Source organism: Nycticebus coucang, chromosome 15, assembly GCF_027406575.1.
Source record: "Nycticebus coucang isolate mNycCou1 chromosome 15, mNycCou1.pri, whole genome shotgun sequence".
Taxonomy (NCBI): domain Eukaryota; kingdom Metazoa; phylum Chordata; class Mammalia; order Primates; family Lorisidae; genus Nycticebus; species Nycticebus coucang.
This window is the reverse complement of record NC_069794.1, coordinates 88070568-88142656: the sequence shown is the minus strand read 5'-3', so window position 1 is coordinate 88142656 and position 72089 is coordinate 88070568. Positions and strand designations below refer to the sequence as shown.

Here is a 72089-nt window from a genome sequence, read left to right as displayed (position 1 = left end):
AAACCTAATGTGTCATAAAGAACTTGAACCTGCTGGTCCAAGTCCTGGCTGATCCAACACCATCCTCCACCACTCCCCGGAAGAGCCTTAAGTAGCCATTTTGTTGTCCCAGAGTCATCAGCAGGATGTGCACCTCAGCTCTTCGGAGATGGAGGCCTGTGGGGGGAGGGAGGGGAGGCACACCCATCCTGCTGGGTCACTCCCCTTTGTCTTAGGTTTCTTGGTCTTCTCCCCACCCTGTGGAAAGCCTGCATGTGGCATGGAGCTGCATGCTTTGAGAAGCTGTTCAGACACATGCCAACCTAGGAGTGGACGTTGAGGTCCTTTGAAGGTGGTTCTGTGCTGGTCTGTTTCCCTGCCTCTGCACATGTACTGAGAATGTGGGATGCCCAGGAATCCCCTGCACATTCTTCACACCTTTGGACTTAACTGTTGCTACTGGAATGACATCCTCTGTGCTCATCTACTTGGCCGATGGCTGGCTCAAGCGTCCTCTGCTGGAGAATAGTTCTCTCTTTCTCTGGGTGTCTGCTGTATCTTATACTTAATTCCAGTGGGGCTAGTTTTACAGCTAGCAAGTTCTAACAGCACTTTGTTCCTGCTTCTAGCCATTTAGCTAGGACTGAGTTGGTAGGATCTAAACTCTACATTCATTTCAACTGGTGGAAAAATATCGTCAAAAATATTTGACGTCAATATCTCTTTTGATGGAAAACGGAGACAATGAGGAGCAGCGCCTGTGGCTCAAAGGAGTAGGGTGCCAGCTCCATATGCCGGAGGTGGCGGGTTCAAACCCAGCCCCGGCCAAAAACTACAAAAAAAACCCCCACAAAACAAACAAAACAGAGCCATGAGGATGTCAATTCAATGTATGAAAGATCATTTTTTATTCTGTTCTTTTTTTCCAAGTGGAAGCCATGCTGTGACTTGTTTTACATTGTTTGTTTTGTATTTTGTGTTGAAACATGATTGAAATAGTGGAGGTCCAACAACCATTTTCCCATTGGAATCTTCAGAAGCTCATCCTTTTGGTTGTAATTTCATGGTGATAGGAACAAAAAGATGCTTTCTGCAACTCAAACGACATCTTCCCAGAAGGTGTCAGTCAACTCTTTCATCTTCTTCCCTGGCTTTGTCCTGAGCATCCATAATTATCCAGCATACTAGATATTTTAACTACTTATTTATTATTGAGTTATTTCCTACATTAGAATTTAAGCTTCTTGGAGGGTATTTGTCTGTTTTGTTCACTGTTGAATCCCAAGAGCAAAGAATAATGCCTGCTACATACTAAGTACTCAACGAATATTTGCTAAATGGATGAACACCTCTTCATTTCATCAGAAATGAACCTGCCCTAAGAAGGGGCTCCTGGTGCACCTTTGGGTGCGTGTCCCCAGGCTCCCAGACTGCTGTGGAGCTGAGCAGTCTCTGTGCCCACGCTCTTGAAGCAAAGCCCTTGCTCAGCATCGTGATGAGCTTTGGCCTTGGCGTGCCAAAGAGTCAGGAGGCTGGGCAGGACCTATTTTCATATTTAGAGAAGAAAGCAACAGCCTAGTGGTCCTTTCTCCACTTTCAGAGAGAATGTGTTTATGTTGGTCTCGGCTCTATTACCAAGTTTAATGTTTAGTTCTGTATTTATTTCTCAATCTACCTTTGTGAATAAACATTTCTCCAAATGTACTTATTAAAAAATTATAATTTTTGAATGAAAGAAAGTGGGGGGAGTGAAGTCTAGTAGTTAAGTTGCAGAATATAGAGTTGGAATTGGGGGGTAGGAGCCCTGATTCTACCATTCACCTTCCTCAGTTTCCTTACTTGTAAAATGGGAATAATGATAATACCTACTTCCATGAGGTGCTAGGAGTGAGTACATACAGTGCTTGAAAGAGTGCCTTATGTCCAGTGCTGAGTATATAGTGCTAGCAGTCACTATTGTTTACCTTCTTGAACTAAACTAGTTTATTTCTACTATTATAGTAAGCATATTTAATTACTTTTAATGTTATTATAACTAGTATTGTAGTAAGCTGATCTGGCCTTTTATTAACCAGAATTCCCTCTAGAATAAAATTTGGGCATATGGAGAAAAAAGTGACGCTTATACCAGTAAGTCTTGGACACTGACAGATCTTGAATTAGCCTCTGAAACATCAGAATTACTATAGCTTTGAGGTTGAGTAGATTTTAATGTAATAATACATATAATATTTAACGATAAATATTATATAAGTAAAATATTACAAGGAAACTATCTGTTTTAGGAATTTGGTAGTTCATAGGAAATATGCAAAAAAAGTTCAAGAGATTTACATTCTGAAATTCTAGGGGTACATAGGAGTACGAAGCCTATTCAACATATGAATTAATATGGCCCTTTGAGAGTTAATGATATGATACAGCTGAGTTGGAAGTAATGTAGAGGACCAACTCTGGATAATTTAGGATTATATACAGAGGTCACATTGTTCCTTGACTTATCCAGGTGCCATCTCATCCCAGTCTGACTTCCCTAGGACTGTTGCAAGCTTGATAGTAACCCCAAAGCCTCCAGCGTATTCCCGATGCCTCACACACCACAGGGAACTCACCAGGAGTCCTTGTTCTCACTCTAGGTCTCCACCTTTAGTACCTGATCATGCCACATGACTCTGACCTCAACACCCTCCTTGGATGTCCTCGGGAAGGGGACAGGCTGAAATAAGTAGACAGAGCTGTCAAGAGGTCCAGCTTCAGTGAGCCCCCCATCCATGCACTCTCCCTGAGGCCGTGGGGAGCCTGGGCTGGGATTAGGCAAAGCCAAAGAGATGACGGCAGAATAGAAGGGCCAAACAAATGAGAGAGCAGCTCCAGTGCGTGGAGAAAGGGACCGTGTGAGTGGAATTAGATGCAGGAAGGCAGAGAAAGTAGGAGGTAGCAAGAAATAATAGGAAAATTCAAATTTTCTGAAGTCAAAAGTTCTAAATGATGATTGCTTGACATTTGCACACATAATATTGCCTACTGCGTGTGTGAGTTAGTTTACCTAACATTTCTTACATAACCCTCTTACATAACATTGTAAGGACGTTCTTATTTGTTCCCTGTCACCAAGATCTGGACTCTCAGAGAAGTTGCCTAAGGGTCATAGAGGTAACATTTGGGGCTCAGGGATTTGAGCAAAGGTCTATCTGAAAAACAGTCCTCTGCACTGTAGCATGAAACATTAGGGAAACAGGGAGAAGACAGGGAAGAAGCTACCCCAAAATGGAACTCTGCACAGGAGGCTGGGACCATAGAAATGAGCCGTTTAACACACAAAGCATACTAGCTTTAGCAAGAATGGACTTTTAAAGGAGCAAAGATTTTAAATGCTTCAACTTCCCTGCAGTATTAGAGTTTCATGGAGTAATGGTTGCATGGGCTGAAAAAAATCCAAACACTTTAAACAAGGGCTGAATGGGGACAAGACAGGAAAATTTGAAAAAGTGTGTGTGTGAGAGAGAGAGAGAAAGAGAGGAAGAGAGAGAGAGCGAGTGAGCAGGGGAAGGAGAGAGAGAGGCGAGCTGTGATGGGAACCAGTGCGGGAGGGTGACAGGTGTGCAGTGTCACTCATACTTAGCTAAGGCTGTTTCCATGGCTAAAAGATGGACAGACATTTGTAGCTGGGCGATAACTATCCACCCACTCCCATACCCCAACCAGGGTGGATCTAAATAGGACTCTTTGTCCATCTTTGGTTACTTTTCTACAAAGCATCTGCAGTAATCTTTCTTAAACATTAATTCAGTTATGTAACTTCTCTTCTCAAAATCCTTCCACGGATTCACATGAAAGCCAAACTCCTACACTACCCTACCAAACCCTGTCGTAATGATCTCTGAACCCCTCACAATAGTATAAACATGTTGAAAGTGAGTCCCTTAAAATGATTTTTACTGTATTTTTGTTATAGCTGGATTATTTTAAAAAATAATTGCGCACAAGTGTACAAACACATCATTTAACGATCTTCACACATAGGAACTCCTTTACTTTTTACAACATGTTTTGCAGGAATAGTTCTTTTAGCTTTAATATTTACACATTGCTAACTCAAGTTATTTGCAAAGCTGAAAGTATGTGAAACAAACAAACAGAAAAAAAGAATTGGAGGATGTGGAGAAAAAAATGACCATAAAAATGTTACTAGAGCCTAAAGTTGATTCTCATTTTATTTACTAAAGTAATGTGGTTCAAGCTGCACAGAAGTTTAGAAATAGTTCCTGAGCCACAGAGGGAAAGTACATCAGACCTCTCTGTTCTCCAAATATGTTCAGCTACCCACCAAGGACATTTCCCTTCAGTTTAGGAAATCAATATGTTTGCTTTATTCATCCTCATGTCAAGTATCTAAAAAAAGAAATTTAATTTATATATACCATGATTTTATGGTTATAATGATTTTATGTTTGCTATGATTAAAATATGGAAAATGGAAAGTGTATATTTAATAAACACTGTTGGTACATCAGACAGTGTATGTATAAATTGGTTCCTGTGAAATATTTCAGTTTAGACAAACAGTAAGCATTTCCCCTCAATTTACAAATGAAAAAACCGGAGACTCAAAGAGATTCATTAACCTGCTGAAGGTAACACTGGGGATTGCAGCCAGAATTTCATTCTGGATCTGTTTGTCTTTAAAGCTCAAGCTCAAGAACATTGATATAATATAATTTTTGCCTTCCATTTTATGGGCTGCATAGCAATGGTGGGTGGGGGGGTTCAGAGGTCTTAATGGTTTCTGAACACCTCCATGGGCATGCATTTGTTGAAAGTGATTCCTCAAAGTATACTTTTACTGTTTTTTTGTCATTTCTGGGATATTTAACAAATAATCACACACAGATATGCAAATGCACAATTGATCAATACTCGTATGTAGTAACTCATATATGTTTGCATCATGTTTTTCAGAAATAGTTCTTTTAGCTTTCATATTTACACATTGCTAGTTTAAGTTATTTGCAAAGTAGAAAGTATACAATGCAAAAAATAAAAAATAGGAGGATGTAGAGAAAAACTGATCCCCCAGATGTTTGTAGGGCCTCAAGTTGATTCTCGTTGCATGTACTAAGGTAATTAACGTGTTTCAAACTGCAATGAAGATTTCTTTAGTTTGGAAATAGTTCCTGAGCCATACAAGGAAAGTATATTAGAGCTCCTTATTCTCTAAATATTTTCAGCTGTCAACCAAGGACATTTCCCTCTGGTTTAGAAAATCAGTATGTTTATTTTCTTTATCCTCAAGTCAAGTATCTAAGAGAGAAATCTGATTTATTTATACGATGATTTTATGGTTACAATGATTTCATGTTTACCTTGATTAAAATATGACAAATATGGAGTACATACTTAAGCATCACAACTGGTACATCATTCATTATTTAAACTGGTTCTTGTGTAACATTTCGTTTTACACAAACAGCATTTTTCCATACTTTACAGATGAAAAAACTGAGATTCAAAAACATTCATTCACTTGCTTAAGATGACATGTATGGTCAGTTTGACTTTAAAGCTACAGCTTACCCTCATGACCAGTGATATACAATAATTCTTGTACTCTGTATCATAGGCCAATGAGTGGATTCAGAGACTGTAATGATATCAGAACACCCCCCCACTTGGTATGCACATCTTGAAAGTGTATACCTTTACTATTATTCTTTGTTATTTCTGGACTATTTAACAAATAATTACACACAAATATGCAAATACACAATATGTTGAACTCATAGACTTTTGCATCCCATTTTCCAGAAATACTTCTTTTAGCTTTCATAATTACTCATTGCTAGCTCAAGTTATTTGCGCAATTGAAAGTATACAAAACAAAAATACCAGAAGAAGTGGAGAAACAATGATTCCCAAATGGTCCTATGCCTTAATTTGCTTCTCATTGTATTTACTAAGAAATGTGGTTCCAACTGCAAGGAAGGTTACATTGTTTGTTTAGTTTAGAAATAGTTCCTGAGCCATGGAGGGAAAGTATATTAGGTCTCCCTATTTTCCAGATATTTTCAACTATCTACCACAGACATTTCCCAAGATGCTTCCCTTCGGTTTAGGCAATCACTATGTTTACTTTCTTCATCCTCAAGTCAAATTCTAAAAGAGAAATGTAATTTATTTTTACCATGACTTATGGATACAACACTTTTATGTTTACAAAGCTTAAAATATGACAAATATGGAGTGTGTACTTAATAATCACTATTGGTACATCAATCATTGTTTGTTGTTGGTTTATGTATAATATTTCATTTTGTACAAAACTTTTCCCCTGACTTTATAGATGAAAAAGATGAGACTCAAAAAGATTCATTAACCTGGCAGTGGTCCCACAGGTGACTGTGAAAGACTTGGGGCAGAACCCCCCACTCTGCCCGGAGCTCTGACCACCCCAATCAACCGCAAGAGACGGCACTTGATGCAAAAACGCAAGAGCATTTTTATTCCTGCATGCCGGGGCTTGACCCACAACTCTTTTAGAAGCCGAGGAGTAAGCCCTGCACAGCAGTTTTTACAAGCTTATAAAGGCAAAAACTACGAAGTAGGCGGGAATAGCAGACATAGCAGGGACTCTAACCATAAAGTGGGGGGGGGGAGTAGACATAGCAGGGGCTCTCCAGATAAGAAGAACTCTGGTTCATTATTCAACTGTCTTAAGACAAGACTAACAGTCAAATATTTGCTTAATAGTAAACATTTGCTGCAGCTCCTGGGGCTATCTCCTGGAACAGTTACAAAAGGTCACATTCCTATGGTAGGGAGTGAGAGGTGGTCACATTCCTATGGTAGGGAGTGAGAGGTGGTCACATTCTCATGGTAATATTTTCTTTCAACTGCAGCCAGAATTTCAATATGGAATAGTTTGAATCTGATGTTCCAGCTCTAGCTCGTAACCACTGGTGTACTATAATTCCTGTACTCTACATTACAGGCAGCATACCAACAAAGTGTACCTTTATCTTCCTCAGTAAACATTTTTCTATGCCTGCCTTAAAAAGTAAATAAAAATAAATTATCCATAAAAAACAATAAATTGAAAAATTAATCTTTGGGGAATCACTTTCAATAGGTACATACCAATGAGTGGTGTTCAGAGATAGATTATTATGATCTCTTATCCAATAATATGGAGTACAAGAATTCTAGTAGATTGGTGGTTATGAGCTTGAGTTTGAGCTTTGGAATTAAACAGACCCAGATCGAATTTCTGGTTGCAGTCAAGCTCTTGGAGTGTCATTTCTAAAGTGGGGGAAAAGCTTGATGTTTTGTCATTTCTAAAGTGGGAGAAAAGCTTACTGTTTGGTAAAAATGAAATATTACACAGGAACCAATTTATATAATGCCTGATGACACAATGATTATTAAGCATGCGCTGCATGTTATTAATGTTTCACCATGGCAAACCTAAAATCAACGTAAACACGTAATTGTGGTCAAAGAAAATTAAATGTTCCTTTTAGAGACTGGACTCGGGGACAAAAATGTCAACATATTGATTTGTGAACTTCAAGGGAACTGTCTCAGGAAAGGTCCTTGGTGGATAGTTCAGAATACTCAGGGTATAGGGAGGTCTTATATAGTCTCCCTCTATGGCTCAGGAACTATTTCCAAACTAAACAAAGGAAATAAACTTCATTGTAGTTTGTATCCCAATGAGACACAACTTAAGGCCCTAGAATGTTTTTTTTCCTCCAAACGACCCAATTGTTTTGTTCTATACACTTTTAAAATTGCACATCACTTGAGCTAGCAATGTCTTAATTCTAATGCTAACGAAACTCTAAAGAAGTTGCTGTAAAAGAATAGGAGTTTCCATTTATAAGTATGGACAAATTGTAATTGCGTACTTGTTTGCAAATGATTTTTAAATAACCCAGAAAAGGCCTCTTTGCCTACTCGTCCTGGCATTGGAGGCCCGTTCCCTGTCTATCTTGAATGTGTCTTGCTCTGTAAGCCTATATCTTGTCCTTACTCTATAAATCTACCTTTCTCTTCCTCAATAAACTTTATTCTATGCTTGCCTTAAAAAGTAAATAATCTATCAAAACCAATAAAATTGAAAAATTAATCTTTGGGGAATCACTTTCAACAGATGCATAGCAATGAGGGGTTCGGATCATAATGAAATTTTAATGTTAAAAGAACATTTTCTGAATAAAATGGTGTAATAATGTAAGAGTTCTCTTTTCTGAGTATGGATACATTTTGTTTGCATACTTGTTTGCAATTAATTTTTAAATAATACAGAAAAACTAATGAAATCGTACAGTTATGCTTTGAGGAATCACTTTCAGCAGGCAGGATTCAGAGATCATTAAAATGTACAGATTGCTAGGACAAGTGATATGCAAATTTGAAAGCATATCAAACAAAATTGGTGGATTTGTAGAAAAAAATGGTCCCTAAAGTATTTCTAGGAACTTTAGTTGTGTCTCATTTTATTTGCAAGATAATGAGATACAAACTTCAATGAATTTATTTACTTTGTTTAGTTTGGAGCTAGTTCCTGATCCACAGAGGCAAACTATATTAGACCTCTACATTCTCCGAATATTTTCAGCTATTCACAGGGACCTGTCCTGAGACATTTTCCTTTAATTTTGCAAATCCCCAGGTTTACTTTCTTTGTCCTCAAGGCAAGTATGCAAAAGATAAATTTAATTTACTTTTATCACAATTTTATGTTTATAATGATTTTTTAGTTTGCCAAAGTTTATTTATAATATAAATTGGTTCGCGTGTAATATTTTATTTTATTTTTTCATTTTTTTGAGACTGAGTCTCACTCTGTTACCCTAGGTCAAGTGCCATGGCATCATAGTTCACAGCAACCTCAAACTCCTGGGTTCAAGCAATTTTCCTGCCTCAGCCTCCCAAGTAGCTGGAACTACAGGCACCTGCCACATGGTCCCTTGTTTTTTCTGTTTTCTCCCTTTTAGTAGAGAGGGGTATTGCTCTTCCTCAGGCTGATCTCGAATACTTAAGCTCAAGCAATCAACTGTCTCTGCCTCTCAGAGTGCTAGTGAGCCACCATGCCTGGCTGTAATATTTCAGACAAACAGGTAACTTTTTCACTCATTTTACAGATGAAAAACTGACCATACAAGTGCTTCCTTAACAAGCTGAAGCTCACCCAGGTGATTACTGGCAGAAATTCAGTCCTGATCAGTTTGACGCTAAAGCTCAAACTCAAGGTCATAGTCACTGATCTACTATAATTCTTGTCCTCCATATCATTGGCTGAATACCAGTGGAGGGGTCTCAGCAATCACAAACTTCCCCCCTTTGAAAGTGATTCTCCAAAGTATACTTTTACTTTTTTTTCCCTATTATTTCTGGAATATTTTATAAATAATTGCACACAGGTATGCAAACACACATTTTATGGAACTCATATAAAGAAACTTATATACTTTCACATCATGTTTTTCAGAAATAGTTCTTTTTGCTTTCATATTTACGCAATGCTAGTTCAAGTTATTTGCAAAGTTGAGAGTATATAAAACAGAAATATTGGAGGATGTAGATAAAAAATAACTCCCAAATGGTTCTAGGGCCTAAAGCTGATTCTCATGGTATTTACTAAAGTAATGTGTTTCAAAGTGCAATGAAATATTAGTTTCTTTAATATGGAAATAGTTCCTGAGCCATGGAGGGAAAGTATATTAGGTCTCTCTTTTCTTCAAATGTTTTCAACTGTCAACCAAGGACATTTCCTCAGACATTTCCTTTTGGTTTAGGCAATCAATATGTTTACTTTCTTTATCCCAAAGTATCTAAAAGAGAAATCTAGTTTATTTATATGATAATTTTATGGTTATAATGATTTTATATTTACCATGTTTAAAGTGTGACAAATGTGGAGTGCATACTTAATAATCACTGTTGGTACAGCAGACATTACGTAAATTGGTTCATATGTAATATTTCATTTGTTTAGAAAGTATACTTTTACTCTTTTTTGAAAATTTCTGGAATATTTAAAAAACAATTGCACACAAGTATGCAAACACAATTAATCGAACTCACAAAGGAACTCATATACTTTTATTTCATATTTTTCAGAAATACTTCTTTTAGAAAAAAAAAAGAAATACTTCTTTTAGCTTTAATATTTACACACGGCTAGCTCAAGTTATTTGCAGAGTTGAAAGCATGTAAAACAAAAATTCTGAAGGATGTTGAGAAAAAATGACCCCCAAAATGGTTCTAGGGTTTAAAATTGATTCTCATTGTATTTACTAAAGTAATGTAGTTCAACATGCAATGATGGTTATTTAGTTCCTTTAGTTTGGAAGTAGTTTCTGAGTCACAGAGGGAAAGTATATTAAACCTTCCTATTTGCCAAAGATTTTCCACCAAGGAATTTTCCTGAGACTTTTTTTTTCAGTCTAGAAAATCAATATGGTGTCTTTCTTTATCCTCAAGTCAAGTATGTAAGAGAAAAATCTAATTTTCTACCATGTTTTATGGTTACAATAATTTTATGTTTACCATGATTAAAACATGACATATGTGGAGTGCATACTTAATAATCACTGTTGGTACATCACACATTATATAAATTGGTTCATGTGTAATATTTCATTTTAGACTAACAGTAAGCATTTTCCTCCACTTTACTGATGAAAAAACTGAAACTCAAAGAGAGTCATTAACATATAGGGGATTGCAGCCAGAAATTCAGTCTGGATCAGACTCTGAAGTTTGATTCTAAAGTTCAAGCTCAAGCTTATACCACCAATCTACTATAATTCTCGAACTCCACGTTATTGGCTGTAAACCAAGGCAAGAGAGAGGTTTAGAGATCATTACACCCTATCTTCCCAAGCTCATGCTTGGCACTGCAGTGCCCTGACTTTTCTGCTCACAACAGCCAAGCTCTTTTCTGCCACAGGGCCTTTGTATGTGCTATCCCTTTTGCAGAGAATACTCTTCCCAACACCCTTCCCCACAATTATCAGAAATACCCTCCCCGGCCAGGATATGTTAAAAGAGAGTCTTCCTTGTTGTCTGTCATCTCACAATCTTATTCTCTTCATGTCATTCAGGGCAATGCAATTAAATACAAATTGTTTGTTCCTTTATTTTGGTGAGTATAGTTTTCAGTAAATCATAAGCTTCCAAGGGCAGGATATATGTCTGCTTGCTATGTCTAATGCTAAAAGAGGTATTCGTTTATTTAATAAGTGCTTGGTTGATATTAATATCTTTTTACAGTGTTTATGGTGGAAAACGCCCTACCTCAGAATGGATCCAATCCAAGATCAAGAAAATATACTCACAACAGTTTGGTGAAGTTTCTGGATAGTCACAAGTGACCACAGGCATTAGTGGCTCTGTTGCAACCGAAAGCAATAGGAATATAAATTAATACCACGTAGTGATGGATGGTTAAGCATAACTTTGACAGACGAATGAGGGGGATTCGATTGCTCTACTTTCCGTGGAAGATATGCTAAAATTACAATAAGTGAACTTTGAAAATTGAGGTTTTGTCCTTGAACATGCTAAGAGAGCTGGTCTGGGGAGACCCAGAGCATCGTGTGGGCACCTCGGCTACAGCCTTCTGCCCACTCTCTGCTCGTCAGCCCTTCACACAGGGCCTGGGATCGCCTTCTCCTGAATAACTCAGGCTCCCTGCAACCTTAGGTCCTGTGGGTTGGACCAATGGGAACGTTCCCAGGGGACTTTCTTTTTTTGGTTTTTGGCCAGGGCTAGGTTTGAACCCACCACCTCTGGCATATGGGACCGGCACACTACTCCTTGAGCCGCAGGCACCACCCTCCCAGGAGACTTTCTACCAGGGAGTGGACAGTGACCCTAGCATTGGTCTGAAGTGGGGGCCTCCCTTGGAGAGGAATGCAGACTTAACACCAGCCGGCAAGTCTAGGAGCTGGAGCTTCTCCTTGAGAATATTGGGTTGCCCACGTGTGCTGTTATTTTCCTGTGGGCTCTAGGAATAGTCTCACCTGCTGCAATGCGAAATATTTTCTCTCATCCTCTAAGTCCTGTCAGTTTCCCTCTAACGTGGTCTGTTATGTGGAATGAAGAGCTATGACAAGAAGTGTGACCTTCCTCAGTCCCTCTTCTGCCCTTAATAATAGTAGCAGCTTTCCCCCAAGGAGGAGGAGGCCGGCCTGAATTCAGACTTGAGCAGAAGAGTAGTTCCCGCGAAGTTTGTGAGCTGGGTCAGTGGTGATAATCAGGTTGGAGAAATTGTACTTATGTGAGTGATGGCTGAGAGGCAAAGACCCCCCTTCTCCACGTGTATACGTGATCCTTTCTCTGCCCCACTGGGTCTCTGATCGTAAACATCACCTGGGTCCTCACTGACAATATACCTATTACCTGGCTCCATTCCTGAAGGCCTGGGGTGCAGCCCTGGGACCTCTATATTTTCTAAGCACCCAGGTGATTCTTCTCATCAGGAAAATGTGGGACTTACTGCCCCAGAGGAAGGTGATCCTTGCTGGGCTAGGGAGAGGCTAATATCTGTGTCTCATATAATTGACCATGTTTCAGAGAGGACACACAAAAAAGAGTGGATCTTTATCTCTATGTAAATATGTCTCTCTCTATTCTATACATATATGAGTGTGTGCTTGTGTGTGTGTGCTTAAAACTACTAGGAAAAGCTTCTCTAGGAGAGAAGATTGTGGATCACATCACTGGAAACAATCAGAGGAGAAGCAGGCTTTCAATGGGCTTCACTGCTTTATTTATAAACCCATCCTCCAACCTTTCTGAACTTCTGAAACAACACAAATGCATCTCAAGTTGTACAATCTGTTACGTTGGCAAGCTTGTAATGACAAACCCTGTTTTGCATCTTTGAATATTGCTTCTAATTACTCTACTTAACGTTCAGAGTAAGAACCACCGTGGCAGGGGAGGGGCGGGAGTCTGCTTGCGGATTTCATTTGATTTGATTTTTGCAGTTGTTTTGCTGTCAGAAGCCTTTCCATCTCTGGAAAGGATGTAAAGCTACCCCTTGGGACAGATCATGCTCAGATTGTCCTGTTGTGTGGGGCAAAATTGTTCTCTTATTGTTTAAAACCACTTCACCCATGTGCTTTTTTCTCTCAATAACCAAAATAGCGCAAGATCAAAGAGCAAAAGTGATGATATAGTTGTCTCCGTAATCCTGTGTGGCTGTCACACAACTTTTAATTGGGAGTATGTGATATATATTCACACACACACATACTTGGAGAATGCTAATACTGCTCTAAAATAGCCGTGTCTCTAGTCCAGCTTTTATACTACATAATAACACCCAACCCACTGCCATGCTTTAAATGGTAGCAGAGACAAATTTTTCACTAATTATACATTTTAGGGCAGCAACTCTGTGCTGGACTTATGGTGTCTGAAGACATTTTTGACATATAAATAATTAAATGTGTTCTGATTTAAGTGAGGCTTATGGATTAAAAGAAGAGGAAGCCTCCACTCCTAGCCCTCAACTCTCTCAGCATTTTAAAACAACAGATAGATGAAAATGGTGGATTCCTTTTTCCCTTTCTAGTCCTTGGAGAGTGATGACTGCGTAGTTTAACCCCAGGGTGTATTGAAGCTTCACTCATTAAGATTATTAAATGTTTTGGACAAGGAATGATTCTGTTGTCATGGGAAGACTGAGGCATGTGAAGCAGTGGCCTCCTGTAGGTTGGGCGAGTTTAGTGTTTATGCTGTGGGCCATTTATTTTTAAAATTAAATTAAAATTCTTACTCGTAAGAAGCTGTAGTTTGTTTGCTTTGTTTTTGTTTTCCAGGGTAGCTTGATTTCGTCCACCTTCCATGTCTGTACTCACGTGCATACCTCATTTCATGGATAATCCTGAGCCTCCCTGCTGAATTCAGATGTACGTGGCTGACCCCAGCAGGGAAGCTCCCAGCTATTGCAATTTTAAATATAAACCCACATTCTGGAATCCTAATGCAGTACATTACATTAACACATGAGAACTAATTACCAGAGATGCGTAACATTCATGGAATAGATAATAACATTGCGATTTAGTCTCTAAGTTTTGCAAGCTAATGTGAATGAACAAATATCAGACATGTTGGGGCTTGATCTAATTCTGCACTAAAGGACTATGAAACTGAATAAATGAATGTACCCGACTGCTCAGAGTTATTACTGTATAAAAGACAACTAAATGGATAGTTTCCATATGCTTAATTCCTGCTGATGGAAATTACAGATATAAAGTGTCTCTTCTCATGCTTCTCTTAGTAATAGTAACAGCAATTATCACAAAGAGTTCCACAATCTTAGGGCATTATGACTACAACATAAATAGAAAAGAAAAAAAACCAAGAGGCAGAACTACATTACAAATTGCATCCTAACAATGTTTGTCTTGCTATTAACAGTTAAACTCTTCTAAAACATTTCCAAATGATGTACACTCATTAATAAATGTGACCTTCATTTGTTAAAGTAAAATTAAAGAAAATATTAAGCATAATTTATCGTCAGTTTTAGAAATGTGATACGTTAAATCTAAATGGATTCTCTTGCTCTGTCTTTTTAATTTGGAGTCTCCACTTTATCTTTTACATAGGGAGAATGTCTCCAAAATAGTTCAGACTTAATTTTGCCATTTTTTGCAGGTTCTGTGGGCTTCACGGTTTCATAACAGAAATGAAGCCCAGGAAGTCATCTCCAGCAGCCACTTAGAGGCTGCCTCGGGTGGGTCCGGGGCGTCCAGCAAAGTGAAATGAACTATCTGCCTGAAGAAGCCCACCCGACATTTGCTGAGCAGCCGCTGTGAAGTTCTACCCACTGCAGTTTGCACACATTTCTGTTAGCATCAGCTTCTCCACTCCCACGAACAGAAAAGACAGGGGAGATGAAGGGGAAGCAGCGGACGCCACAAGGGTCACTGCTTTCGTGAGGCGATGCTCCATGCGACACTTCCGTGTGGGGAGGCCCAGGCTGTTGCCACATTCACAGAATCTTCCATTTTCTTCATGATGAAAGATTTGAAAAAGTGGACCTTTGAGAAGAAATGCTGCAGACTTCCAAATTGGTGAAAGAACTTCCAGCGTCGCTTGGATACTCTGGGTAGGAGGAACTGGAGGAGATGATATTTTTGAGCCTCTGGAGGGCAATGATTAAAAGGAGAAGCAGAAAAGCTAGAAGGCTGAGGAATATGGACACATAGATGTAGACATTTGACAGATGGCCCGAGGCTGGGTCCACCGACGTGGACAGGGAGGTGGGAAACAGCTCAAGGAAAGTTCCATTCTCTATGCTTCCAGAAAATCCAGAGGAAGGGTCAGGTTCAGACATCTTTATGGAAGGTGAAGGAGTGAACAAGTATGTTAAAAGTCGAAGTTTCACACTCAGGTTAAAAAGGACAGAATGGAAATTATTTTTCTCATAACAGTGTTAGGAGAATGGCAGGCTATTAAATCAGCACCACTTCTTGGTTTTCAAACAAAGGCAGCAGGAGATTAAGTGTCCGTTGAAATAACTGCAAAAAATAAAAAATAAAGAAAAGAAACTCAGTGCATTCTTCAGAAAATATCCCCTTCAAATCTCACTTTGACTTTCCATTTTAGTAAGGCTTAATTAGAAAACCCACCAGGGAGGTTAAAAAGAAGTGAATTCACTCCCCCAGGAGGAAGTTATGTTTATGTCTTCATATTACAAATGATTACACAGAAATGAACTTTTATTATCTTTCCATAGTACCCTGGGTGCCAGATTTCTCTAAGGAACTCAAGATAAAAGGGAAAATACATTTCTGATGTTCTCCATCTGCTGCAATTTTTACAGATGCTCCAAGTGGATGCTGTGAGACTAGAACCTAAAAAGTCAGCACTAAGTGTCCCTCCTCCAGGAAATGTGTCGTGCACTGTCCAGCATACCAGCATAATTCCTCCCTAGTATGTCCCTCTAGCACACTTTGGAGAATCACTGCACATGTGAGTTTTTTTTTTTTTTTTTTAATTTCAGATTAATATGAGGGCGCAAACAACTAGGTTACAGTGTTTGCATTTGTTAGGCAAAGTTCCTGTTGTGGTTGTGTCCCGCACTCCGGAGGTGTGCCCTATACCCTTTCAGTGTGCCCTCCTCCCCACAACTTGAGTTGAATTGAGTATTTCTCTTGTGTGGGCGTGTATAAGTTTATCTGCTGACTTCCTATTAGTATTGAGTACATTTGGTACTTGCTTTTCCATTCTTGTGAGACTTTACTAAGAAGAATGTTCCTCAGCTCCATCCAGGTTAATACAAAAGATGTAAAGTCTCCATCTTTTTGTGGCTGAATAGTATTCCATGGTGTACATATACCACAGTTTATTAATCCATTCTCGGGTTGATGGCTAACGTTGTTTCCACGTCTTGATGATTATAAAGTGAGCTGTGATAAACAATCTACTGCAAGTGAGTTTGCTTCCGGATGAGTATAATAACTGATTTGTTGATAGACATTTCATCTTTTTTGAGATCAGAGGCCATTTCCATATCATTCTTTTCCTTCACTGTACCTAAGGGACTTTGTTTTACATACTCCCGGCCTTGAATAAAACCTTTACATTAATTTAGATGAAAAACAAAGGTTAGAGTCTCTCTGAAGGGTAGAGTACGAGGTCTGCTATGCAGAGCCTCAGGTTAGAAGCCTGAATGTTCCATTTTCCTGGGAATTTGGGCACAATGCCTCTATTTTCTGAGCATCACTTTCCTCATCGGTACAATTATCTAGCACCTGCTCCATCCCCTGACTGTGACATAGAGCAGGGCCCTGTGTGAAGGGTAACGGGTTAGAGGGAAGTGAGGTGCGTGTGTGTGTGTGTGTGTGTGTGTGTGTGTGTGTGTTTGTGAGTGTGTGGGTATGGGGTGTCTGTGTTTTTAGGAGTATGGAGGGGGGACATTTCCTCTTAGCCAGGTGCAGGGAAACACCCCTCTGTGTGTGCATGCTGAGGGCGATGCAGCCTGAGGGGGCAGGACTTCTCTCGGTAGGTAACTCTCTGTAAGTCCAGAAAAGATAGCCTCCCTAGCTCTTCAAAGCCCTAGATAACTTTGTTACAGATTTTTCTAAAACTTGCTCCTGGTGTGCAAGAAGGATAAGGGGAAAACATCCGCTCCACCCCAGCTTTCCCTTCCTAGACTCTGCCCTGCATTTTACCTGCACAACTTGCCTTTTCTGCCTATTCTCCAAATCTAATTAAGCAGCTGATTCTTAGGGGGACTGACATTTGAGGCCGTGGCAGGCAGCACTAATGATCCCTGGGAAGGAGGGGACACTTCAGAGAGGGCTGTCCCGCCGGGTGCCACGCAGACTAATGAGACTTAGTGAGCTCCCGAGTGGGCCAAGGACAACGTCTTATTAGTTCCTAAAATCATGTGACTGCTACTCCTCATTATGCTTTGCCTGGTGATTTTAATTCCATTAGGCTGCTCTAGGCTCCTAACAATCCAAAAAAAAAAAGGGAAAAGAAAGTATGCACAGTGGGACTGGAAATGTGTTACACTGATTTGGCAACACCTAGTCTTTTTACAGCACATAAATGTTTCCATCGTTCATCCTCAGGGAATACAGTGGAGAATCATTCTGCCTGTCTCCAGGGCAGCAGGGTGCACAGAAAGGAAAACCGGGATAGAGCCCGTACAGACTGCATTGAAAAAAATATTCAGAATGTTCTGGTACAATCTCCTAAGTGCAGTAGAGGAAACAGAGAAACACAGAAGCTAATTGATTCTACAAAAGTCAAATCTAATTAGAAGATCCTAAGCCAGGGCTTTTGGCTTCTGCCTCCCCTTGCCCCTACATCTGGTCTCAGTTTTCCTATGGAGTTGGTAGTAAGGACTTTAAGTCATCTCTTCTTTTTTAGCATGGGTAAACCAGGTTAGGACTGCGTATCTTGTGTGTCCCCCACAACTCTTTTGGAGGGTGGGTAGAGCAGGAATTCTCATTTTGCAGGAGAGATTTACTCAGGGTGCACAGCTAGATGGTGACAGAGAAGTGACTACAACCCATGCCTGAACTGTGTTCGTGGTTTTCTCAGCTGTGGGGGGAAGAGGAAAATTATGAGATTTGGGTAATTAGTTCCTATCTGTCACTTACCTTGAGCAAGCCCACAGTTTAGTGTTGATACTTCAGTGTTCCTTCTTGTATGACAGTAACACCTTTCCTACCTTTCCATGAGGGCCCGAGTTAAGATGTGATACGTTTTTCATAATGGTACTTAGAAAATAATAAATGGCCAATAGACAGATAATTCCTTCTGAATACCTGGAAAGACCAACGGAACCTTCAAGGTTTCTGCTCATCCTACAGTTCTGACATGGGCAGCTCATAGATTCAGCTGGAATTGGCTGATTTTTCTAAAGCCACTTTTCCTACTATCCAAATTGCTATCATCTTCTGGGATGGAGCTAGAGGCACAAAGTCACTGTGGTATCAGCAATTCCGTGGGAAAACACACAACTGGCTCCCAGGTCACTGGTTAGTATCTTTTTAAAGGTTTGATATTCAAGAGTTCTTTTTCCCTAAAGATTGCTGTCTTCCAGACCAAAAGCCCTCTGTGACCCTCAGCTGTCTATGGAACAGCTTACAGGTAATGAGGCTTACAAGATTTGAGTAAAGAATCTGATCTTCTGAAAGGCCTTGGAAGAATGATAGAAATGAAACCTCATGTCCTTATTGGACATTAGACAATTAAATATTTTCTTCTTTAAATATTCTCTTCTCCAAATCTTATAGATTTGAAATCACTTCCAGAATACTTCTTTATTTAAAATGACAGCTATACACATTTCATTTCCCTGTTCTTCTGTCTACTCTGAAACAAGAGAGTACATGCACTGTTAGAGATCATTTTAATTTGGCGACATCAGTTCTCACTTCCTTATTGGAGTTTAAAAAACTGGTATGCCTTTTCTCTCTCCGATGTATGTTTTATTTGACAGTAAATAGAATGGTCAGGATGAACCAATGGTGTGTGGTTAGGCTTTGTGACCCTGTGGAACGAGGCCAGAGGTGGCACTTTGGAAATAAAATGGGACGAGTGTGTTTCAAGATGATGTTTCTTGGGCTGTTGCTCCCAAACAGAGAAGGTTTAAAAAATAGAGGAGACTTCATCTGAAATGCATAGCCTTGACCTGTCTTGGGCAGTGCCAGCAGACTCTCATTTCAGGTGACAACTAAAGCCACATGGGGATTTCAATGCTTTTTTGTTGAGCCATCCTCAGAAAGTGATTTTTGAGAAGGAAAATGAGATGCCTGGATCACAGCATTACAATGAAGACCTGCAGAGAGATTTTAGCTCACAGTCAACAGCTTTGCCTTTGTTTCTTGGGATAAAAACCTGTACTGGAAAGAAATCAACAGAAAGTGAGGAGGGAGGGACATTCCACCTCTCACCACGAGTCCATCAGGGTGGGGAGATTGAGAGAGCACAGATGGGGTAGACCTGGGGGTCTCTGGCTCCAAGTCACTCATTACCATGTCCCCCCTTTTTTTTTTGTAGAGACAGAGTCTCACTGTACCACCCTCGGGTAGAGTGCCGTGGCGTCACACAGCTCACAGCAACCTCTAACTCTTGGGCTTACGCGATTCTCTTGCCTCAGCCTCCCAAGCAGCTGGGACTACAGGCGCCCGCCACAATGCCCAGCTATTTTTTGTTGCAGTTTGGCCGGAGCTGGGTTTGAACCCACCACCCTCGGTCTATGGGGCCGGCGCCCTACTCATTGAGCCATAGGCGCCACCCCCATGTCCCTTTTTAAAGAATGGAAACTTCCCTCCTTATGGGGCGATTATGAGGACTGTAATGTTGGGGAGCCCAAAATCAGGCTCTCTAGCATGTACCTTCATCCCAGGTCAAAGGAAGATGAGTTGGCTGGCCTCCAAGGGTGAGGTCTCTCACAGAAGCATTGCAAGGCCCACAGCCACCAGCGTGTGGGTAGAGCCTGCAGCACGGCCTTGACTGCTACCCATACAAAGGTTTCTAAAACTCAGTTTATCAGCCAGCCTCAAATCTGGCATTGTGATTTTAGATTTTGTGACCTTTATTCAAATATTTCCTGTGTGAATAACAACTATTTGAAAGGTTTTTGTTGTAGAAAACTGGGACAAGCTGCTCTGTTCCCTTGCAGAGATTTTTATTTAAAGAGGGGCCTGGCTGTTGTAACGATGCATCAATATTCCATCATTATCAAATTCTGCTGTGTCACACTCCAAAAGGTGGCCCTTCCCACGCCATGAGAGATGAGGCCATGAGGGATTGACACGACATAATAAAATGCTTTTTTCCCAGTACACAAATGTGAAATTTAAGAGTGTTAATTTAATTAATGGGTTCAGATGATGTATTGAATCTCTTTCTCTGTAGAACAAATAGAAACGGCTTTTTCCAGAAGGGACCTTATCACATCTGAGCAAAGCTGTTTTTAGTTCTATTTAGAAAATAGCATGTTTTATATAAGACCTCAGAACCATTCCTTTGCCCTCTGCATGATTATCTTCTTAATACTTTTTCTTTGAAACACGACCTTGTAGGTCATGTTAGCTCAGAGAAGACTGGAGCTGACAATACACTCTTCCCACCACCGGCCTCTGAATGTAAATCTTCACTTGCATTCAATGGCCAACTCTAACCCCTGGGCTTGCAATATGAAAATAAAGGTTATTATCTTATGTGCCATCCTTATTCAAAGCTGACTCAGCCATTCATACATTTTTCTATTTGAGAACTGTCTTTATATCAGTACAACACTTTGGAAGAGTGGAATTTTGTGTGAACTCTCATTATGATTCCTTCTATCATCCCACAGTAAAAACCAAAACCAAGTTAAGAAAATAAACTGTATCTATCTGCTATCATACATTGAGTCTGCTATCATACATTTCTTATAAGAGGAGAAAGATGGAGATTCTGAAGAGTGCATTGCAAATCATGGATCTGCCCTGGAAAACATATTAAAAAATTAAAATTAATGGTCAGTCCTCTTTATCTGAATGACCATACAATATAAACACAGTACTTTGGTAGATGAAAATTATGGAAATGGACAAACCAATAGCTTGGCGTCAGTGATTTATTCTAAACATCAATGCTAGAACAGGTCATTAGGTTTGTTTAGATTCAATTCAGTCTCCTACATCACTCCCTCAGTGATGACTTTTGTCTACCTGGATTACTCTTAGGCTCTGTAAAATACATATTTCCTCCACCAAAAAAAAAATTAAATTATACTTGAATTATTTTTGCTATTACACACTTATGTTGTTCTAATCCTTCAACCCATAGTTATCTGTTAAGGCATAATTCTCAGAAAATTCAGAATATACCTTTCTTGATATACAGAACTGAATAGATGGAGGGAAATTAAAAAAAAAAAAACACAAGAAAGTATTTCAAAAAGGATGTAAATAAAACTGTTTGACCATTCACCTTGCATAGTCTCAAATGTAATTATAGTTATGAGTCCTTTGCATTGTGCACTGCTGGGGAAATCGAACTACTACTCGTAATATATTTTTGGCATATTTATATTCCATGGGAAGATTTTATATCCAAAACACTGCCTTAGAAGAAATTATCATTTTTGAATTATACTATCTTAGAATAAGATAGATAGTTTTATTGGATGATTCTCAAGATAAAAAGAAGGTCAAATACAAAACCAGTTTCTAGCATAGAATCTTCATGATTCTTTCCTGGTGTTTAGAAAAGACTGAGGAGTGGGCTTCCTACACTTTAAAGAGAATGGACCCCCCTTGGCTAACATAATTAGTCTAAATCAAAGTAAGAAAATGGCAACTTGAAGGCTGAAGGAAGCATGAACCAGTTCAAAAGTAGCAGAAGGATGAAAGCCACCTTTAGAGGCAGGGAGAAAAGGTCATTGGCTAACCACTTGATTGACAGAAAAAGCAAACAGCCAGAGAAATAATGAGTTGAAGATCAGAGGGAAGGTCATAAAGAGTCAGTGGAAAGAAAGAAGGTAAAAAGCAAGCGTGGCTTTTCAAGACGTTACAGCATTGTCAGTGAGGGCCGTTGTGCTCAATCCTCTCCCCTCACCCAGCTCTGATCATTCCCAATATTTTAGAAATGTATTTAGAAAAACAATTTTTTATTCTCAGAGCAGCTAAAATCAATTCATTGATGGAATTAGTAAACAAAAAGATTTGCTTATTTTTAGCAAAACCAGACACATTTTAAAAATCCTCATTCAACCATGCTGGGGCAGGAGAATAGAAGGCTGTTTGTTCCTGTTCTATTGTGTCCTACTTTGTCTCTATGGTTAAAATATTTTGCATCCCATATAGTTTTTACTCCATCAGGAAATGTTCACAACAGTCTCCTTATAAAGTGTGACATTTGGGAAGATTTTGTTGTTGTAAACATTCATTTTGTGATATAAATCTCTGGGAATAAGTTGGCCAGAGCTTTTTTTCTTTCCTTTCCTTTTTTTTTTTTTTTTTTTTTAATACTTTCTGTGTAAATTATTAGGTAACAGGGCCCTTTGGTGCTTCTAAAGCTGCTCTAAGAGTTTGGAAATTTGGTTTTGCTACAACCACTGATGAAGTCCATCCTAAATTTCAGCGGATTTCTCCAAGGTAGGCAGCCATGGGCCACTGGACTACTCAGAGGAAGAAGTGAGATGGCGCCACTCTCTCCCCACCAATGGCGCCACTCTCTCCCCACCAATGCCACTCTTCCTTTTCTTTCTCGCTTCTACCACCACCTCCCTCTTCAGCAATGTACCCCTCATGGCCTGTTGTCATCACTGATACACTTCCCTCCATCCTCATTCCATTTCCTCCCAGTTCCCAGGGGCATCCAGGCTAATGTGTTCCGTGATGACTTCTCTGTTTGTACATGTTCCTGTAAAAGGCCTATTGCTGTGTGCGTGTGCGTATTTTCAATTTACAAGAATGAATATTTGGTAAATATTTTATTCACTCTGTCCCTTAGACCTCAAACTTCATACTCACTTAAAACAGCATGATAATTGAGACATAGGTAAGAGGAATTTGAATTATCTACCATGTCCAATTCTGTTTTTGCACATCAAAATACAACAAAACTAATAACAATTATCTATCCATGCATCATGGGCACAATTTGTAAAAAAAGAAAAAATGGATAGTGTAGATTATCTGAAAACAACTTTAGTGTTAGAAATAATTGGGTAGGCTACTATTTCTATCTATCTCCTTTGACGAGTACAGTCAGATATTTGTTTAAACCACGGTGCTTTATAATCTATTCCCTCAAAATGGATTAGGACATCATGAATATGTATAAAAGTTATATGTCTTGCATTTCCCAACAGGGAATCAAGCTCACAGTCTTTTAGTTAGTGACATTTTTAATCAAGGCATAGCACTTATTTGAATTAATGAACCACTGTCTCTTATAATACAACTACACATGGAACCATAGTTGATTACAAAGTCTGTAAATTGCCCATCTTATCTAGGTATTAGCCAAGCATTTGGCATAACATATACATATGAATTTTGCTAAATAAATTCTCTCATTCTTCCACTCCTCTGTGGCTGAAAGCTAAAGTATGATGACTCTGTCCACAGGAAAATGGGTATTTAAAAAGAATAATGCTTAGCAATTGGCAATTTAGGCAAGCTAAGTTTTGAATACACCCAGTTTTGGCCATATTACATTACTTAGTAGTCAGTTAAGCCCTCAGAGGAGAAAAGGTAGAATGCAGATATCAAGATTTATGCCTTTTATGTAATGCAAGATCTTGGTGAATCTTGGATCAATTAAAAAATAGCTTTGTTATAAAGGACATTATTAGGACTACTGGGGAAATATGAATATAGACTGTACGTTAGATAATTGCATTATATCAATATTGAATTTCCTAATTGTAACACAGGAGAATGTTCTTGTTCTTAGAAAATGCATGTTGAAGTATCTAAACATACAGTGTCATAACATCAGCAGCAAATCCTCAAGTGGTTCAGCCAGAACAAAACAAAAAAGGTACAAACACATACGTGCACTGCGATAAAGCAAATGTGTCCAAATGTGCCCAAATAGGGAGGGGGGAGGCAGAGGAGAGGGACTGCAGAGGTGTGCTCCCACCTAATGGGCACAATGTAAGGGTATAGGGCAACTCAACTATCACAGGGACCTTACCTAACAAATGCAAATATGGTAACTAATCGTTTATACCCTCATATTAATCTGAAACAGACAAACAAACAAACAAACACAAATGTTAACAACTGGTTAACCTAGTTGAAGGATTCACAGATACTCATTGCTATTATTCTTGCAACTTTTCAGTAGGTTTGGAATTTTTCAACATACAGGATGAGGAAAAGATGATTCTCCCCAAGGTCAAGAAAGTACGTTTGGAATAATACACAGTAAATCAGCTAAAATATTAGAAGCTTCTAGGAATATAATGATAGACGTCTGATTTTCCAGTGGGCATTAGATAGTGCAGACAGTTGCTTCTACCATCAGCTCTCGATGCCCACTAACCCTCAAGTACTCACGGTGAAGCAGCAGAGGATGAATTAGAGGAGGTTTAATATGGCCAGGAAACTGGATCCATGGTGGTGGAAGATGCTGGGCTGAGACAAGGAGAGGCGACTCACCAGTCAGCCTTATTCACAGCTCCACTCCTGAATCTCAGTGGGTTCCAGGGTCAAGGAATCCAGTTATGTACCTTTTATATCACCTATCATCTTCAGGGACAGCCAAGGATATCGCTCCTGCAGCTTAAATACCCAGTCAAAGGGAGGGAGATTCTAATGAGGACTAATGTAAAGCTGAGAAAGAGCCCGCAACAGCCAATGTGGTCCAGGGTCAAAGCAGGGACTTACAGGAAACAAGCAGTGGGAGACTTGGCTTGGGCAGCCAGGTCAAAGAAGCTGCAAACGGCAAGTTGCACAGATCAAAGAATTCACACTCCTTACGACTCTTATACCTAGCAACCATCTCCTTGATCACCCTGGTTTGGGTGAGTTTTCTAATCATTTGACCACGTGAATTCACCGTTTAGGGTCAGGATCTTTAGAAATCGGGGTCGATAAACAGTGTAGAACTTAAATCTAGTCACCACAAAATGCTGCTGCAAATAAAAAAGTAGGGAATACTGCTATGAATAGTGCCCTTTCCCAGCCATCACAAATCATACGACTGAGGATACAGATGGGTGCCCTGAAATAATGAGGACCAGGTGGGTCAGATTTTAGACAGAGGTTACCTAAACCCCCATCTTCACCAGTAGACCAAGCCCTCTCTCATGGCTGTAAAATGACTCTTCTACCTGGATTTGCAGTTACACCTGGGAAGGCAGAAAACAGAAAGAGGACACCGTGTCCTTCATTAGGAAGGCAGGTGCCCAGGTGGGATTTCCACGGTCCTCTGAATCCTTCCTGTGAGCAAAGCAGCAGAGGCTACCCGCAGGCTCTCTCTTTCTCTCACAGACGGCACAGCAAATGCAGAAGTCTGGCTAACCGAGAAAATGTCTACGTGTTCCTCGCATCGTAGAACAAAATGCTATGGCAGGCTATCAAGTATGGGAGGTCAAGTCCTCGTCAGCCTGTTGTCATTTTAGATGACGATTCAAGACCAGAATCTGTCAAAGATCATAGGAAGGCAATAAACAGCATGAGCTCAAATGCCCCCACAATGTGCGTCAACTTGAAAATGTAAGGGCGTGAAAATGAAAAATCATCAGGAATTACTTGTAGAGAATAGACTACTACAGAGGTCAACTGTAGAAAATACTGACGCCATCTTTTAAAACTATAAATAAATGTTTTTACTCAAAGAAATGATGAGTAATCTTTTACAGAAGGTGTAACTGGCTTTGACTTTGTCCTTTATCACAGCTTAGCTCTTCATATCACCAGTAAAGGTTGCGTGCTCTGTGTTTTTTTTTTTGTTGTTGTTGTTTTTTCCAACTGTAGAAATAGCTTCGGTCAGAAACACACATTCACCTGTCATCACTGTTCTTACATCTAGTCTTGATGCTCTGAATCTCTCTATTTCAGTGGTGCGGGCTGGGACCTAGGAACACATCATGTTGGAAGAGTGGTGAGAAGTCGAAGGGAGGCGGGGTGGGGTGGGGTATTCACAAGTGATGATGGAGTCACATTCTATCTTCGGAACATGACCAGCAGAGGAAGGCAAACCCTTCCTCTCTTTCACAAGGATGAGAAAGAATGCCCAGATGAACCAGGATGGGAAAAAAATAACATAAATGATAGCTGCCAATATTTTTTGACAAAGAGCATATACTGGTTTGGGCTGTGTGTTTATGTGTGTGAGCATGTGTATCTTTTTTGCTCTCTACACTGGGTTAAGGGAGTTATTATTATCCCCTGCCTTATTTTTCACAGATGAGAAGACTGAAGCTCAGTGAATTTAAAGGCTTTCCCAAGCCCAACCAACCACTTAGAGGCAGGGCTAGAATTCAAAATCTGTGTTTCTACATCACCCAGTTCTATGGTCATTACATTCCTTCTGACTTAAGGAAGCTGACTTAAAGAGGAATACATTTGAAACTTGTCATTACTCTGGCGGTGACTGGTTTCTGATGTTCCTCCTTGAGGCACATTGTAGGATTGTGTGTTCCTTCTGAATTTAGGGTGGCCAGCGTGAGATTTGCCACATCTCTTCCCTCTGCTGCAGTAATTGTGAATTGTGCAAATACCTGCCCGCTCCTATCAGTCTGAGTCCTTGACTGACCACAGGGAGTACCTTATCCCCTTGCTAGCCCCATTTTCAGTGTTGACATGAATAAGCCTTTGTTGTTTTAAGCCACTGAGACTTTTGGTTTATTTGATGGGTTGATGATCAACCTTCTTCCAACTAACATAATACTTCACTGTACTTTGACAGCTAGATTCATAACAGTTCTCCAAGAATTTGACTCTAAAGAAGTCAAATTATGAACAACTGAGAGTTGCATGAACTGTACACATAATGCATTAAACTCCCTTGTGGCACAGTGAGACAGAAGGTTTTAGAGGATGTTTCCGTCAGCTTTAATTTCATGTTAAGAGTTAGGTTTCAGGGCATGAAATTTAGCCACAGGTAGAGCTAAGGACATAGTCCCTACTTGGCTGGAACATGACAAGCTGCTACTGTACAGAGATAATGCTGACAAGCTGTCCCATGGGCATGCACAAACGGTCTAAGCAGGAACAGGTGAGAGACAATGAAGATATTAAGACTAACTCATGACCCATATGGGACTAACTCATTGTCCAGGTAAAGGTCCATGCTATTTATTGCCTTTGCTTAAGAAGAGCTATATTTCTTGATGCATTCAATCACACATTTGACAAATACTTGTTAACAATGTACAGGCAGGGATAAAATCCTCATTGTTATGTACATGAGTCTAACCCACATATGATTTTTATAGTTACCATCTTGAGTTCCTGAGTAAGAAATCTAAAAAAGCTCTCCAATATTATCCATCCCTTATTATCTGGCCATAGGCTACTTTTCTAGTCTCATTTTTCCCATTGTACCTCAGGTTGATGGTCCAGGCATATTAAACTATTCTCAATTTCACAATTTTTAAAATATACTTAGGCTTAATCCTTATATTTACAGATGTCCTCTCTCTATATCATCCTCAAATCCAATTTATTCACTGCAAGGCTCTACTCAAGTCATTCCTCCTCGGTTTTAATCTGGTTATCAACTATAATATATTATTAAATACTCACTGCATTATGTGAATATTAGTTATCCATTACAATATATTATGTCAATATTGTAAGTCCTCCCTTGCTTTCTCTATCAAATTTTTGGCTCCCTCCTCTGCATTCTCAAGACACTTTCTGAACCTTTCTACAGTAGCATTTTTCACATTTTCCTCTACTATGTTATTTATTTACTTGTCTTCCTTGATAGACTATGTACTCCTAAGATAAAAGACTAACACAACACTTACTTTTATATCTACAGATCAACAAAAAGAATAACATAAAGATGATCAGAGAGTTTTGTTGGATGGCTGCATGAATGAGAGAATAAAGAAATAAAATAATGTGAAGCTTCTTAGAGAAATAGCCCATATCTATTCTATGTCTACAGGCAGAAGAATATTTCTCCAATAAATGGCCTTGCATGAAATCATAAAGAATACTCAAAGGGTCAGTACTCACTGGTAAAAAATGATAAATTCTCCCTAAATTGTACACATATTTTAAGTTATGGCAATAAAATTAATGACTTCAAGAACAAACTCTGTCCAAACTTTTTTTAAATCAACCAATTATGTCTTTCAACAATATCTAACAAAGGTAAGATTTTATTTAGTCAAATATTCATCAGAACAATTGAGGAAAGAATCCAGGCATATACTGTAAAATACTGGAATACATTCCTGTGAACATAGCTGCCAGGTTGTAGCAAATGTCTTCAAAGAGCACAACAAAAATCAGGAGAGTTTATGCTAGTGGGCAGGTGAAGCTCTGATTGGATATGAGACAGAATGCATTTTTAAATATTTAATGTATTCCTTAAGTTAAACTTCATAATAATCCTATTACGAAGGATTATTGAAAATTACAAGACCCTTATAATTAAATTACACCTGTGGTGCTATGGAAATAAAAACAATCAGGGAAAATACTCACTTTCTGATCAGTGTAGGGTAAGCTCGTATGACACACAGGAATATCATATGCCATGGAACTGTTAGCCACTGTATCTCAAAGACAAACCAAACCAACTGAAAAAATTCAATAGAAAATCATGGAAGAGAAAAGCTTATATTCAAAAAGGTCTTCTATTTGACGACAGAAGTAACCACTTGCCTCCCTTAGTGGTTACAGGTCCCTGGAAATGAGGAACTTGCGACAAACACACTGCTCCCTTCATCCAGAGAAATTGCTTAGTGAGTACAATGTGCATTATTCAGGTGACAGATAACCTAAAAACTGACTACTATTCCATCTATGCATGTAACAAAATCGCACTTGTATCCCATGCATTTATATAATTAAAATATTAAACATAAGAAAGCAAAAAGGAAAGAAAAAGTCAGTGAAAGTCTTAATAAAAAATGTGCTTTGTGCCTTATTTGATTTGCTTTCTGACCTAAATTCTATATGTCATCACGAATGAGAAACTAACAATTCAAAGATGGGTGCTGGTGCATGGACCACACAGATCATAGCCACGGTGATGTGAGTGGCAATATCCTTAACGGGATTGTGATAGGAAACTAATCCAGAAACTCGGGAATGAAGACATGTGAGCATAAGAAAGAAGGGAACATTTTCTCCTTTCATTCATCGTGCAGCTAACTTCAAACATTTATCGTTTATCTAATTGTTCTTTCCTCCCTGTATAGTCCTTCCCAATCTTTCCCTATAAAAAAAACACATGAGGCCCTGTAGGTGCACGTACGCCGGCCACGGAGGAAATAATACCAAGGTTGAGGAGGCGGAGCAAGATGGCGGCCAAGTAACAGCTTCCTTGCATCTGGGCACCGCGAGTCTGGGGAGATAGGACTCCAGGCATCCCTGGCTGGTGGGATCTGCCTATCATCACTCCTATGAGGATACAGGGAGTCAGTGAGAGACTTCTGGACCCCAAGAGGAGGACTAAAACAGTGGAAAACCAGCAAGTGGTCGCGTGTGTTCAATCCGTCTAAACCCGCCCACAACTTCCACAGGCATAAGAACTTCAAGAGCAAGAGGAAGTGAAAGGAAAATTAGGGCAAGGAAACAGATAAAAGAAATCACTCATGAGGAAGAATCAGCAGAAAACTCCAGGCAACATGAAGAACCAGTCTAGAACAACCCCACCAAGGGACCATGAGGTAGCTACTGCAGATGATTCCACCTGTAAAGAAATGTTAGGAATGACAGAAAGGGAATTTAGAATACACATGTTGAAAACAATGAAAGAAATGATGGAAACAATGAAGGAAATTGCTAATAAAGTGGAAAATAACCAAAAGGAAATCCAAAAACAGAATCAAATAAGAGATGAATGATATGAAGAATATAAAAAGGATATAGCAGACCTGAAGGAACTGAAACAGTCAATTAGGGAACTTAAAGATGCAATGGAAAGTATCAGCAACAGGTTAGACCATGCAGAAGAAAGAATTTCAGAGGTAGAAGACAAAGTTCTTGAGATAACTCAGACAGTAAAAGAGGCAGAAAAGAAGAGAGAGAAAGCAGAACGTTCACTGTCAGAATTATGGGACTTTATGAAGCGTTCCAACATACGAGTTATAGGAATTCCAGAAGGGGAAGAAGAATGCCCCAGAGGAATGGAAGCCATATTAGAGAATATTATAAAAGAAAATTTCCCAAACATCACCAAAGATTCTGACACACTGCTTTCAGAGGGCTATCGGACCCCAGGTCGCCTCAACTCTAACCGAGCTTCTCCAAGACACATTGTGATGAACCTGTCCAAAGTCAAGACAAAAGAAAAGATTCTGCAAGCTGCCAGGAGTAAGCGCCAGTTGACCTACAGGGGCAAATCCATCAGAGTGACCGCAGACTTCTCTAATGAAACTTTCCAAGCAAGAAGACAATGGTCATCTACCTTTAATCTACTTAAACAGAACAATTTCCAGCCCAGAATTCTGTACCCTGCTAAGCTAAGCTTCAAAATTGATGGAGAAATCAAATCATTTACGGATATACAAACATTGAGGAAATTCACCACAAGACCAGCTCTACAGGAAATACTTCAACCTGTTCTGCACACTGACCACCACAATGGATCAGCAGCAAAGTAAGAACTCAGAAATTAAAGGACAGAACCTAACCTCCACACTGATGCAAAAGACAAAACTAAGCAATGGACTCTCACCAAATAAGACAAATAGAATACTACCACAATTAAATTATCTCAATAAATGTTAATGGCTTGAATTCCCCACTGAAGAGACATAGATTGGCTGACTGGATTAAAAAACACAAGCCATCCATTTGCTGTCTGCAAGAAACACACCTGGCTTCAAAAGACAAATTAAAGCTCTGAGTCAAGGGTTGGAAGACAATTTTTCAGGCAAATGGAATTCAGAAGAAAAGAGGAGTTGCAGTCTTATTTTCAGATACATGTGGATTTAAAGCAACTAAAGTCAAAAAAGACAAAGATGGTCACTTTATATTGGTCAAGGGGAAAAATACAACAAGAAGACATTTCAATTCTAAATATTTATGCACCCAATTTAAATGCTCCCAGATTCTTGAAGCAGACCTTACTCAGTCTGAGCAAAATGATATCTGATAATACCATTGTAACAGGGGACTTTAACACACCTCTTACAGAGCTGGACAGATCCTCTAAATAGAAATTAAACAAAGATATCAGAGATTTAAATGAGACCCTAGAACAACTATGCTTGATAGACGCAAATAGAACACTCCACCCCAAAGATAAAGAATATACATTCTTCTCATCACCCCATGGAACATTCTCCAAAATTGATCATATCCTCGGACACAAAACAAATATCAACAGAATCAAAAGAATTGAAATTTTGCCTTGTATCTTCTCAGACCATAAGGCACTAAAGGTGGAACTCAACTCTAACAAAAATGCTCGACCCCACGCAAAGGCATGGAAATTAAACAATCTTCTGTTGAATAACAGATGGGTGAAGGAAGAAATAAAACAGGAAATCATTAACTTCTTTGAGCATAACAACAATGAAGACACAAAAACCTGTGGGATACTGCAAAAGCAGTTCTGAGAGGAAAATTCATCGCTTTAGATGCCTACATTCGAAAAACAGAAAGAGAGCACATCAACAATCTCACATGAGATCTTGTGGAATTGGAAAAAGAAGAACAATCTAAGCCTAAACTCAGTAGAAGAAAAGAAATCTCCAAAATCAAATCAGAGATCAATGAAATTGAAAACAAAAGAATCATTCAGAAAATTAATGAAACAAGGAGTTGGTTTTTTGAAAAAATAAATAAAATAGATAAACCATTGGCCAGACTAACTAGAAATAGAAAAGTAAAATCTCTAGTAACCTCAATCAGAAACGATAAAGGGGAAATAACAACTGATCCCACAGAGATACAAGAGATCATCTCTGAATACTACCAGAAACTCTATGCCCAGAAATTTGACAATGCGAAGGAAATGGATCAATATTTGGAATCACACCCTCTCCCTAGACTTAGCCAGGAAGAAATAGAGCTCCTGAACAGACCAATTTCAAGCACTGAGATCAAAGAAACAATAAAAAAGCTTCCAACCAAAAAATGCCCTTGTCCAGATGGCTTCACTCCAGAATTCTATCAAACTTTCAAGGAAGAGCTTATTCCTGTACTGCAGAAATTATTCCAAAAAACTGAGGAAGAAGGAATCTTCCCCAACACATTCTATGAAGCAAACATCACCCTGATACCAAAACCAGGAAAAGACCCAAACAAAAAGGAGAATTTCAGACCTATCTCACTCATGAATATAGATGGAAAAATCCTCAACAAAATCCTAGCCAATAGATTACAGCTTATCATCAAAAAAGTCATTCATCATGATCAAGTAGGCTTCATCCCAGGGATGCAAGGCTGGTTTAACATACGCAAGTCCATAAACGTTATCCACCATATCAACAGAGGCAAAAATAAAGGTCACATGATCCTCTCAATAGATGCAGAAAAAGCATTTGATAAAATCCAGCATCCTTTTCTAATCAGAACACTGAAGAGTATAGGCATAGGTGGCACATTTCTAAAACTGATTGAAGCTATCTATGACAAACCCACAGCCAATATTTTACCGAATGGAGTAAAACTGAAAGCTTTTCCTCTTAGAACTGGAACCAGACTAGGTTGTCCTCTGTCACCTTTAGTGTTCAACGTAGTGCTGGAAGTTCTAGCCAATACAATTAGGCAAGACAAGGAAATAAAGGGAATCCAAATGGGAGCAGAGGAGGTGAAACTCTCCCTCTTTGCTGACGACATGATCTTATACTTAGAGAACCCCAAAGACTCAACCACAAGACTCCTAGAAGTCATCAAAAAATACAGTAATGTTTCAGGATATAAAATCAATGTCCACAAGTCAGTAGCCTTTGTGTACACCAATAACAGTCAAGATGAGAAGCTAATTAAGGACACAACTCCCTTCACCATAGTCTCAAAGAAAATGAAATATCTAGGAATATACCTAACGAAGGAGGTGAAGGACCTCTATAAAGAAAACTATGAAATCCTCAGAAAGGAAATAGCAGAAGATATTAACAAATGGAAGAACATACCATAATCATGGATGGGAAGAATCAACATTGTTAAAATGTCTATACTTCCCAAAGCAATCTACCTATTCAATGCCATTCCTATCAAAGTACCTACATCGTACTTTCAAGATTTGGAAAAAATGATTCTGCGTTTTGTATGGAACCGGAAAAAACCCCGTATAGCTAAGGCAGTTCTTAGTAATAAAAATAAAGCTGGGGGCATCAGCATACCAGATTTTAGTCTGTACTACAAAGCGATAGTGGTCAAGACAGCATGGTACTGGCACAAAAACAGAGACATAGACACTTGGAATCGAATTGAACACCAAGAAATGAAACTAACATTTACAACCACCTAATCTTCGATAAACCAAACAAGAACTTACCTTGGGGGAAAGACTCCCTATTCAATAAATGGTGTTGGGAGAACTGGATGTCTACATGTAAAAGACTGACACTGGACCTACACCTTTCCCCACTCACAAAAATTCATTCAAGATGGATAAAGGACTTAAATTTAAGGCATGAAACAATAAAAATCCTCAAAGAAAGCATAGGAAAAACACTGGAAGATATTGGCCTGGGGGAAGACTTCATGAAGAAGACTGCCATGGCAATTGCAACAACAACAAAAATAAACAAATGGGACTTCATTAAACTGAAAAGCTTCTGTACAGCTAAGGAGACAATAACCAAAGCAAAGAGACAACCTACACAATGGGAAAGGATATTTGCATATTTTCAATCAGACAAAAGCTTGATAACTAGGATCTATAGAGAACTCAAATTAATCCACATGAAAAAAGCCAACAATCCCATATATCAATGGGCAAGAGACATGAATAGAACTTTCTCTAAAGATGACAGACGAATGGCTAACAAACACATGAAAAAATGTTCATCATCTCTATATATTAGAGAAATGCAAATCAAAACAACCCTGAGATATCATCTAACCCCAGTGAGAATGGCCCACATCACAAAATCTCAAAACTGCAGATGCTGGCCTGGATGTGGAGAGAAGGGAACACTTTTACACTGCTGGTGGGACTGCAAACTAGTACAACCTTTCTGGAAGGAAGTATGGAGAAACCTCAAAGCACTCAAGATAGACTCCCATTAGATCCTGCAATCCCATTACTGGGCATCTACCCAGAAGGAAAGAAATCCTTTTATCATAAGGACACTTGTACTAGACTGTTTATTGCAGCTAAATTTACAATCGCCAAAATGTGGAAACAGCCTAAATGCCCACCAACCCAGGAATGGATTAACAAGCTGTGGTATATGTATACCATGGAATACTATTCAGCCATTAAAAAAAATGGAGACTTTACATCCTTTGTATTAACCTGGATGGAAGTGGAAGACATTATTCTTAGTAAAGCATCACAAGAATGGAAAAGCATGAATCCTATGTACTCAATCTTGATATGAGGACAATTAATGACAATTAAGGTTATGGGGGGGGTAGCAGAAAGAGGGATGGAGGGAGGGGGCTGGGGCCTTAGTGTGTGTCACACTTTATGGGGGCAAGACATGATTGCAAGAGGGACTTTACCTAACAATTGCAATCAGTGTAACTGGCTTATTGTTCCCTCAATGAATTCCCAATAATAAAAAAAAAAAAAACACATGAAACAATACCGAAACAAACACCAAACAAGCAACAGTAACAGGAAGAAGAAAAAAGTTTTGCCTGGAATCAGAGAAGTAGAAGTCTTCAAAAATCGGAAAAAATGAGGCCACTAAAAGTTAAGTAAATTTTGAGAGTCATTGTTTATATGTCACTTGCTTCTTAAAAAGGATGTGTGGAAGGACACCCAGGTGATGACAGAGATGACAAAGTGGGAAATCAGGACCCCTTTTCTTGTCTCCAACCCCCTCTTCTACTCTGAGTTGAGCTGGATGGCCAACAAAGGGAAAGCACATGAAAAGGAAGTTATTCAGTTCCTTTTGTTATCTAGAATTTTTATCATGTGAATCAAAATACGAAGCAGTGTCCAATGGGAAAATCTGAGACCAAAACTGACAGGGATAAGGAAGTGTTAAGGGGACAGAATGAAGGATCTTAGAAACTCATCCCATGTAACTGGGCCAACTTTGTTGGCAAGGTGTCTTTGTGGAGGTCTGAGACCAGCGTTCAAATCAATATTTTATTCTTCCATCAAGTCTTTAAGGCCCAGTGCTCTTATTCTAGTACCTAACTTGTAGAACCACAGTCAATAAGCTCACTAAGGACTTTCTCATAAGGAGTCATTGGAATGACAGTTGGCCAAGGTATCTAAGGGGCGTGACAGAGGGTACAGTCTGAGTATCCTGACCCAAAATGCTCCAGAGCAAAAGGACTTTGGATATATTTAAGGTTTTGGAATGTTTTCAGAAACTTAATGATAGCTCTTGGGGATGGGACCCAAGTCTAAACATGAAGTTTATTTCTGCTTCATATACACCTTATACCTATAGCCTGAAGGTAATTTTATACTCTATGTTTAACATTTTGGGGCATGAAAGAAAGTTTGTGTATACTGAACCATCAGAAAGCAAAGGTGTCACTGTCTCAGCTGCCCTTGTGGACAATCTATGGTTTGCTGTCACCATCACTCTTGATGACTTTACATGCTACTGGGAAGCAATCATTTTCTTACACTTACTCACACATAAGTACTTAACAGCAAAAAATATGACAGGCCATTCACACAGTGAAAAAATAATGTGTCTAGTGGAATGGAACAGGAGAATGGCACCACCAGAACGCAGCAAGTAATGGCAGGCTTTTGGTCTCCACCTACAATGCTGTGTTTTGATTTAAAATTTGGTGTACACTGTGCACCATATTGGCACTCAAAATGTTTGGATTTTGGAGCATACCACATTTTAGATTTTCAGATTGGGAAGGCTTAACTCAGCCAGGCACGATGGCTCATGCCTATAATCCTAGCACTTGGGAGGCTGAGGTGGGTGGATTGCCTGAGCTCCTGGGATCGAGACCACCCTGAGCCAAAGCAAATCAAATAAAATAATCAAAAATAAAAATAGCTGGGCATTGTGGCGGGTGCCTGTAGTCCCAGCTACTTGGGAGGCTGAGGCAAGAGAATCGCTTGAGCTTAAGAAATTGAGGTTGCTGTGAGCTATGATGCCAAAGCATTCTATTGAGGGTGACCAAAGGAAAAAAAATAAAAATAAAAAAGAGGAATCTCAACTCCTTTTGGCAAACATTTTCTTTTTTGAGACTGGTGCCATTTTCATGGGCATGTTCAAATTTATGATTTGAGTACTTTATATGAATGTTAAGTGCCAATAAACTTTTTTAAAGGAAAAAAATGATATGGCAGGCATAGAGAAAAACGGGTTATAGTGGGGAGGTGCTACTGCTTGTTGGATGAATTATTGAATGCTTCTTTCACAGTGTAAATAATAAGTTTTAAGAATTGATTTCATGGAGAAAAAATTAAGCAAGTTTAAAAATATGAACAAATATATATTCTGTAACTTAATGTTGGCTCCAAAATGTCCATGAGTCAAGGATTGTTTAAATAAACGATGGAAGAAATGACTTTAGTTTCTAACATGCGAAGATGCTGAACTATGGCTAAGTCAAGAAAATAAGCTTCAGAATAGTGGGTAGTATGTTCCATTTTTCCCAAACCACAACTACTGCTGCTACTACTATCACACACATGCAATTTTATATGCAAAAACAACACAGTAAAACAAGAAGTTCTGCCCCATGCCCTTAATGTGTTTTTGGTAGAGTATGTATTTTGTTAGAGTACCTATTTGTTCAAGTATGTATTATGGAGTATTCTATTTTGTATATTCTATTTGTATATTCTATTTTGTATATTTCTGTATTTAAATTTTGATTCAAAGAACAGGTATTTTTTTTTCTTTTCCTTTTTTTTCTCTTTTTTTTTTTTTATTGGGGATTCATTGAGGGTACAATAAGCCAGGTTACACTGATTGCATTTGTTAGGTAAAGTACCTCTTGCAATCATGTCTTGCCCCCAGAAGGTGTGACACACACCAAGGCCCCACCCCTCTCCCTTCTTCCCTCTCTCTGCTTTTCCTTCCCCCACCATCACCTTAATTGTCATTAATTGTCCTCATATCAAAATTGAGTACATAGGATTCATGCTTCTCCATTCTTGTGATGGTTTACTAAGAATAATGTCTTCCACTTCCATCCAGGTTAATACGAAGGATGTAAAGTCTCCATTTTTTTTAATGGCTGAATAGTATTCCATGGTATACATATGCCACAGCTTGTTAATCCATTCCTGGGTTGGTGGGCATTTAGGCTGTTTCCACATTTTGGCAATGGTAAATTTAGCTGCAATAAACAGTCTAGTACAAGTGTCCTTATGATAAAAGGATTTCTTTCCTTCTGGGTAGATGCCCAGTAATGGGATTGCAGGATCAAATGGGAGGTCTATCTTGAGTGCTTTGAGGTTTCTCCATATTTCCTTCCAGAAAGGTTGTACTAGTTTGCAGTCCCACCAGCAGTGTAAAAGTGTTCCCTTCTCTCCACATCCATGCCAGCATCTGCAGTTTTGAGATTTTGTGATGTGGGCCATTCTCGCTGGGGTTAGATGGTATCTCAGGGTTGTTTTGATTTGCATTTCTCTTATATATAGGGATGATGAACATTTTTTCATGTTTGTTAGCCATTTGTCTGTCTTCTTTAGAGAAAGTTCTATTCATGTCTCTTGCCCATTGATATATGGGATTGTTGGCTTTTTTCATGTGGATTAATTTGAGTTCTCTATAGATCCTAATTATCAAGCTTTTGTCTGATTGAAAATATGCAAATATCCTTTCCCATTGTGTAGGTTGTCTCTTTGCTTTGGTTGTTGTCTCCTTGGCTGTACAGAAGCTTTTCAGTTTAATGAAATCCCATTTGTTTATTTTTGTTGTTGTTGCAATTTTTTTATAATGAGAAAAGATACTAAAAGTATTTCCATTCATAAATAGAAATAAAATTTAATTATAGTATATGCAGTGAAAATGTTACTGGTTTTTAAGTCCATAACTGTTTTTTTCTCTGCCCCCCTTCAGCTCTCCTTTTTTTATATGCACCTGACACAAATCTTTGAAATGTTTCCTTCCTTTTAAATGGTCTCCATTTCTTTCAAAGTAGAGGGTTCTCAAGCTGAGGCCAAAAAAGTCAATCTTTCTAATACGACTTAATTGCACTTTGAGTTAGAGTTGCATTTTATAGGATGCTGTGAATGTTCTATTTAAGCCCTGAGAAGACTGTATCTCTTTGCTGTAATACTGGACACAGGGAAATTGAAAATGAATAATTACCAAACCAGCTTAAGTGGCAACAGTAGCTGGTAATTCATATTACCAGGCACTTCTAATCAGTCCCAGATTACTCTAGTAAATTAAACAAGAAAGCTTCTCTTTTAGCCTCCAGGAAAGGGAATATATATGTTGAATGTTCTCTGAATGATTGAGTCAGTGTCTTTTTTTTTTTTTTCTTTTTGAGAGCAAAATGTCTTATTCTGTTACCCAGACTAGGGGGCAATTGGATCCTCACAGCTCACTGTAGCCTCTAACTCTAAAACTCCTGGGCTTAATCGATCCTCCTGCCTCAGCTTCCTAAGTGGGTGGGACTGCAAGCACATGCCACCACATTAATTTTGTAGATACAGAGTCTTGCTATTGCCCAGGTTGGTCTTGAACTGAACTCCTGAATTTGGCAGATGCTCCTACCTTGGCCACCTGAAGTGCTAGCATTATAGGCATGAGCCATCACACTTGGCCTGAGTCAGTGTCTTAACTGTGGTTTAAGTCATCTTCTTGTCCTTCTGAAGTCCAAACTGGCTCTTGTAGCCACATCTCTTTCTGTTTCCTATCAGAAATTGGATTCAGGTCTATTACCTTCTGAAGTGACCCTTTTAACAACTATTACAAGCTTACATTTTCTAGATCTTTTCACCATTATCTATGACATGTTGGCATCAAGAATTAAGCCTGTAATACAAATTGTAAGCCTGGACTAATTTCCATCTTAATATAACTTAATAGATGAGAATTTAAAATTAAGAACTCAGGAAATACTAATAACATATCCTGTTTCTGGTTCAGAGCTTTGAAATATTGACTCTGTTGGCTGGATTATGCTACCTTATGGTGGGAGATACTGTGAAAGTGTGTACAACTATTTGATAGGTCAAAATCTCTCTATTTTCCTAATTGTCAAACTTAGTAAAAGCTAAATAATGACTATTTCCTGGTTCCAAATGTAAAAATGAGGATGATCTGTTTATAAGGAACTCTTGAAGGAGGAAACTGTGTCATGAGACTGAACATCTCAAAATGCCGTATCCAGCTGCCAAAAATCAGAACTAGAACTGAAGAGACCACAGACTTTGGCTCAGATGTCTCTCATCATGCACCTGAAATGGCCGGTGATGCCCAGATGGACTTCCTACACTCTAAATCAAATGTTGGGCCACACATATATATCAAGGACTTCTTCATTTAAGCCTCTGACTTGAATCTTCCAGGTACATATATTGGCTGAAAGGAATTCTACCAATTCGTACGCAAAAAGTTTCAGCTTCTTCCTTGTTGGGTTTCCGATTCCATTAACTAACTTAGAGCCTTTGTTATTTTTTAGCTGTCATCATGAACACTAATGAAAGTCCATAAAAATTAGGCCTATGATGCTTAATATTAATATGCTAATATAATAGCACAATATGCTCCACAAATAGATATTTGAAGAAAATGACATCCTTCCGCAACATTCCTTTTTGCCCTTTAATTTCACTTAACAAATGTTTATTGAGGGCCAGAAGCCAAGCAAGTGGAACCTACATAAGAAGTGGTAATGTAAACCTTCTAGAAATGTCTTTTTCAGGTTCTTTGATTACTATTTTCAAAACCCAGATGAGCAAAACACAAAAATTCACCCATAATTTTATTTTCACTTCTTCCTAATCACTAACTAAATATAAGTACACTTATACCAACTCTATAAACATTTTTAAAAAGCAAATAAATCAAAAGAACATTAAAATACAAGTGCAAGGAGAAGAGAAGAAAGAAAGAGAAAGTCCAGAGAAGAATTATTATCAAATGAGCTCACACTTTCTAGATTATTGGGTAAATCAGATAATTTGGGGCTGACAGGTTAATCTTTCTTTCCTGTAATGACTGTATAAACTCCAAGTTTACTTAATGATTATGATGATTAATCATTCTTACCAATCAGCTCTATCATCCTTCATCTGTCTTCATTAAAAAAAAAGAAAAAGAAACCCCCAAACCTGCAAATAAACCCTCTGATGGATTTGATGCCAAACACTAACATATTGTTATTTAACTCTTACTCCCTAAATCTGCCAAATGTAACTAGGAGGATGGAAGGAGGGGGGTGGAATCCATCTTACCTTCCACAGGCCTCTTCAGTGAGAATCACCAACGTGTATGAGCTCTTCAAAGCACTTTGCCTTTAGAGAGGAATCAAAAATAATAAGTAAATAAGCTTCCCAAAACCAAAACAAAAAAAGGAACACCCCACCCACTTTCTGAAACTCTGTCTTTACAGAATAGCTCTGAGGTTGGCAGATGTTTGCCATCCGGATGCCCAGCATTTGAAGGTGACTGGGGCATGGCTGAGGCTGAGGGAAGCTCTGGGACAGACCAGGCAGCTCTCTCACCTGCTCTCCAAAAACCATTTGCATTGCAGATCAACTACTCCTTGATTATAAAGAGCATCCTGTGTGGGGTGGGGGACAAGAGGCCTCTCTACTTTGCAAAATGAAGAGTATTTAGTCACTAAAAGATATTTAAGAACCTCTATGGGCCAGATCACAAACAAACGAAAACACCCAAACTAGTTGCATAATTAAGCAAAGTAAACATTTTAAAGTATTTTTAAAGAGGGTGCATGGGGTAGCCAAACTGCTTTAAGAGGGAAATCTTTTAAGGAAAGGCTATCACGTTTCTTGCCTCTTTTCTGGTGGACAGGCTGTTGTCTGGACAATGAATCCAGAAAATCTAATGTGAAAAGCTCCCTAGGAGAAACCTCCAGGTTCCTGTCCCTTGCGTGCCCAGGACCGGGCTGTAACTCGCCCACTTTCCACTATCCCGCCCTTAGCACCTGTGGTTGAGGACCCTACCAAATGCGATGGCTTTGAGACGTCTTCCAGCCATCGTATCCTCCACCACAAAGAACTACCGAAGGAAGTACTTACTCACTTAGGCGGAAAATTTTCCGAAGGAAAATTAACGGGCAGAGGAAATGAAGGACATTAAGAAACAGACCCCGTCTCTGGAGTCTGATAGCAAACCCGCGCCCCGGTGGAGTCCGGGCATCTGGCGGCTGAACGCGCGCAGGCACAGCCCCAACCTGGTCCTCAACAAGATGCTTCGGCGAATGAATGGGTCCTTCTGCTCCCCGGAGAAGGGCGCATTACACATCTCCCTCCTAAATCAGAACTCCAGCAATTTCCTCCTCATCCACGCACCTCGACAGGGAAACGCAGGATTCCAGCGTTTCACCAGACCGGGAAAGGGAAAGGTCGCTGGCGCAGTTACCTATTAGTTTTTCTGGGAACTCGGGGAAACACCATTGGGAAACCAAGTGTTCAGCCCCAGGGAAAACTTCCCCAAATCTGGAGCCACCCAAAGATGGGTGAAAAGACACGCCAGCACCGTAAAGGGCAAAGCCGGCTGTCGGTGCCCGCGACACCTGGGAGGGGGGACAGATGAGCGCAAAACAAACATAAGAATGACCTCCCACACACACACACACACACACCTAGGAAGGCCAAACCCACGCATCTTGACACACACCCTGCGAAGTGTATAACTGTTTACACTCGCAAGGAGAAATCAAGCTTTCCAGCGGCGGACGAGAGGGTTGACCACCCAGCTCCCTGCGTCCGGGACCGAGGCAGGTCATCCAAGGGCCAAGGACATCGCGCTCCCGCCCCCTCGCAGCTCCAACTGCAGCCCGCGGATTCGCCCCGAGACTCAAACAGCCCTGCCGGAGGGGCTGCCCGGGACAGTAAGGACGCGGTCGGCTACCAAAGGGGTAGATTTGGGGGTGCTCCGCAGCAAGGACCCAAATCTCCAGGAGCCGGGGGAGAGTTTGGGAGGTGGCTGGGGAGAGAGAGAAGCCTCCGACCACAGGTTGCCCCAAGCAAGGAGTCCGCGTAAGGCAAGTCCACCCCAGAGTTCGGGACCCTGCCAGTCCCCAGCTCCGACTTCTCTGCCTGGGCTCGCCAGAAGCGTGGGGAGCATCGCCTCACTGACCTGCGGGTCGGCTCTGGTGGGGCGGTGCTGCTGTCTCGGAGCCCGGCGCCCGGAAGAGTCCTCGGGAACGTGGCGCGCACGGCGGGCGGCGGGCGCTGCGGTAGCGGACCCAGCTGGCCCGGCCCGCGTCGTCCCTCCGCCCCTCCTGGCCGGCACAGCCAATGGCCGCGATCGGGGCCCACTCCTCGCCGCCCCCCAGCCGCTGGGACAGCACCCCGCTCGGGCGAGGGAGGAGCTTGCGCCGCCGTTGAAAAATCCCTGAGGACGAGGAGGCGTTTGCGCAGGGGGGCCCATCTGGAGAAGGCAGGTGTGGTGGGTGAACTTTTGTGCGTGTGTGTAGGGAGTGCATTTTCTTCGGGGCCCAGGGGCCTCTCTCTGCAGGCGAAAGCGTCCACCTCTTGCCAAGTTTCTCTGCTTTTCCATCATTCATGAGTCCCGCGCAGCCCCCACCCCAAACTACGACCCCCGCTAAGTCGTGGCGAGCCCAGCTCTGACTGCGCTGCGTGGGGACGTCGCCTCCTTCCCGCGAGCAGCTTCCCCTCATTCAGCTCTTCCCCAGTTCCCCTGTGAATCCTATGCCAAATCATCAAATGAGTCGAACAAGCTTGCAGTTTCTGTCACTTGCCAGCAAGACAGGCAAGCATCAAAGTGCACACGAGTCAGAGACTCCGACCGGAGAACTCCGGGAAAGGAGCCTTTCCCTGACAGGTCTAACTTCCGCTACCAATCAGCTCCGCGACCTTCACCAAGACTCTCCGTCTCTGAACTGGGAAATGAGAGGCTTGGATCGCCTGATATCCGAAGTCTCTTTCACTCTGACACACAACAATCCTGTTGGCTCCGTGGCTTGGGAATGGCTGAGCCCCTGGGAGATGTCAGTCTACCTTTTCCTGGAGCCCCTTCTCCACCTGGCTCTATCACCTCCACCCTGAGACCCGGCTGCCTGCGGCCAGGAAAGCAAATCCCGCCTGGCAGTACAAAACCAGGCTGCCCAAGTAGTGGGCACTTCCACTTATGCAAACACTGCCACCCCCCAGGGCCCAGCCCTGGCCTCCTGGTACTTCTGTCCATCTTCAGCTGTTCTCCAAGCAGAGACAGCAGGAGCATCTGACTTAATTCTGTGGTGCTCCTCGGTAAGTAAGTAAAGGCTTTCTCTTCCCCCTTCTCCAGGGCAGTTGTGGGTGGGTGTGAATCTTTTCTCTGTGCACCCTTCTGTGCCTGATCTAAAATGCAGGAGGATGGAACGCGCTGCTTTGTCAAGAGGGCAGATTCGGAGAACTGCTTATCCCCCAGCACACTCGCACTGGCATCCTAAACTGCACCTGCTCAGGTGCCAACTTGCCTTTTCTTACATTCATCTCCTGCCCGCTCTATTATGTACTTGATACATTTTACCTTAGCTTTTTACTCAGCTCCGCTGTAAATGATAATATCCATGAAATCATTGGTTTGTGGGGTACCAGTTATATCTCAAAACATGATAAAATAAAAGCATAAGTCCTCCATGCCACTTGAAAATCATCCCAGATGTCACTGGTTGTTCTTACGCCTCACCCAAGGAAACGCTGAGGTGTGTATGGGAAGACAGGGTCGTCAAATCTTCTTTGTGCATAAGATTCCAACCCTAGATCTGATTCATTCACACTCCACAGGATTCTAATGCAGTCTGTCCAGGGAGAACCCCTGCAGGTGTCATGCCAGTGTCAGAGTGAAAGGGAACTGTTGATTGCCTGGTAGGCGCCTTGCTAGGCTGGGATAGCAGTTTTCTTTTCTTCTTCTTCTTCTTCTTTTTTTTTTTGCAGTTTTTGGCTAGGGCTGGGTTTAAACCTGCCGCCTCCGGCATATGGGGCTGGCGCCCTAGTCCTTTGAGCCACAGGCGCCGCCCTAAGGGATAGCTGTTTTCATTTCTTTGTCTTGCTCTGTGGTCTGTTCTGTAGGGCTTTTCTTGACATTTCCTGAACTATGTTGGTATATTAGTTTCCTAGGGTGACGATAATGAATTATTAGTGCTTCAAACAGAGTGGCTTAAAACAAAGGAAATGTACTCTTTCACCATTCTGGAGGCCAGAATTAGATGTCAGTTAGTTCTTTGGACGCTCTGAGAAAACCCATTACAGTGGGTTCTTATCCTCAGGAATCGAGGGTATCTTCCAAGACTCCAGTGAATGCCTGAAACTGGGGATAGTAACAAACCCAATTACTGTCGATTGGAACATGTTTCTTTGTCTTTCACCTATAAATTTAATGCTTTTTTTTTTTTTTTGAGACAGTCTCAAGCTGTTGCCCTGGGTAGAGTGCTGTGACATCACAGCTCACAGCAACCACCAACTCTTGGGCTTAAGCGAGTCTCTTGCCTCAGCCTCCCAAGTAGCTGGGACTACGGGTGCCTGCCACAATGCCTGGCTATTTTTTGGTTGCAGTTGTCATTGCTGTTTAGCAGGCCCTGGCTAGGTTTGAACCCACTACCCTAGGTATATGCGGAGTGCCCTGCCGACTGAGCTATGGGTGCCGCCCCTTAATTCCTTTTACATCTTAGCTAAGCACTTATGCATTGTGGTTGTAAATTTTATAGTTCAAGTTACCACAGTAAAATAAGCACACATTTCTTTTTTCTTCCGTACAATTTCATTGATAGATTTGTTCTTACGGTAGATCTTAGCAACCTCAACATATTTTTTTTTTGTTTTCTTACTAAGTTGAGAATTTTTTTTTCTTTTTTTTTTTGCAGTTTTTGCAGTTTTTGGCCTGGGCTGGGTTTGAACCCACCACCTCTGGCATGTGGGGCCGGCGCCCTACTCCTTTCAGCCATAGGCACTGCCCACTTACATTGAGAATTTTAGCCTTTTCCCAAAGGAAGATCCTTATGGCTTCTCTTCGGCCCATATGAATTGCCAGCACCACTGTTCTTATGCTTTTGGACCAGAATGAAGCAAAATAAGGATTCCTTGAATGAACACTGTGATACTGTGACTATCAATTTGATATTTAAGGGGGCTTTTAGGTGACTAACGTGGCAGGCAGGGTCTACTGCTTGGATCTTTGGACAAAGGGAAGATTCATGTCCCAACTGGGACAGCAAGAGATTTATTTCATCACTCTTCTCGGTATGGTGTGCAATTTAAAATTTATGCATTGTTTATTTCTGGGATTTTCTATTTGATGTTTTTGGATTCAGGCTGACCAAAGATAACTGAAACCTCAGAAAGTGAAACTTCAGAAAATGAAACCATGTACTGGGGGGACTGCTTATTCTACGTGGTTTTGACCTTGGTGTTTCTTGGCTTGTAGGTGGAAGCATCACCCCAGTCTCCACCTCGGTCTTCAGATTATCCCCGTGATGTGTCTGTTCCCCCCTTCTCCTCTAAGATACTTTCATTGGACTTAGGGTCCTCCATAATCCAGGATAATCTTATCTCTAGGTTCTTCATTTAAATAGTCACATTCGCAAGTGTCAAGGTGGAGGCACCATCAACCCTCTACAGTTAGTGACTGTCCAAACCCCCTGCTTTGGGGTCGGGGCATTCTACTTGCCCAGGATGACATCATGTAGACTCTGATTAGTGTTGTTAGGCTTTTGGGCAGTTGCCACTGTCAACAGGGCAACTTTGAAATTCTAAAAAAAAAAAAAAAAAATACTGACCACTTAAACTATGACACCAGGAAAACATGTAAATACATTTTGGGAGTCTTACGTGGTAAACTCTGTGACTATATCTAACTCTTCTTTCTCCTTATTTCTTGGGGTTAAGTTGCATTTATAATGTCATCCTCTGTTTGATCTGGTACAAAAATCTTCTACAGACTTCAAGAACAATGAAGAATTGATTGAGGTAGTTAGCCTGAAATAGAAGGCAAAGCTCCTATTTTATTTCTTAAAATTTCACCTACAAAATATTTAGCAAATTTAAATTGTCCAAGTTACTTCTATGGCAGATCAGGTACCACTCAAAGGCCTGAGAGTTTTCAGGCAGGATTTGGAGACCATTTCTGGGCAGCATGATTATAACCCTCTTTCTCTTAAGTTTTACTGAGGGAGAAATTGGTTGTTGGAAAAAGTGCGGAATTTGGAATCTGATGAAAAGTCATTAAATTCTGATGACACCACTTGCTATCTATCTGACCTAAATCAATCAGTTAACCTCTCTGAGCCTCACTTTCCTTATCTCTAAAATGGAAATAATAGTGTCTACCTCATGAAACAATTGTTGGGAGTGTTAAACACACACACCCATTCCCACTCACACACACATACACAATGCATGAACACTGTTCTAGCAATTGTTCCACATGTATTATAGTGTGTGCTCAAAACATTAGCTCCATATTTCCTCCCTTGCTACTATCAAAGCAACATTCAGAATAACTCTGTCCATTCACTAATTTTCTTCTAGGTTATCAGGAAACTTAAAATATTCTGTTATTAATACTCTCTGAACTAACACACTCTTCTTTGATGTTTCCTTTATTTTTCATCTCTTCCTCCTTTCAACGTTCTCTTTCCAAACTCTATCTTCTCTCTCAGTCCTTCATCTCTCTAAACTTTACAATGGGTCTCACATTCCATCAGCCATAGTTTCAGAGAGCATACTGTGCTCTATGAAAGGAGCTGTGAGAACATTACTGAGAAAGTAACTCTGAGAAGAATATAAGTCATAACATATTTTACTTCTTTTGCTCTTTCATGGCATCAATTAGTCTTTTTTCTTTTGGTTTAAATGATGACCGTCTTCAAAGCATGAAGAAATTTATCTTATATAATGATACAGAAAAATTCCTGGACCACAAATCCTATTAAATTCAATAAACATTTTCAGAGAATTGTGTTTTTTTTTTTATTGCTGACACTGAGGCAGTGTCTCAGGCACTGTGGACATAAAAATAAATAAGACAAAGTCCCTGCCCTAAAATACTTACAGTCCAAAAAGGAAGATAGACCTACAAATATAACCTTTGAATGTAAATGTGCCTTATATGCCTGCAAGTGAATAGAACACATGAGAGAAATCCCTGCACTTTTTAGCTATGAAAGTGGCTTGAACCGGCTGATTAAAATGTCTGCCCTGTCTCCAGTACCTGTTAAGTGAGTAGAGCTACTGTCTCAGGATGAACCTGAAATGGAAGCCCATTGGCTGGTGTCATGGATGTCTGAGTTTTTTCCTGGCTGCCCATCATCCAGCCCTCGCCCTGGAGGAATTCCACACTGTCTGGGACTCAGTGGGTAGCAAAGTCTGTTTCCACTGCTGAAGCCACCCATGCTCTCCCACTCTCCCCACTAACTCCCACATGGCTGCAAGCTGAGATCTAGATTCCACTAATCAAGCAGACCTTTCTTAGACTTGGAATTTGGGATTGGTAAGACAAAGAAGATGAGATGGGGACAGCTCTTTGTGGCAGTGGTTGCCACCATGTTCGATTTCTAGGGCCAGCAGGGCTTGGGGGTGAAGCAGCAGTTTGTGGGTTTCAGATTCCAGGTGTCAGTTACAGATTACATCTCCTACTGTTCAGGGATGGCAACAGAATCTTCTCGTAGCTAACTCAGCTGCATGATTTGGCTGTGATTCTGACTGCTGCACCCTCCTCCCTTTGCTTCTGTTCATTTTCTAAGCATCTTGCTGATTTTTTTCAATAAATTCCCCTTTTTTGCTTAAACGAGTCCAAGTGAGTTCTATTGCTGGCAACTAAGAACTTTGGCTGAAGCTTGGTATTCTACTTCAACAAGAATAATGCTAATTAACTGACCCAGGTTAACTTCTCCTTTTAAGGTATTTTAACTAGAATATTAGAGTGGGTCAACTAGAATCCAGAACAGAAGCTAAAAAAAACACACCCAGAGACTATGAGACAGCAGGAGCTATGTGTAGGCTAAAATTATGAACAAGCAGAAGTTACGAATAAGCAAATGCTATGAGTTAGCGGAAATCAAAATACATGCAGAAGAGGGGGAGGGGTAGTGGGCTGAAAGCAGCAGGCAAGTTGAAGCCAAGAGGAATAATATGGCGAGGGAATGAATGAACCCCTTCCCTCCAGGGGACTCCAAGCTAACCCATTCAATAGACCTGCCTTGAATCTTGAATGATTTTCCAATTTCCAAGCTACATTTCTGTGTGTATGAAGTTGAATAACCCTGGCTGTGCATGGATTCCTCTGAAATTCCATTTGCTCCTAGTCTGATGTGTCTCCTTACCGTAACTCCTCTATTATCTGAGGAGACTCGATTCTATGTGACAGAGGCTCCCAAGGATTACAGTGATGCTGTGACTGTGAACAAATAAATGAATATCAAATAGTGTCACTGCAGACCTGCTCTCCCGAGATGTCCCTACTTTATCTTACTTGAAATTTCCAACAGCAGAGCTCCTTCTGTGAGCCAGGAAATTAATGTTTTGTAGGAAGCCCCTCTTTAAAATGTGCTCTATTCCCTGGAGGGAAAGAAGAGTCAAGGCGTTTCTCTGAGCAGATTGGTATGAGTTTATTCTTAAATGTAAACTGTAAGAGGGCTGATGATTAGGGGATGAGCTAGTCAAGGGGCAGGAAAATTAGGCACAGGGCAGGAGAGAATGGAGAACAGATAACAGAAAATGCCAAGGGGAGGTCTCCAGGGACAGTCTAAGGAAATGCCTTATGCAATATTCCCATCGGAGAAGGCCCTGGTGGGCAACCCATTGTGCAGAGGGCCAGGGGACCAACATGTTGGTGGGGCCAAGATGGTGGCCATGCTAACAAGTCCTACTCCACAACCTGGCTGCTCCAACTACCAAGCATGACCTAGTGTAATTCCTTACCTTTCAGCTCCTACAGGAGATGGGGCCGAGCTAAAGTGGACAGAGAAAGAAGGGCGTCACGTCTGCCTGTTCTGAGATTCTGCTCAGAAATTATACCAGCGTTAATTGTGCCTTTGGATTATTTACACGAATCTGCAGCCTTCGTTTTTATCCCCTGTAACACAGAGGGCCCTCTTATGACTTGCAAAAAGGAGGTATCTGTATGCCCCAGTCAGTGAAGGGAACGCGACCGAGGGAAAAGAAGCGATTTCATTAATGAGACTTGAAGCAGGAAGGAGAGAAACGATGCTGTGCTGTGTCTGAAGGGAGGGAAGATGCACGGGAGCTGCTTTAAAGAAAGCAGGAGTCAGAAGTTATCTCCACAAAAGCTTCATTTATTTCTTCAAAGTCTAAAATATATGTGCCACAGTTTTTTTTTAAAGATTTTTTGTTTGTGTGTTTTTCTTTCTCAGAACAGTGGGTAGTACTGTTCTTGGAATAGCAGTGAGTCACATCAGGGTGCAGGTAGGAGAAAAATGTGAATGCCACGGGTGCATCTTTTGTTGGGTACGCGTTTCAGCGATGTCTGTGTGGCCAGATGACGCATGGTGGGTTATAAATCAATGAGGAGCAGACGGGAGCTTAATGCATCCTCCACATCCCCGTCTTGTGACTGGCTGAAGTCCATGCGTAATTTCGAAGAGGATGTTTGAAAAGGATATTCATCATTTTAAATTGCTCTGTGGGAGCTTTGTGGTTCATAATGTGCCACTTAGGTACTCCTCAAAGATAGGTTTTCCTTGACGTGGTTTGCACTTTCATAACAGCAAAAGGGCAACTTGGTTATTAGAATAGAAAAACTAACTTTGAAGACATTAATAAGAAATATGGGGTTACGGTGGGGGGTCGGGGGGACTAAACAGGTTCAACATACGGAAGCTGAATTCTAACCCCAAAATGTCTGGCATTGGGAATTCCCATTGTTTGGCAAGAGTTTTGCTATTCATTTCTTAGTTTAATCCTCAAGTACCACTGGGAAAGTCTTGACTAAAATACGTTTTCCTTTGTGGAAAAATAGTTGAAAACCCAGCAGCATAATAGTGTAACAATACTAGAGTTGGTGATCTGGAAAAAAACAGAAGATTGTTATTGAGATAGATCTGAGCCAAACACATCTGCTACATTCCTTGCCTTATTTTGTGGCGTCCTCATCAGAAGTGTGGTATGTGAATGACCCTGATGGTCAAGTTGAGAGTTGGTATTTGGGCAGCTCCTTCCCAGACACCAGGTAAAAATGAATTAGCAATGAGCAGCCTGGGAAAATGTGCATTTTGAGCAAACGTGCTCTAAAGTCGAGAACAGAAGAAAACAGAATTGGATGCTGATTATTTCAGTAGAGTAAATATTAGCAGAGTATTAGGTATGCAGAATAAGACAGCAGGAGATGTCCACAGACACTGTAGGGAGCAGGAAGAATGACTCCACAGGTTTCCTCTTGCATATTGGACATTTTTTTGTAAGTTAAAAATGTTTTTCAGAAAAGCTCAAGGAGATATTTCTATGCAAAGTACATGTAATTGAAATGTTTTGGGAAATGGTGCCATAAACATAGAGCCAGTAGCAATGGTATTTTTACTTCTTGCTTTGATATGCAGGCAGGTAGGTAGAGAAAATTTTCCCTGAATAATGCCCTGCAATCCACATTTCATGAATACATTCATTATCTGACACATATTTGTTGAACACCTCCCGTGTGCCCAGGGGCTGTTCTGGGCTGGGAGAACACAGTTGTGAATAAGACATACTTGAGCAGGGACAGGTGTGGTCTGTGCTCATCGTGCAGGTGTTTGAGAAGACGACCCTTCCTTCATCGGGCCCTACAAACCAGTGGCCCTAACACTTTTCTCAATTGTTGATCTCTCTCTGTCCTCACTTCCCTCCTTGCCAGCTCAGATGTCATGGCTCGTCCCTCCAGAGGTCTTCAAACTGGGTGCCCATACGGTAAGGAAGTCTTCCCAAGACAAGATCTGTGCAAAGACAGTTTTAAGGAAACCCTCAATCATAGCGATTATTTTTCTTAAACTGATTCACCCAAGAACTCACAGACATTTGTAGAACTTCTTCTGATTCACACAAGAAAGGCACATACCTTACCCAATCTAACTCTTACTATCCTGTGTCAAATAAAGTGATAAGTCAAAATTTTACTTTGGGGCAAGTTTTCTTAAGAAGTAATTAAAACCCTGGCTCAGTGCCCATAGCTCAGTGGTTAGGGTGCCGGTCACATGCACCAGGACTGGCTGGTTTCAACCTGGCCTGGGCCTGCTAAACAACGACACCTACAGAAAAAATAGCCGGGCGTTGTGGTGGGCGCCTGTAGTCCCAGCTACTTGGGAGGCTCAGGCAAGAGAATCACTTAAGCCCAAGAATTTGAGGTTGCTGTGAGCTGTGATGCTATAGCACTCTACCGAGGGCAACATAGTAGAACTCTGTCTTTAAAAAAAAAAAAAAAAGAAAGAAAGAAAAAAACAGGAATTAATTAAAACCTTAAAATTTTCCTGGTTTTCTTGTCTTTTATTATCCTCTTGTTAAGGAGAAACACAGTCTTATAAACAGTGTATCTTTTCCATGCTGAGTCATTCTGAATTCACATATTGGATATATTGATGTGGAGGAAATAATAACAATTTTTGTTTACTGACTTTGATTCTTTTATCTTTGGTCTGTTATCAATGAAAGCATCACTCGGGGGTAGAGTGCTATGAAGGTAAAGCAAAAAGCATATTGTCAAGAACTGCTGAAAAGGCCTGGCATGCTATGGCTCATGCCTGTGATCCCAGCACTCTGGGAGGCTGAGGCCGGTGGATTGCTTGAGCTCAGGAGTTCCAAAACCAGCCCGAGCAAGAGTGAGATCCTGTCTCTACTCAAAATAGACAAAGTAGCTGGATGTGGTCACACATGCCTGTAGTCCCATCTACTCAGGGAAGCTGAGACAAGAGGAACTCTTGAACCCAAGAGTTTGAGGTTGTTAAGACACCACAGCAGTCTACCCACCTAGGGCCACAGAGTGAGACTTATCTTAAAATAAATAAATAAATAAATAAAGAACTGCTGAGAATTAAAAGCAGCTCATAGTTTACATACTTAAAATCTTTTCTTACTTTAGCTACTGAAGATACGTATCCCGTATCCCTAGGACTTTTTAAAAACATTTAGAACAATATAGATTTACAGAAACATCACAAAGATAGTACAGAATTCCCAGGTGCCACACATCCAGGTTATCTTATCAGTAATATCTTACCCTCTTACAGTGTATATGTCACAGTTAATGAACCAATTAATGTTCCAATATTGATTTATGATTATGAACTACAGGCCCTACCTTCTTTAGAGTTTCTTATTCTATCTCATATCTTTTTTTTCTACACATGATCCTATCCCAAACCTTACATTTTATGGATCCATCCTTTCTCTATAGTCTACTATTGGGACAGTTTCTCCAACTTTCTTGTTTTTGATGACCTACACAATTTTGAGGGCTACTGGCTAGATATGTTGTTGTTTTTCTCACTATTAGACTGGGATTATAGTTTTTGGAAGGAAAATGCCAGAGGTGAAGTGCCATTTTCTTCACAGCACATCCAGGGACATGTTGTCAACGTGACTTATCACTGTTGTGCAAACTGAGGTCACCCAGCTGGGGTAGAGTTGGGCAGATTTCTCCACTGTAAAGTTACTGTGTGCCCCCCTCCCTAGGACTTTTATTGACTGAAATGAAAAGAATCTTTGTGGCGGCACCTGTGGCTCAGTGGGTAGGGTGCTGGCCCTATACACCAAGGGTGGCGGGTTCAAACCTGGCCCCGGCCGAACTGCAACAACAACAAAATAGCCAGGCATTGTAGCGGTTGCCTGTGGTCCCAGCTACTTGGGAGGCTGAGGCAAGAGAATCATCTAGGCCCAGGAGTTGGAGGTTGCTGTGAGCTGTGTGACGCCAAGGCACTTTACCAAGGGCAATAAAGTGGCAAAGCTAATAGCAATGTCTATTTTTTCTACAGAAAAAAAAAAAAAAAAACCTTTGACCTTCTCAAGCAGAAAATTTTCATGATACTGATTCTTATAAGTATCAGTGGAATACTTTTTAAGACTAGCAATTTTTCAAGATATATAAGATAAAAAAATTATGATTTAAGTTCATGTGCATCATTCAATAGGATAGCTAAAAATTCTCTCGTAATCCATCATAAGGTATGTATTCCAATTACTGCTACTATTTGTCTGATTTCAACTTATAAAATGTTTAATAATTTCTACCTACTATTAACAATAAATAATACTCTATGTTGGCTGCTGGACTGGTGAGTTTTTAGCAATACATGCCTTTTTCCGGAAAGTCTAAATTTATTATTGAAGAGCACCATAGCTAACAAAACTGATGGAAACTCCTCATTTTGTATTATTTCTTCTTTATTCCTTCTAAAAAGATGAAAAACAAAGCTTGATCCAGGTACACATACCAAAGGAAGGCCATGTATGTCTTTATAATCACTCTTCATTCCAGAAGGATATCATCATTTTATGGGAGGCTGAGGCAAGAGGATTGCTTTAACCCAAGAGTTTGAGGTTGCTGTGAGCTATGATGACATAGCACTCTGCCCAGGGCAGCAGAGTGAGACTATGTCAAAAGAAAAAAATATAAACAAACAAAATAAGATGTTATCATTTTAGTTAACCATTAGGTTGTGTTATTATAAAATAACTATTGAGAAACAATTCATTATTATCATCTTGTTTTTATTATAACTGATTAGAGAACATAAAAAATAACTATATAAATTCTTCTTAGTAAAGTACCACAAGAATGGAAAAAAATCTCCAGTATACTCAACACTAATATAAAACCAATGTATAATTAACTACATGCCCTCGTAATGCTAAAACACAAATATAGTCTAGCAAGGGGGAGGGGAGAAAAGAAGAAGAGAGGGTGGAGGGTGATTGGTGGGATCTCACTGAATGTGCACAAGGTGAGGGTGTTCAGCACGCCCCCTGAGTGAAGGGCTCAACTACAACTTGAATTTTACCTTAGAAATGAAAACAAGGCAACCTAAAAATTTGTACCCTCATATTAATTTAAAATAAAGAAATTATATTAATTCTATATCCGTTATTCTTGACTGCAGAAGCAAGTAATCTAGCTTATAAAATATATTCATTAATTGTTCCTTAGATATATTAAAAATGAAGATACAATTTTAAAATGAAGTCAGCCTCTTTCTGTAAGTCATAAAGTCTGACATTGCTGCTTGATCTGACATTGCTATTAGCTTTGCCAGTTAGATTACATGAAAGGCTTTTTCTTTGTATAAAATGAGCTAAATCTGCAGCCTTGAAGTACTGACAAAAAACGTATAAGAACAGGTGGATGAGAAGGACCCTAGATAAAGAGATCTCTTTGTATTAGTTCTTATGACTGCATGTAATCTATAATTACTCCAAAATAAGTTTCATTACAACAAAACACTGTGTTGACAAAGGTATAATGAAATTAATAATATTCACTTTTCCAAATTTCTTTTCTTTTTTTGAGACAGAGTCTTAACTGTCACCCTGGGCAGTGTGCCATGGCATCACAGCTCCCAACAACCTCCTTAAACTCTTGGGCTCGAGCAGTCCTCTTGCCTCAGCCTCTGGAGTAGCTGGCACTACAGGTGTCTGCCATAATACCTGGCTAGTTTTTCTATTTTTAGTAGAGACAGGGTTTCAAGCTTGCTCAGGCTGGTCTTAACCTCCTGAACTCAAGCAATCCACCTACCTCAGCCACCCCGGGTGCTAGTATTACAGCCATCATGTCTGGCCTGCTTTTCCAAATTTCTGAGTATATTAGCTTAAGAAAAGTGCCTATAAGTGAAAGAATAGCAAGTTATAATTTATATTAAGATAAGTCTTGGTGGCAGCTCAGTCAGCAGGGCACCAGCCTTATACAACAAAGCTGGTGGGTTTGAATCTGGCCCGGGCCAGCTAAAGCAACAACTGCAACACAAAAATAGCCAGGTGTTGTGGCGGGCGCCTGTAGTCCCAGCTACTTGGGAGGCTGAGGCAAGAGAATCGCTTAAGCCCAAGAATTTGAGGTTGATGTGAGCTGTGACACCACAGCACTCCAACCAGGGTGATAGTTTGAGACTCTGTCTCCAAAAAAAAAAAAGACAAGTCTTGGTAAAGCTTTTTTGGTATATATTCCTTGAGAAAATAAATGATTCCAGTAACTGGATAACAAATCCATTTGCAAATTGGGAGATTTCTAATTCTTCGCTGTCAATGAACTGAGTTGTCAGCTATTATATTCCTTGTGATAGATCCTTATATGAATTTCTTTGTTAACTCAAACGGAATTCAAATGGTTTAGTGACATTACCACAAAATGTCCTTCTATTTCTACCTATATAAGTATAAAAAAAGTTCTTTAATACACACGTAACAACAAAAATAATAATGTTTTTATATTCTCCATAACTTAATTCAGAAATAAGCAACATTTTCCAATGGATGATATAATTCATTGCTTATCTTATCTTAGTTTGTATTAAGAGAAGAACCTTCAATAAAATATTCTTCTTTGTGTTTAATAAAACAAAACATAGTTATCTATCAAAATTTTTAATATTAGACATTTATGTTTTGATATAAAGTTTGAATACATTTTAGTCACTTGTATATTAATCACAATGGTAATAGTAACTCGGTCTAGAAGAAAATTTTCAACACTTAGAACCTTATGCTCATGGAAAATATAAAAATTACATTAAACTTTAGTTTATATACATATTTTTGTTGCAGAGAAATGTGTGAGAGTGATAAATAAAAATCTTATGAGTATAAAAATATGTTGTAGAACTCAGTTGTGGGGGTGGGTGTGAAGGGAGTAGTCTGAAAGTACAGGTTCAAATAGAAAGAAAAAGATGTAAGATTTCCATTTAAGAAGCACTTTTCGATGTATTTTTAAATGGATGATGGTGGCTACCAAAATTATGTGGTATTTAAATTCATTGGTTACATTTTTTTAAAAAGTGAGATATAAAAGTGTACTGTATGTCAAAAATATATCACATTTAAACCTACAATGAGAAATTTAGATGCAATCTTCAAATGTGTGGAGGATACATAGTTTTTTGAAACTATTTTTAGGGGCTATGCAAGCAGTAGAGTTTGAAGACCATGCAATACTGTAACTGCGTCTTTTCAAACATTTCTGAGTCCTTTGTTCCTCTGCCCTGTCACTGTACACATCTGGCAGTCAACTCATCAGTCTAATCCTAGTTAAATCCAAATACCCACGGACTCCCTGCCTGCATTCTAGCAGCTCAGTATTACTGGAGAGAAGCATGAAGCCAGGCTGACTTATTTCACGTTCCATCCACAATCACAGCACTCGGGGTGGGGGGGACACCACGTAGCCTAGCAAGCCTCTGGTCTTCCCTGGCATGTTCAAGCTCTTACTTCCAAGATACTATTTCACACTTTCTTTCCTCCACTCAAAACTTCCCTCCTATTACTATGGTAGAAATTGTTTCTGCAGAAGTCCAACCCTTCCCATTACGTGCTGGGTCCCATTCTCTCTCAGCATATTGAGGACAGTGTGGTGGCACCAATCCCCTCTGACTTGTCATCACCAATATCCACCTATATGTTGTCATTTCCTCCAGCTTAGTACTCAGCTTTCATGTATACTATGTTTAAAAATTCCTTCACCCCATTTCCCTATCTTGCCCTGCCCATCTCTTTACTTGCCTTTGTAGTTAAACTTCTATAAAGGGTTTTCTATAGCCACAGTTTCATTTTCTTACCTTACATTTATGACCCAGTCGGACTTTCTTCACAGCACTCCGCGGAGACTTTCTTCACCAAGGGCAACAATGGCTTCTCTGCTGCCAAGTCCAATGTCACTTCTCTCTCCTTATCTAATGACCCATTGATCACTTTCTCCTTCTAGAGGAGCTCGTCCTGGTGTCCGTGACACTGTAGTCTCCTAGTTTTCTTCCACTTCACTAGCCAATCTTTCTCAATCTCCTTTACCTTTCTTCTTGTTCATCTTGGCCCCTAAGTTTGGAATTCACCCCGATTCAGTCTTAATTCCTCTTTTCTTTTCTATCAAAAGATAATTTTTTTAGGTGATTTGTACTGTACTGTTTTTATGCTAATTGTTTTCTAATCCGTATATCAAACTTGACTTGGTCCCATAAAGGCTTACTTGGCATCTTCATTCATATATCCAATCTCAAATCTACCCCGGGCAATGTAGACCTCTGGATCTCTCTCACCCACCCCCTAAACCCTCTGCTTGTATTGTATCTTGTGTTCATGGTCCCAGGTAATGGCATGACCATCCACCTGGGGCTTAAACCAAAATTAAGCAGTTACCCTTGATTCTGTTTTTCTTATTTCTTATATCTAATACATTTTTTAAAACCTGTCTTTTACATCTTCAAAATATATTCAGCATTTCTCCATGGTTACCTCATTTGTCAAGCCATCATCGTCTCTCCCCACCTCATGAGACTCCTTAATTAATCCCTCTGCTTGTACTTTGGCTGGACAACAGTCTTTTTCCACTCAAAAGTTTGTGTGATTAAAAGAAGAACTTAAATCAAAATGTCATTCAACTGCTCAAATGATTTTTAACTGCATGCATGAATCCCTATATAACCACGTTCCTTGGTAACATTTCTGCTCCTCTCCTAGCACTTTTCCTTTCTCTGACTTTTCAGCCATGTAGTCACTTAGCTACTCACTATCACATCACCATTTTTCAAAATTGAAAAGTGAATTTATTTCAGGTTAATACAAGGGTACAAACAACCAGGTCAAAATATTTGATTTTGTTAGGTAGAGTCTCTCTTGTGGTTATGTCCCACACACAAAAGGTGGGCCAAACATCCCCACTCCATGCCCATTCAGTGACAGCACCCCTACCCCCTCCACCTCCCTTCGTACACCCCCCCCCAACTTGAATGGAAATGAGTTTTTCTCCTATGTGGGCATGTATTAGATTGTCCACTGGCTTCATATTAGTAGTTTATTTTGAAATAACTACGGGTTCTTAAGGCATTGCAAAGGTCACACAGAAAAAATGTTCTTGTGGCATTTTGCTGTAGTAGAATGGTTATTGTCTACGACGCTTCTGTCTTGCTAGGCTGCCCCTTTTCCTGGTCCCATGGCTAGAGAAAATAGATTTTTCTTGTTTGTTCTTTCTGTGTCTCTTAGCATTTCCAAGTGGCTGGCATCTCTAGCTTCCAGTTTAAGATTTATGAAGCAAAAGAATGGAAAAGAATCCATGTTGTTCCTTGAGTTCTGAGATATCCTAGCTAGTCTGCCTTTTTCTCTCTATCTCCTAGTATCTTTTTATGTGTCTGTTGTTTCATACATAATGTCCAAGAATTTTAGCTGTGCTTAACAGGAGATGCAGGAAAGGTACATCTGTGCCATCTTCCCGAAGCAGAAGTCAAGAAGGTCTACCACATCATCCTCTTTTTAATTCTTGTTATTGTCTAGTTCCAACTATTAAAATATTCAATATGATACTTTCATTTGTTTAGAAGAATATTTTTAAATTTCATGAATTAATAGTTTCTAAAAGATACTTTTATTATATATTTCCAAATTAATTACAGTATGGTGAGAGAAATGACCTTTTTGATACTGATTCTATGAATATGCTGAGAGTTTGCTTTGTGGCCTGATAATTGGCCAATTCCTCAAAATATTTCATAGGTGCTTAAGAAAAATGTGTGTTCTCATTGGCAGGATGTACATGATATCAAGAAAATTTGTTAATTGCATTTTCAAATCTGTATTTGTGCTAATTTCCTGTCTTGATCAGTTTTTGAGAGTAATGTCTTAAAATCTTCTACTATAATTGCATATATTGTCAGTTTCTTGTGGTAAATCTGGTAATTATAGCTTTTGTATATTTGTGACCATGCTGTTATACATATAAATTTAGAATTGCTATCATCCTGGTGAATTTTAACTTTTTATCATTGTATAGTGACTCTTTTTATCTCTAATAATAATTCTGCCTTAGAGTCTGTTTTCTTATCTATACCGTGCATAGCTTAATACAATTCTTTTCATTTGTTTACTTTGAAGGTTTCTATGTCCTTATCTCTTGTCTAGTTGACAATCTTTGCCCTTTAACCGGAGAGTTTGGTACACTTACATCTAACATGATTGTTGAAATATTTCTTTGCTCATAATTTTTCTTCCATTTCAGTTTTTCCTTTCAGAACCATCTTTTTATTTATTAATGTTACAGGTTGGATTGCATCTGCCAAAAAGATATGTTGAAGTTCCAACCCCAGTATGTTAGAGTGTCACCTTATTTAAAAACAGGGTTCTTGCAGATGCAGTGGTGACAATGAGGTCATACTGGAGCAGGGTGAACTTTAATGCAATACCACTGTTGTCCTATATGAATAGAAATGGAGAAAGACACACAAGGAGAATGCCATGTTATGGTAAAGGCAGAGAATGGAGTGATGTGATAGATCTACAATGCAAGGGATGGCAAGATTGCCAGCAACACCAGAAGCTAAGTCATGGAACAGATCTTCCCCTAGAGTCATAAGAGAGTGTGTGGTTTTACCAACACCTTGATTTCAGACTTATAGAAGCAATAGATTTTTGTGGTTTTAAGCCACCCAGTTTGTGGAACTTTGTTATGGCAGCCCTAGGAAACTACTGCCATGAAGTACAACTTTTAGAAATTCCTTTTGTGAGGATCAATTAGCAGTAAACTTTTAATTTTCAATTTTCTGCATATGTTTTAACTTTCCCTCATTCACAAGTGTATATTCATGTGTCTGTACATGTGTGTGTACTCAGGTATATAATTCTAGGTTGACACTTATTTTTGTCAACATTTTGCAGATTTTATTTTGCTGTTTGTTTCATCGAGGCTGTTGAAAATACTGCTGTGAGTCTAATTGCCATTTAGATACTCAATATTCTTTATCTCTGGATGTTTTCAGTGTCTTCTATTTCCTTTGGTGCTTTATAGTTTCATTATGCTGTTTTTAGGTGTAGATTTTAAAAAAAAATCCTATTTAAGATTTATATTCACTAATCTAAGAAATCATGTCTTTCATCACTTCTGTAAAATTCTCAGTAATTATCTCTTTGAATGTGACCTTTCCCCCTTTCTTTCTCTTCTTTCCTTCCAGTACTACCATTAAAAAATTTCTCCTTATTGTTCCTATTTCTTAACAATTCTTTCATATTTTCCAAATTGTTGTTTTATTGAGTCTTTCTTATCCAGAGGATAATTGCTTCATATTTGTCTTTCAGTTTATATTCTCTCTTGAGTTTTATATAATATCATGTTTGATTTACCCATTAAGTTTTTATTTTTAGATTTTTTTTTCTTTTACAGAAATTCTATTTTTTCTTGTTTAAACCTACGTGGTAGTTTTTGATGATCTCACTTCCTTACGTATGTTTTCTATTTGCTTTTTCAAACTACAAACATTTTTTAAAATTTATTTTTTTATTGTGGAAAAATACCCATGACATAAAATTTACCATCTAAGCCATTTTTTTTTTTTTTTTTTTTGTAGAGACAGAGTCTCACTGTACCACCCTCGGTAGAGTGCCGTGGCGTCACACAGCTCTCAGCAACCTCCAGCTCTTGGGCTTATGTGATTCTCTTGCCTCAGCCTCCAGAGCAGCTGGGACTACAGGCGCCCACCACAACACCCGGCTATTTTTCTGTTGCGGTTTGGCTGGGGCTGGGTCTGAACCGGCCACCCTCGGCATATGGGGCCAGCGCCCTACTCACTGAGCCACAGGCGCTGCCCCATCTAAGCCATTTTTAAGTGTGCAATTCAGTGGCCTTAAATACATTCAGATTCCATAAAAGACATGTGGTACTTGTCTTTCTGTGCCCGGCTTATTTCACTTAACATAACATCCTCCAAGTTCATCCATGTTGTTGTGTATACTAAGTTATAATTATAAAGAAAGAATAAGTGTTCCATTGCAGAGTAGGGTGACTATAGGGGAAAAAATTTAAATTGGTATCTCAAAATATTATCCAGTCATTCTTTTGGCATTGATCATTCATCTTTGATGTTGATTGAGGGAAAAATAAGACAGTGAAAGGAAAGATTCTTATCCTTGACAAAAAGCCATCTCTTGAAATTTCATTGGGAAAAATGGATAAAAACTATACATATTGAAGACAATTGATGTGACGTATTGGTAAGCAAATTTACTTAAAGTCATACATGGTAAGACTTATGCTACATTATATTTATTAGAAATGATTCATTAAGTTTGGCCTGTACTCAAAGTAAGGAAATTGGGTTCCATCTTTTGAGGGAAAGATTGTCAAAGAATCCGTGGGCATATTTTAAAGCCATTACCAATCTGCTGTGACATGTTGTTTTGATTGACATGTATTAAGAAATACCAGCCTCACACAAATAAGCTGTTGGAAAAAAAGAGTATTTCAACAGCCTTTTCAAAAAAATTGTGGAAATGCTTAGACACTACATTAAATAGTGTTTTTTAAAAAAAGGTTAGTTCTGTTATGAAATCTGAAACCATATCAATTAACTTTTCAAATTCCATTACATTAAAACTTAACTAGTCTATCTTGTACTTGCAATGGATATTTTACCCATGTGTGTTTTTGTAACTTCATATATTGGTCACTTGGATTATTGATTTGTTCAGTTGCATAGATCTCTCAAAGGTTGGCATATTTCATTATATGATATTAATATTGCTAATATTACTACTAATCTCATCTGAAAAGCTTTTAAGTATTGAACAAATGTCAAGCTTATAGTGGCAGATACAATATTTCTAAAATTCTAATTTTTACTCTAAAGCTTGAATTTTATCATTGGCAACAAATACTGTCAGTTGTTTTCCTCGAAGTGATAGTCAGTCTCACTTGGTTCATTGTGAAGAAAATGTCTGCCAAATACCCAAGTCTAAATAAAGAGAGTTCTTCATTGATTCAAGTAAAAATGCTATTCTCTGAAAAATGTAGTTCAGCTCACAACTCAAGCAGTCTTACAAGTGCTTTTCCTTGAGACAACCATCACACTTGAGTACATACGACAAGTACTTTTTGCAGACTTCACATTTTGTCAATTGGAATATTAAAAAGATGTAGACTCAAAAGCTTTTTTAAAAAATATCAATAATTTATATTACTTCATAAAGGACAGCCTAAAGTGAGATGATTCTCTATCCTTTTTTCCCCTGCTGGTGAGTGGCGGTGAAGTGCAGTGTTCATTGTCCTAGTATACTGATTACTAGTGCAGTTGGGGACCTCTGCTTTGGTGATACGTGCTGAACCACCAGCAGTTCTACCCACCATTGCTTTTGTACAATCAACAGAAAGGTCAACACAGTGAAAAAGGCAAATAATATCTTGGTATCATGAACATAGTTTTGAGTTTTTTAACAGCCTGAAAGTGTCTCATGGACCCCCAGAGATCCACGGCCCGTTTTTGGAGTACTGCTGCTCTAAAGTATTAGCTAGTAGCCAATTTCTCCTGAGAAAGAAATTGATCTCTCACAAGATTTAACCCTGATTTTTATCTTCTCTTCATCACCACCCCCACTCCCCACTTGCCCTCCACCAACCACCAATGCCTCCACCCATCAGGCTGAACAATTAATTGTAATCTTTTTCTTGAGGGAGATGTCACATCTCCATCCTTTTCCACACTTCCTCCTTCTGCTCCTCCTCTGCTTTTCTTCTTCTATTTTATTGTATTTTATTTATTGTGGTAAGAACATTTAGGATAAAATCTACCCTACTAACAGATTTTTAAATGTATGGTACATTATTGTGAGCCATGGGCAGGATGTGAAACAGCAGACCTCTACAATTTAATCATTTTGTATAACTAAAAATTTTATACCTGTTGATTAGTAACTCTTCCTTTCTGCCTTCCCTCAGCCCCTGGCAACCACCATTCTATTCTTTGCTTCTAAGATTTTGACTATTTTTGATTTCTGCAGTAATATTTGTCCCTCTGCGGCTGGCTAATGTCATTTAGCCTACGTTGCCACATGTGGAAGGATTTTTAAGAAAAGATTGTCTTCTCACTTGTTCTGTAAATAATTTAATTAAGAGATTTATCTATCTTAAGTATTTAAAATATATTTAATATACATGATAGTAGGTTACTTTCAAATAATTTTTAAAAATAACATACTCCATCTTAACTATACTGTAAGATTATTATACCTTCATTACTAAAGTTGGCAAATTTTCTACAGCGTAGGGCATGGTTTAGTAAGTCATAAAATTCAAAATGAGAGAAATGTCTTTGCTAATGAAATTGCTGAGCCTATATGTGTTTTTAGTCCACCTCTCCCAAGGTTTCTGACAAGTTTCAGTGGATCAGAACTGGGCCCATGTTAAAGATGTGATGCATCAGCTCAGCAGAACAGAGTCAGTAGGGAGACACAGTATTCGGTGCAGGGCGGGGCGGGGGGAGCTGGCAATTCTTTGATTTTCTTTTTTCTTATACTGGTTTGAGTCTCTGTGCCAAATTACTCATCATTGTGTGTGCTGGCTGCTGAATTTTCTCAGTGATGTTGAACGCAGCTTTTGCTGAGAAATTTTGGGGTAGAGCCTGCCTGTTGACCTAACTTCTACATGACGTTTTAAAATCTCATGCAGGCCCTTGAGGAGTAACCTGTCTGGTAATGAGATTGGAATTCACATCTGCTTGGTCACATTTGCCTCTGGAGCTTGGTGTTCACATCATTAAACCCCCAATATCCAAATGATGATTTATGCAAATTTTTGCCTACATTTACATAAATTACATCAGTGAAGCTAATAAAACTCAAAGAAAATTTCAATTAAAAAGATTCTCGGAAACAAATTTCTTTTTTTTCTTCTTCTTCTTTATTGTTTGGGATTCATTGAGGGTACAAAGAATTAGGTTACACTGATTGCATTTGTTAGATAAAGTCCCTCTTATAATTGTGTCCCACCCCCCAGAGGTGTGCCATAAATTTCTTTTGTGAAGAAATCCTTCTTGCCCTTGGATGGGCAGCTCTAGGTTTTGTAAGTCCTCAAGCTTACATGATTCTGAGATTCCTCTACGTGAAAAATGCAAAAATTGCCAAAGTGATCATAGGTAAAATGAGAAAAGTCAATCACAACAAATTATGGAAGCCTTGAAGATTCAGTGATTCCTTTAGGCAACTTCACAGAAACGAGTATAACAAAATGCTTCTTGATGAGAATCTGGCTTGCTCTCCTCTTAGGGCTCTGTAGGATCCAACAGCTTGGAGCACTCAGAGCCAGCAGCTGGTCAAGGAGGGGCCTTGGAGTGTCAGCTTCATTAGCTTTACAGTAGATCCATCCTGCCTTGGGAGAACTCTCTGTTCCAGACAAGGCCACCTCTCCAATCCTGCTGGAGCGCATAGCTGTTTTTTCAGCTGACCCTAAATCATGCTGAGAAGCAGTCTGATGTTTGTTGAAGCAACAAAGAAAGACATTTTGACTCTTTCTTTTCATGAAGCTGTATAATATTTTAAATGACATTTAAGAGCCCTACTTATTCTAAAATTATGTTATATTTAAAGATTATCAGACACAGAAACATCCCAGAGGGCACAAATACCATCTTTATCTGCAAGGAAGTTGTAGTCATTAGAAAAAGGAGATGCTATAAATTTCAAAAACTCAAATCATGGCTCCTATTAATTTTTTTTTTTTAAAGAGATCTGCCTCTCAGGAAAGCAATTTGAGAAACAACATTTTAATGAGCTCTACCAGATAGCAGGTAATTCATTATTTCCAATCTCATATTTATTATATTAACATATTTATGTGCTAATAAAAGGCAGGTCTCCATCCATACACGTTTTGTAGTAAAAAAACGAACCTTTGGAAGCCTGATATTAAAATAGTTTAAGTTTTAAAAAAAGTAAAGACATTTAAGAATGATGTTTAAACTCACGAAGCAAGTCTTGGACTGTAATATGAACGATCTTCTTTCATCAACCAAGGTTATTTAGTGATATCCGCTCTTCTCTGGTGTATTACTTGCTTCAGTAAAGTAGGAAATGGATGCATAGAAATAAGAAAATTGACAAAAGTCTACAGAAAAGTTTGGAAGGAAATTGTATTTTATAAATGCTAAGGGTAACAGATTTGCCATTTATAAAGAGTGAATATGTCTCTAATCCATCAGATTTTGTAACATGAAAGTGATATATTGACTTTTAGCACACAGTTCCCATTACCAGGCTAGAACTAGGACATTCCAATCATATGATCAGCGAACCAGCCATTCTGTTCTTTATTTTAGCTCGATGCAGCAGATCATTACAAGTGTCTCAGCAACTGATCAGTTTTATTCTACAATGTCTTGAATCAATATTAGAAGTAGCTGAGACCTGTACAGTTATCTCTTAATGAAATATATTTCAGATAATATATACTTTCTTACTCAATGTGGATAATGACAAAATCATAAGGCTTAGACTTGAAAAATAATTATTATTATCCTTATATATTTGAGTCTTCAGACAAGTGTTTTTCAACCTTTTTTATCTCATGGCACACTTAAACCCATAATTAAGCTTCCATGGTGCACTTAAATTATGTTGACAAAAAAAAAAGAGTTAAAATAAAAAGAATATACTTACTATACTTTGAAATTCTTTCAAAATAATTTAATTAATGATCTTTAAAAATTTTTGCAGCACACCCAAGATCCTCTCATGGTACACCAGTGTGGTGCCGTACACCAGCTGAAAGTCACTAATTCAGATAATATCACACCCTAAATTTCCTAGATATGCAATATGTCTATTTCTATACAAGTTTAGAAGAGACTTTTAAAAATCCTACTTAATAATTAATAATATTCACTATTAGAAGAATGTGTTTTGTATTTATCATAAACTTCTATGCCATGATTTAATTAAATTCTATGCCAAGTATTTATTGAGAGTCTACTGGAAGTTTAACACTATGCTGGGCCATGACAGAAGTTGGGGGGTTACAAATGAAGGGTTGGGATAGCTCCCTTTGAAGAAGAAAGATACACTGCAGTGAAATAATGAGGCCTCACAATGAAGGTTCCTGTGGGTCCAGTGCTAAGGAGGACATCTGCGAAGGTAAAGTTCCATGTTCAATGTGGAGTCATCTGGAGAAGGTTTAGAAAGAGCTGGGACTATATTTGGTAGGTAGAGAGAACAGAAAGGCAACATTTAGCGTGGGAAGAACAACATGGGCCAGAGTGTGGAGAAAACTTACTGTCTTTTTCATTAGCAGAGATAAAAAGGACTCTTTTGGCAAATTATTAACAATACTTTGTCTTCTCTTTTCCAAGTCAAACAATCCCATACCTCTGACTTTTCATTCTACGCCCTGCTTTCCTCCCCTTGCCAAGGCTCTCTACTTTCTCTGCCTCATTTGTGAGCCATGTGGCCTGGTGGGTAGGACCTCACTTAGGGTCCAGGGTTCTGACTTTTCATTTTTTCCAATTGTGTGGCCTTCGCCTTTCCAGGCCTTAGTTTCTACCTGCAATTTTAGGTACTAGATTATGTTCTCTTTGTTTCCTTCCATCTCAAAATTACAAATCTTAAATTGTGAAGCTAATATTCTTTGTAAGCTTCCAGCCACGTGAAATAAAGTTGAAGAGTTAACTTCCAGTGCCCCTCATTTTGTATTTTTCTTTACACCTTCTGATTCCATAAATACTTTACAAAAACTCAGAAGGAAGGAAGTTTGGTACCTACATAGAAACTGATTGATTTGTCCTTGACTTTATCAACAAACATATCATTTGTATAAAATGACCTCAAGTTCCAGCCCACACTAGACATGGAGGAAATGTATTTTTGTCTTAGGAATAATGAAAATTGCTTTTGCTTAAATGATTATGCTTGTTTCAAGCTATGAAAAATGTGAAAAGATAAAAGAAAAACAATGACTTCAAATCACACCACCCAGAATAGCTATTGTAATGTTAGGTGATCATCATCCCAGACTAGAGGAAGTATTTTTAGAACATGTAACATAGAAATGTAACCACCAAAGATAGTTGTAAGGCAAAAGAATTTTATTATCCTTTTTGTAGGTTTTGTTCATGAGCTAGAGCTGTTTTTTAAACATGTTTTATCTCCATTATTTCATCTCTTTCCTACACACCCAAGACTTCATTTCATGATGTTGAAACTGATTTCACCTTTGTCATTGAATCTGCCAAAGTGAACGATGACCATCCAAACTGAAAGCCTAGTGAAAACTTTTGAGTTCTTTGCTTTGATTGACTTCTAGTTAGCATTCCACAGACAGCGCTCTCCTCCTTAAAATTCTCTCTAACTTCATTGTGAACTGTTTTACTGTTTTTCATCCTTTTTATATTGACAGACTCTGGAGTCCTAGTGTCTTCTCAATCTGGACACTCTCCCTGAGAATGGCTGGCTGAGGGGCCACTCACTCCATGATTTCAGCTACCACAAAGACCCTGACTTCTTTATTTATAAGACCTACCTTCTAAGTTATTTTTCTATATGTAGCTATCTGGATGTCCTCTAGTTGTCAAAATGCCCCCCAAATAATCATCTCCAATCCCAAACCTGCTTTCCTCCTGCCCAGATGAGCTCTGTAACTAAAATCCTATTTATTAAGGCCTGAGCTGGGTATTGCTTATTGGTAATCATTCATTCTCACCCTATTCCCTGCCCTATATTGTAGGAGCCAGAAACTTGGGAATTAATTATAGATAGTAGAGTTCTGGATGCAACTGATATTCTATCAAAGAAATGATAGAGCCATTCTCCCTGCAACAGAAGTCATAGCTAACACATTGCCCCTGGCAGACATAAGCTTTGTGATGACTGAACTTCTTGTTTCACTGTCATTACTGGATTTAGAGCTGCAGAGTACTTGAGAAATTGACAGCAGTTTCCTAAATCCTCCTGACTTTTGGGTGGCCACCTCAGCTTCCAGATCTTCAGATTACATTTGCAGTGGTTTACCTAAAAGCCAAGTGACTCTGACTTTGTTCTGTCTTGTCTTTCCAATTATTTTGTAGGCATCTAGTTCCCTGAATTCATTACCTCTTTGCTTGATGTATCTGTGTAGTTTCTGTTTTCTGCACTGACCATATTTTTTCTTTGCTCCTTTTCTTTTTCCTGCACTGAACCTTGACTAACATAAATCCAATTCTGTTGCAGGAGCAATAGTAAGCTCTTTTCTTAAATTATCTTATCATTATTTAAAAATTCTAGTAAAATATTATTCTCATCCTACATATGAGGAAATTGAGATTTAAGTTCAATATGACTCATCCACTGCTGCTAAGAGGTGACCAAAGGAAAAAGTATTCTCCACAGCCAAAGTTTTGTAGGTGTTCTGTCTCTTGTTTAATACCACTTACCTCTAACATATTGACATCAACCCAGCAAGCTGTAAATCTGAAAATATTAATGTTCTTTTCCTCTCCAATCTCATCTTCCATGTCTTAAAGGAGTTTGTTGATTTCCCTTAGATTTCTCTGTATTCTGTCTCTTTTTTATTTCATTCTACTGCCATTGCCTTGATTGAGCCCTCATCATCTTTCTCCTGGATTAGTGTAATTTAGCTCCTTAGCTAAAATGTTGCCTCCATTCTGAGCTCATTTAATTCATCTTTCATGCTGCTGTGTGGAATTTGAGTTTTAGAACAAAACTAGTGGCACTCTGGGAGGCAAAGGTGGATGGATTGCCTGAGCTCAGGGCTTTAAGACCAGCCTGAGCAAGAGTGAGATCCCATCTCTAAAAATAGCCAGGTGTTGTGGCAGGTGCCTGTAGTCCCAGCTACTTGGGAGGGTGAGGCAAAAGAATCACTTAGGTCCAAGAGTTTGAGGTTGCTGTGAGCTATGATGCCATAGCACTCTGTCGAGGGCAAAGTGAGACTCTGTCTCAAAAAATAAAGAACAAAATTAATGTCTGGGCACAATGGCTTATGCTTATAGTCCTAGTACTCTGGAAGTCTGAGACAGGAGGAATCCCATGAGCTGAGGAGTTCAAGACCACCCTGAACAAGAGCAAGACCCTATCTCTACTAAAAATAGAAAAAATTAACTGGGTGTTATGGTGGGCACCTGTAGTCCCAGCTTTACATGAGGCTGAGGCAGGAGAATCACTTGAATCCAGCAGTGTGATGTTGCTGTGAGCTATGGTGATGCCATGGCATGCTAGCCTGGATAACAGAGTGAGACTCTATTAAAAAAAAAAAAAAAAGTAAATAAAATAAAATAATAATTTGACTCATCAAAATTTTAAAAAGTCTAATGTTACTTTATTACCGAAAGTCCTTCAGTTGCTCCTCGTGCCACTGGATGATATCCAAACCCAGGGAGCACAGGCCTGTTGTGTCCCAGATTCTGCAGGCCCCACCTCATCTCTGCACAGCTTCCCTCTCTCTGCTCCCAGCTATGTGCACGCTCCTTCTTGTCTTCCTTACTAGACGAGGACAGGGGCAATGTGTTCTTTATCTTTGTACCCATTTTTGAGCCGAACACAGAGCTTTTCGCCTCCTAGGCACCCAATAAATATTCACTAAAGATAATGGATGAAGGGAAGACGTACCATTTGTTTGCCAAAAAATCCAGGAAGAGGCTGAAGGAAATTTATTCTAGTCTGGAAACCATAATGAATTTATAGTGATAATGGAGAAGTAAAGGTATCCTGGTCTAGGACACCAAACTTGTACTGATTAACTTTGGCAACACTCTCTTCTTCCTGCATTTTTAAGGTTATTTCTCTTTCGTTCTCTAGCTACTGATCTATAAAGTACTTTAAATATTCCATTGTGGAGGATTGCATTGGAACAATACTGGCTGCAAATTGTCCTCTGGCCACATCCCTCCTGACTGAATCATTCTTCAAGATGTTGCCTCTATCTTTTACTTCCTTTTTTCCTCCCCATTATACAGCAGTAAGGAAGATGAAATTGTGCCTTTTTCTGCAAATCACAAGCCAATTATATACATGTTCCATCAGAATAAATGTCATCCTTCTCTTCTTTACCCTTGGGTAACATAGTGTTGTTACCTATTAAAGTATTTGTTTAACAGATAGGATATGGAAGTATGTGGATATAGTATATGGAAGTAGGGAAGGTCAGAAAAACGAGACAAGAATATTGATTGAAATGAGATTGATGGATTGTACAGAGGAACCATGAGCCAAAGTTACAAAGATATTTCCCTCCGTTGGTAATGCTCTGATCATGGGTTCTGCAGTCACATGACTGGGCTGAATCCCATTTCCACTATCTACTGGCTACACTCTCTCAATAAGTTAGTTAACTTCCTAAAATTCAAGTTTTCTCCTCTGTAAAATAAGGCTAGAGTGCCCGATTTAAACAGTTGTTACAGGATTAAAGATAATAAAGCAAATACAGTGTGCAGCCAGTATCTGACAAAGAGGTCAGTACATCTTAGTGGTCGTTATTGTCATTACGTGAGCTGTAACTGTTAGCATTAGGTTTGAATGGGAATAACAAAGACCCACAACAGGAGTGGCTTCGACAAGAGACAAGGTTGTTTCTCTCTCATGTAGAGGTTCCTGAGTAGAAGCCCAGGCCAAAGCTGGTGCCCAGGGTCACAAACTCCTTTGCAGTTCACCTCTCCATCGTTCCTGACAGTGTGGCTTTCATCCTCATCATCCCAGATGATTCTAAAAGCTCTAGACATGTTCTCCATAGCAGGATAGAGGAAAGGATTTTAAAAAAAACAAACCAGCAAATTGTGGCAGGCCCTTCTCTCCGGTTTTTAAGGAAAGATCTCAGGAGCTGCCTGAAGCATTTTTGCCTGTAATGTATGGAGGACTGAATTTTATTGTCATCCAACCCCATTTCAAACTTAATTTTTTAAAGTATTGCAAGAGTTACAGTTTGCTGCAGTTCACCGTGATCACGGGGTCATTTTGTGTTATCCGCAGTATTTTGACGATATTGATTAGCTAAATCATCAAATAGTTGTACAAAATGGAACGGTACTTGGTACTGTACATCAGGCTGCCTTTGAAACATGATCTGAGTGTTTTAGATGTACCTGAATTATTCAGATGTTAAACTCTGCACTTCAAAATATGATTTTCCTTCCCAGCTAGGAACCACTGCCAAGTTAAGCCCACAGGGTGAGGTTTATGTTGTAGGCCAATTGTGTAACAAATGCTTTTATCAAGAGTGCTTTAGGGCAGAACTGGCCAGAAAGGAAGAGTGACAGAAAAAGGTGATATGGCAGGAAGGTGAGCTCTGCTCTAAGGTTCATGTGAATAACAGATACAATGTAATGCAGAATAAAACAAGAATAAAAGAAAAAGCCAACAACAAAATCCACTGAAATAAAAGCAACTCAAGGTCACACACCATGCTGGGTATGTACAAGTGGGATGAATTAGTGCGGCAGCAAAATCTGAAATGTGGTTTCAATGCTTCCCTCCTCCGTTAAATTACTATTACTTGGCAGCTATTCATTAACAAAAGCAGTAGGATTGCCGGCTGTAAGATGATAATTGGAGTGTGATATCTCTTGGTCTATGACATGTTATCTTTTGTAACTGATCAAAATGGTTCATCTAGAAACATCTTAGTGAATATTTATTATTATAATAATGCCTTTGCACGGCCATCAGTAGATTGCAGTCTTATATTGTGGGTGCAGAATCAGGTATGTCCTAGACTAAGTACAAATTCAAGTCAACAGCATGATTGGGTTAATTTGACAAGCATACATATTAGTATTAAACATCAGTACTAAATATAAGCTTTAGTAATCACTGGG

At 39.5% G+C, this 72089-nt stretch overlaps 1 protein-coding gene across 1 annotated transcript; it reads right to left on the bottom strand.

Moving 5' to 3' along the window:
* Positions 1-12750: 12750 nt before the first annotated feature.
* SERTM1 (serine rich and transmembrane domain containing 1) lies at positions 12751-42649 on the bottom strand. Its single transcript, XM_053563651.1, has 3 exons — positions 42503-42649; positions 40633-40692; positions 12751-15527 (listed from the first exon to the last, which is right to left on the bottom strand). Exon 3 carries the CDS (start codon positions 15341-15343, stop codon positions 15020-15022), a length of 324 nt encoding a protein of 107 aa, XP_053419626.1. The 5' UTR covers positions 15344-15527; positions 40633-40692; positions 42503-42649; the 3' UTR covers positions 12751-15019.
* Positions 42650-72089: the final 29440 nt, after the last annotated feature.

Coding starts and splice junctions, on each gene's coding strand:
- SERTM1 (XM_053563651.1), bottom strand. CDS start 15,343: ATGTCTGAACCTGACCCTTCCTCTGGATTTTCTGGAAGCATAGAGAAT.